Source organism: Cervus canadensis, chromosome 30 (assembly GCF_019320065.1).
Source record: "Cervus canadensis isolate Bull #8, Minnesota chromosome 30, ASM1932006v1, whole genome shotgun sequence".
NCBI lineage: Eukaryota > Metazoa > Chordata > Mammalia > Artiodactyla > Cervidae > Cervus > Cervus canadensis.
This window is the reverse complement of record NC_057415.1, coordinates 20,539,692-20,611,780: the sequence shown is the minus strand read 5'-3', so window position 1 is coordinate 20,611,780 and position 72,089 is coordinate 20,539,692.

Below are 72,089 nucleotides of genomic sequence, written 5' to 3'. Positions count from 1 at the left end.
GTTTGGTAAGTTGGGAAGATGGATGGTACTCCTGAAATTGCCTGTACTTTCTTATGTGTCTGGAGGTCATTTGTCTAAGCTGAAGTTCTCAATCATCTTTCTCTTTTCTCACCTTTAGCAAGCTATCCCAGGCTTGTTCTAATGAGTTCTAAGAAAGAGATCCTAAATGTTTAAGGCCTCTTGAATTATATGCTCAGAACTGACATTCCATCAATTATATCACATTTTATGGGCCAAAGAAAGCTCAAAGCCAGCCCAGATTTAAGAATGTGAGAAATACATTCCACTTCTTGATGGCAGAATTACATATTCAGATTGAAAAGGGCATGGATATAGGAAAGGAATTGGAGCTATGGAGCTATCTATGTAATCTTTTTATACTAATATTTATAGCCTGAAGAGTGCATCAGGGATTGACAAGTGTTTCTTTAAAGATGCAGAAATCGTAAATATTTTGGACTTGTGAGTTACATACATTTTCTGTTGTCATTGCTTCTACTTCTCTGCTTTGTTCTTTGAATATTTTAATAATTATTATTAATAAATTTAATCTTAATAATTAATTTTTAATAATTGTAATTCTTTTTATAAGTTGTGTCTTTTGTAAATATTTTCTCCAAATTGGTAGATTAGCTTCTCATTCTACTGACAATAAAGTGTCTCTTTGCAATGTGGGAGATCAGGTTTGATCCCAGGTTGGGAAGATCCCCTGGAGAAGGAAATGGCAACCCACTCCAGTACTCTTGCCTGGAAAATCCCATGGACAGAGGAGCCTGATAGGCTACAGTCCATGGGGTCACAAAGAGTTGGACCCCACTGAGCGACTTCACTTTCTACTGACTCTGTCTTTCACAGAGCAGAAGTTTTAATTTTACTGACGTCCAATTTATTAGTTTTTTTGTTTTTCCATGGATCTTGCCTTTGACCTTTATCTAAAAAGTTGGCACCATATCCAAGGTCATCTAGATTTTCTTCTAGATTATCTTCTAGGAAATTTGTAGTTTTGCACTTTGCATGTAGCTTTATAATCTATTTTGAGTTAAATTTTGTGAAGGGTGTGACATTTTTGTCTATATTTTTCTTTTTCTTTTACAGTTGTTCCAGTAGCATTTATTGAAAGGATTGTTTTTACTCCATTGTATTGCTTTGTACTCCATTGACAAATATCAGCTACTATATTTACATCTAATTCTGCACTCTCTTTCCTGTTCCATTGATCTTTTTTAAATTATTTATCAAACTCCACGTTGTTTTAGCTATTGTAGCTTTATAGTAAGTCTTGAAATTGAGTGGTGGCAGCCTTCCAACTTCGTTTTTCTCTTTCAATATTATGTTGCCTATTTTGGATCTTTTGTATCTCCATGTAAACTTCAGAATCAATTTGTTGATATCTATTTTGTCAGATACATAATTTGCAAATATTTTTCTTCCATTCACTAGTTGCTTTCTCATTGTGCTGATGATGTTGCTATGCAGAAGCTTTTAAGTTTGATGTCATGCCACTTGTTTCATTTTGCTTTTTTTGCAAAATAATTTTGCCATCAAATACAAAGAATCATTGCCAAGACATGTCAAGGGGTTACCACCTGTTTTCTTCTAGAGGTTTTACGATTTAGGTTAGGTCTTCCATTCAAGTCTTTAATCCATTTTGGGTTGATTTTTATGCATGTGTAAGATAGTAGTCCAATTTCATTCCTTTTCATGTGACTGTCCAGTTTTTCCAACACTATTGTAGTGGTTTTTCCCCTATTGTATATTCTTGATTTCTTTGTCATAAATTAATTGATCATATATACATGACTTTAGACTTTCTGTTCTGTTCCATTGATCTGTGTATCTGTTTTTATGCCAATAACATTCTGTTTTAATTACTATAGCTTTGTAATATAGTTTGAATCCAGGGAGCATAACACCTCCAACTTTGTTTTTTTTTTTCTTTTTAATTTTGTTTTGTTTTTTAGGTTCTTTTGTAATACCATACAAATTTTAGAACTGTATGTTTGTTCTATTTCTGTGAAAAATACCATTGGAATTTTGATAGGGATTGCATAAATTTATTGGAGAAGAAAACGACAACCCACCCCAGTACTCTTGCCTGGAAAATTTTGTGGACAGAGGAGCCTTGTAGGTTATAGTCTATGGGGTTGCAAAGAGTCAGACACTTTGATAGCTTTGCACAGAATGGATGTTTTAGTAAAGCTAGTTCTTCCGGTCCATGAACACAGAATATTTTTCCATTTGTTTTTTGTGCTTCTTCAACTTATTTTATAAGTCTTATATATTTCAATATACATACATATCTCCTCCTTGGTTAAATTTATTCATAAGCATTTTATTCTTTTGAATGGAATTATAAATTAGATTTCTTAAATTTATTTTTAATTGGAAGATAATTGCTTTACAATGGTGTGTTGTTTTCTGCAGTACAACAACAAGATTCAGCTATAAGTGCACATGTATTCCCTCCCTCTTGAGCCTCCCTCCCCTGTCCCCATCCCAGTCCTCTAGGTCACCACAAAGCACTGGGTTGAAGTCCCTATAGAGCTGTTTCCCATTAACTATTTTACTCAGGGTAGTATGTATATGTCAATACATACATGAGAGGGTGTCACCCCACCCTCTCATTACCCCACTATGTCCACAAGTCTGTTCTCTACATCTGTGTCTCTTTTCCTGCCCTGTGGATGGATTCATCAATACTATTTTCATAGATTATATATATGCATTAATATAAGATATTTGAGTTTGTTTCTGACTTCCTTCACTCTGTATAACAGGCTCTAGGTTCATCCACTTCACTATTATTAACTCAGATCTGAGTAATACCCCCTTGTATATATGTACCACAACTTCTTTATCCATTCATCTGTCAATGGACATCTGGATTGCTTCTATGTCCTGGTTACTGTAAATAATGCTGCTATGAATGTTGGGGTACATGTGTCTTTTTGGATTATGGCTTTCTCTGGATATATGCCCAGGAGTGAGATTGCTGGATCATACAGTAGCTCTATTTTTGGTTTTTAAAGAAATCTCCATGCTATTCTCCATAGTGGCTATACCAATTTACATTTCCACAACACTGTAAGAGGGTTCCTATTTCTCTCCATCCTCTTCAGTATTTATTGTTTGTAGATTTGTTGATAATGGCCATTCTGACTGGTGTGATAGTTTGATTTGCATTTTTAAAATATTGAACAATGTTGAGCATTTTTTCATAGATTTGTTGGCCATCTGTTTGACCTCTTGCATTCCTGTATCAGCTCAGTTCAGTCGCACAGTCATGTCCGACTCATGTCCATCGAGTCGGTGATGCCATCCAGCCATCTCATCCTCTGTCGTCCCCTTCTCCTCCTGCCCCCAATCCCTCCCAGCATCAGGGTCTTTTCCAATGAGTCAACTCTTTGCATGAGGTGGCCAAAGTATTGGAGTTTCAGCTTCAGCATCAATCCTTCCAATGAACACACAGGACTGATCTCCTTTAGGATGGACTGGTTGGATCTCCTTGCAGTCCAAGAGACTCGCGAGAGTCTTCTCCAAAACCACAGTTCAAAAGCATCAATTTTTCGGCATTCAGCTTTCTTCACAGTCCAACTCTCACTTCCATTCATGACCACTGGAAAAACCATAGCCTTGACCAGACGGACCTTTGTTGGCAAAGTAATGTCTCTGCTTTTTAATATGCTCTCTAGGTTGGTCATAACTTTCCTTCCAAGGAGTAAGCATCTTTTAATTTCATGGCTGCAATCACCATCTGCAGTGATTTTGGAGCCCCAAAGAATAAAGTCTGACACTGTTTCCACTGTCTCCCCATCTATTTCCCATGAGGTGATGGGACCAGATGCCATGATCTTAGTTTTCTGAATGTTGAGCTTTAAGCCAACTTTTTCACTCTCCTCTTTCACTTTCATCAAGAGGCTTTTTAGTTCCTCTTCACTCTCTGCCATAAGGGTGGTGTCATCTGCATATCTGAAGTTATTGATATTTCTCCTGGCAATCTTGATTCCAGCTTGTGCTTCTTCCAACCCAGTGTTTCTCATGATGCTAAGTTAAATAAGCAGGGTGACAATATAGAGCCTTGACATACTCCTTTTCCTATCTGGAACCAGTCTGTTGTTCAATGTCCATTTCTAACTGTTGCTTCCTGACCTGCACATAGGTTTCTCAAGAGGCAGGTCAGGTGGTCTGGTGTTCCCATCTCATTCAGAATTTTCCACATTTTATTGTGATCCACACAGTCGAAGGCTTTGGCATAGTCAATAAAGCAGAAATATAAGTTTTTCTGGAACTCTCTTGCTTTTTCGATGATCCAGCGGATATTGACAATTTGATCTCTGGTTATACTAACAACTAATTAGGGAAATAATGCCATTCACTATTGCAACAAACAAATAAATTGCCTAGGAATAAACCTATTTAAGGAGACAAAAGACCTATATGCAGAAAACTATAAGACACGTATGAAAGAAATTAAAGACAGAAACAGATGGAGAGATATACCATGTTCTTGGTTTGGAAGAATCAACATTGTCAAACTAACTATACTACCCAAAGCAACCTTTGGATTCAATGCCATCCCCATCATATTACCAATGACATTTTTCACAGAACTAGAACAAAAACTTGTACAATTTTCATGGAAACACAAGAGACCCTGAATAGCCAAACAAATCTTGAGAAATAAAGATGGAGCTGGAGGAATCAACCTTCCTCACTTCAGACTATACTGCAAAGCTACAGTAATCAAGATACTATGATATGGCACAAATATAGAAATTTAGGCCAATGGAACAAGACAGAAAGCCCAGAGATAGACCTGCATACCTATGGGCATTTTATGTTTGACAAAGGAGGCAAGAATATATAATGAAGAAAAGACAGCTTCTTCAATACGTGATGCTAGGAAAACTGGACAAACTAAATGTAAAAGAATAAAAATTATAATGCTTCCTAACATTATTAACAAAAATAAACTCAAAATGGATTAAAGACCCAAATATAAGGCCACACACCATAAAACTCTTAGAGGAAAACAGGTGGAATACTCTTTGACATAAATTGCAGGAAGATCCTCTTTGACCCACTTTCTAGTGCAATGGAAATGAAAACAAAAGAGAACAAATGGGACCTAATTAACCTTAAAAGCTTTTGTACAGAAAATGCAGCTACAAGTAAGATGAAAAGGCAGCCCTCAGAATGGGAGAAAATAATTACAAATGAAGCAAGTGACAAAGGATTAATCTCCAAAATATACAAGAAGCTCATGTAGCTCAATATCAGAGAAACAAACAACTCAACCAAAAAAATTGTGCAAAAGACTTAAATAGACATTTCTCCAAAGAAGATATACAAATAGCCAATAAATTATACTTTTAAAAATTTATCTTTCTGATAGTTCTGACAGCTCATTATTAGTATACTTGCTAATTACTCTTCAAAGACTTCCATGCTATGTTGAATAGGAATGGTGAGAATAGACACTCTGATTTTAGAGGACAAGCTTTCAGATTTTCACCACTGAGTATGATGATAGCCCATATTATCATTGATTTTCACAAAAAGCCTTTATAATGTTGAGGTATATTTCCTCTAAATCCAATTTGCTGAGGGTTTTTTAACAGAAAAATATCTTGAATTTTGTCATAATTTTTTTTTGCAACTATTGGGATGATCCAGTGATTTTTATCCTTCATTTTGTTAATGTAATGTATCACACTGAGTAATTTGCAGATATTGAGTCATCCTTCCATTCCTGGATTAAATCCCACTTGGTCATGATGTATGATCCTTTTAATGTAATGTTTAATTTAGTTTGCTAATATTTTGTTGAAGAATTTTTTTGTATCTATGTTCATCAGAGATTTTGGCCTCTAATTTTCTTTTCTTATAGCTGACTCATTTGAAAAGATCCAGATGCTGGGAAAGATTGAGGGCAGGAGGAGAAGGTGACGATGGAGGATGAGATGGTTGGATGACATCACCAACTCAATGGACATGAGTTTGGGTAGGCTCCGGGAGTTGGTGATGGACAAGGAGGCCTGGCATGCTGCAGTTCATAGGGTTGCAAAGAGTAGGACACGACTGAGAGACTGAACTGAACTGAACTGAACTAATGGCAATCTTGACTAATTTTGGTGTCAGGGTAACGCTGACCTCATAAAATGATTTTGGAAGTGTTTCCTTATATTTTTTTGGAAAAGGGTGAGAAATATTGATATTAATTATATTTTAAATGTTTGGTGTAGATACACTTTAAGATATTTTTTATTTTCTTTCTAGCAAAATTTTTTTCTCCAGAAAAAAAATCAGAAATATTAATTTATCATTTTGCCATGTTTATCTGCATGCATACATTTGCACATCTACACACACCTTTACCAAGTTTCTACCCTCAATCTTACGTCTTTACATCTTCTTGACTGAGTGAAAGTCAAATATAGTTCTCATCAATTAGTATATATGACAAGGAGATTGTAATTCCACTATAATCAGTGGAAAGTGTAAAGAGAAGGCACATCTGAAAGAGAGATATTGAGCTTTATCTTTGAATTTCAAGTGATTCTAAGACATCTAGCACTATTTAATAAACATATACATATCTAAATCCAGAATATAGGTCTGTCTAAGAAGTTACAAATTTAGAGATAAAATAATAAGTAGTTATGAAAATTTAGAGAAAAAGCAAACATTCAGGCATAAAAATATCCTAAATCTCAGAAATGTTTATATCAGTCACCTATAGCAAATTAAGGGTTAACAGTAAGGCATTAGAAATTTATTAGAAGTATTTTAACAAAAAGAATCTAGTAAGAAGACTTATATCTCAGCTAATGATCATTTTTTAGTATACTACAGATTGTAATCATTACAATAAGAGCAGAACACAAATAACAGGATAAATATTTGATAGGAAGGTATGACACTGTCAATATTTACAGACAGTAAAATATTCAGTGAGAAAATCCTTGGAGAAGCAACTGAAAAAGAACTAGTTACTGAGATGGTTAGAGATAAGATAACTTCTATACATTCCCTACTTTTCTATTACTGTTATAACTGTAGAAAACAAATTTGAAAATTTATCATGTGGCAACAGTTAGAACAATGAACTGGTTCAAAACTGGGAAAGGGACACAACTCTGTATATTGTTATCCTGTTTTTTAACTTATATGCAGAGTACATCACACAGAATGCCAGGCTTGATGAGTCACAACCTAAAATCAAGTTTGCCAGGAGAAATATCAACAATCTCAGATATGCAGATGTTACCATTCTAATGGTAAAAGTGGAGAGGAACTAAAGAGCCTCTTGATGAGAGTGAAAGAAGAGAATGAAAAGCTGGCTTAAAACTCAACATGAAAAAACTAAGGTCATGGCATTCAAGTCCCATCATCACTTCATGCAATAGATGGGGAAAAAGTGGAAGCAGTGACAGATTTTATTTTCTTGGCTCTAAAATCACTGTGGATGGTGACTGTAACCATGAAAATACTTGCTCCTTGGAAGAAAAACTGTGATAAACCTAGAAAGCATATTAAAAAGCAAAAACATCAGTTTGCTGACAAAAATCTGTATAGTCAAAGTTATGATTTTTCCAGTAGTCACATATGGATATGAGAGTTGGACCATAAAGAAGGCTGAGTGCAGAAGAATCGATGCCTTTGAATTGTCATGCTGGAGAAGATTCTTGAGAGTCAACTGGACCACAAGGAGATCAAACGAGTCAGGCTTAAAGGAAATCAACCCTGAATATTCACTTGAAGGACAGATGCTGAAGCTGAAGTTTCAATACTTTGGCCACTTGATGTGAAGAGCTGACTCATTGGAAATGACCTTGATTCTGGGAAAGATTAAATGCAAAAGAAGAGAATGACAGAAGATGAAATGGTTAGACAGCATCACTGACTCAGTGGACATGAAACTGAGCAAACTCCGGGAGATAGTGAAGGACAGGGAAGCTTGGCATGCTGCAGGCCACGGGGTTGCAAAGAGTCAGACACGACTTAGCAACTGAACAACAACTACTACTAGAGTATCTTTTATAGATACTATACCCTATCATCCATCTATAAATACAAGAAAAGACCACTGATGAAGCAGAGAAGAGAAATAAACACTCTCACAATTATGTGTCAAGACATTTATTCCACTCAAAGCAATTAATAGAACTATTGAAGAATTTCAATTCTTCAAGTGTAAAACAATTGAACAACACACTCAGCCAAAGGACCTAACTGACCTAATTTTTACTGCAGGAAACTAGAGCAAGAAAAGAAAAAGAAATTTAAAGCATATAAAAGGAAGGAAGTACCTGCAAACCTTGAGGATGTTGCAGGTTTGGTTCTAGGCCACTGCAATAAAGCAAATATCAAAATAAAGCATGTCACACACATTTTTTTGATTTCTCAGTACATATAAAAGTTATGTTTATATTATACAATCTCTATTAAGTTTGAAAAAGCATTAAGTTCAAAAAAACTGAATCTAAACCTGAATCTAAATATGCTTATTTTATTGATAAAAAAAATGCTAACCATCATCTAAGCCTTCAGAGAATTGTAATCTCTATCTATAAATACAAGAAGTTACATACAGACACGGTGAACAAATGTTGTTGGAAAAATTGCACTAATAGATTGACTTAATACAAGGTTGACACAAACCTTCAATTTGTAAAAAATACAATATTTGCAAAGTAAAATAAAGCAAAGCATCATTAAACAGAGCAAACTTATAATAAAGATAAAAGTAAAAATTGATGAAATTGAAAATAAGAACAATAGAGTAAGCTAATGAAACAAAAAACCGGTTCTCTGAAAAAATCCAAAAAATCAGCAAACATCTAACAAGACTGACAAGATACGAATAACTGATATCAGAAATGAAACATGGGATATTAGTACCATTAGACCTCCAAAGGATGATGGAATACTACCCAAAACTCAACACACATTCTTTGACACCACAATGAAATGGGTCAACTTCTCAAAAGTACAGACTATTGTAACACACAAAATATAAAAAAGATTACTGTTAAATCTATAAGACAATTAAATTAATAATTTAAAACCTCTCTCAAAAAAGATATTCTGCCCAAGTGGTTTCATTGATTATTCTACTAAAAATAAAGAAGAATTAATATGATTTTTTACACAATGCATTCCAGAAAATGAGTGAAGTGTGAACTCTTGCCAACTCATTTTACAATATCAGTATCACCATCGAACCAATAAAGGACAAGAAAAGTACAATAGAAAAGTGATAAATATCTCTCAAGAATTTGGGCACAGAAACCCTCAACAAGTTGCTGAATATAGCAATTTGTGTATTGTGTGTGTGTATACAAATACATATATATATGTGCACATATATAATATATAATATATTATTATAATGTATATTATATATATATACACACATACATTTATATACAAGTGATACTTGTTCCAGCTCTGGAAGTTGTTCAACCTCAAAGTTAAAAGTTGTTCAAAGTTGTTTAACCTCAAAGTTGTTCAAAAAATGAATCAATGTATCTGCCAGATCAAAAAAAAAGACAAAGTAATCCAACAGACTATAGAAGAACCATTATAAGATCATATCACCTGACACAGAAAAATTTTGACAAAATGCAATATTTATTCATGATAAAAGCTCTCATCAGCTTAGCAAAGGTAGGATGATCTCAAAATGATAATGAGCATCTACAAAAATTCATACAGTAACATCATTCATAAGGTAAAAGACTGAAGCTTATCCCTAGGATCAGAAACAAAGAAATAATCTTCATTCCTACCTGTTTTATTAAATGTAGTACTAGAAATTATAGGAAGCACAATAAGGAAAGGAAGGTAGCAAAAGGAAAAGAAGAAACTAAACTTCCTCTCTTTGCAGGTGACATGTTTGTCTCTGTACAAAATCCCAGTTCAGTTCGGTTCAGTCACTCAGTTGTGTCCGACTCTTTGGACCCCATGAATCGCAGCAAACAAGGCTTCCCTGTCCATCACCAACTCCCAGAGTTTACTCAAACTCATGCCCATCGAGTCGGTGATGTCATCCAGCCATCTCATCCTCTGTCGTCCCCTTCTCCTCCTGCCCCCAATCCCTCCCAGCATCAGGGTCTTTTCCAATGAGTCAACTCTTTGCATGAGGTGGCCAAAGTATTGGAGTTTCAGTCTCAGCATTAGTCCTTCCAATGAACACACAGGACTGATCTCCTTTAGGATGACTGGTTGGATCTCCTTGCAGTCCAAGGGACTCTCAAGAGTCTTCTCCAACACCACAGTTCAAAAGCATCAATTTTTCGGCGCTCAGCTTTCTTCACAGTCCAACTCTCACTTCTATACATGACCACTGGAAAAACCATAGCCTTGACTAGACGGACCTTTGTTGGCAAAGTAATGTCTCTGCTTTTTAATATGCTGTCTAGGTTGGTCATAACTTTCCTTCCAAGGAGTAAGCATCTTTTAATTTCATGGCTGCAATCACCACCTGCAATTGTGTTATTACCCATAAAAAAAAAAAAAAAAGTGTTGATGTCTTAATTCCCAGTTTCTCAGCATGTGATTTTTATTTGGAAACAAGGTTGTTACATATGTAATTAGTTAGGATACAGTTGTATTGGAGCAGAGTGGGCCCCAAATCCAATATAACTAGAGTTCTTATAAAAAGATGATCATGGAGAGACAAAGACATACAGGAGAAAGTAATATGGCAATCAAACAGAGGTTGGAGTCATGGAGTGGCAAGCCAAAGAACACCAAAGGTTACAGGCAAAGTACCAGAAGCTAGGAAGACACAAAGAAGTATCCCCTTATGTGTTTCAGAGAGAGCCTGGCCCTGATGACGCCTGTATTTTAGACTTCAAGCCTCCAGAACTATTTTAAGCCACCAAGTTTGTGATATTTTGTTATGGAAAGTAGGACACATAGGTAGGTCTGTAAGCTCTCTTGATGACTTGTATGCAAGCTCTGATTGAGGACCAAGGGTCTTTGGGATACAATGTAAAACAGGGCTGGGCTCACAATAATAATAGCCAACATTGTTGAATATTTACTGTGTAGCTTGACTCTAAGGGAATTAGATGTATTAAGTCATTCCCTATGATAAATGTACTATTTTACCCCCATTTTAAGTATGGAAGCACTTAGACTAAGAGTTTAAATACCTCTATCATAGTTACACAGCTAGTAAAAGGCAAAGCTGGGATTCAAACACAGTCAGTTAGATTCTTGAGTCTTGATACTAAAAAATCTGGATGGGGTTCTCAGATGCATTCTTCCAAAACCTTATGCTCTGATCCACTCCTTATTTCCCCACTATCTTTGTGAACCCCTTTCCCATTATCAGAATCTTCCTGAGTTTAGTGTTCCTTCATTATTCAGCAGCTCTATTAATTTCCATCTTATTATAGACTGGATAGGGTTTCATCTCCTAGGAGACAAGAAGTGATTCTGTGCAGTTCACTAATTTTTTATACACTTTAGAATTTTCTCATCTCACATTGTTGAATTCTGAGGTACTAGTACATAGCTGAAATTGGACATTTATCTTTAGAATGTCGCAGCCCTTCTCATACCAACCCTTCTCTTATACCCTGCAAAATAGGAACTTTAGTAGAATAAAACGTGAGTATTATTATTACTGCATTAATGTATGTAACACAATTCACCCCTGCAGAACATAATATTACACATAGTTACTAAAACTGCTTGCTCTCAGTTCCAGGATTTCATCACCCCAAAGAGTATGAAAGAATGTCATAGTTGATTAAACTTTAATTAAACTTCATTGTGAGATAATTTTAGACATACAGACCAATCGGAAGAATAGTGAAGAGTGGCTATGGTTCAGTAAGATTATCAGCAAATTCTCTCCCCCAAAACCACCATTTTGGTGCTCTGGAAATTGATAAAGTACTCAATATTGAGTCAGACTGGCAGCAATTAGTGGCATTTTAACCGGTGATGTTCTCATCACTAAAATTTATATTATAAGGGTGTTGCTAGAGCAGAACTGTCCTGAAGGGTCAATAGCTTCTCTGCCATGGCAAAGAAAGATCATTAGTTTGAAGCAGTGGGTAATGCCCATAGGCAATGGCATTGGGTTGAAAGTAATTTTTTGGAGATGGATAAGTGGAGAAGACCCAACTATCAACCCTATGGGACTGAATTAAAGGTTGTGGTTGGGAAAAACATATTCCTGGTTTAGGCTGCATGTTTATACAGTGGAGATAAAATAATTCAAGGTATTCACATACTTCTGGTTGATCCTGGGACTACACCAGGTGCACAGCGATTCCACGGGGCCCTCAAGGAAAGTAAAACCCTAGCAGACTTGAAAATTGCCTACAGTATTGGTGAGAATGTAAATTGGTACAGACACTAGGAATAAGAGTATAGAGATTCCTTTAAAAACTGGAGTTCCTTTAAAAAATAGAGTTATTATATCATCCTTCAATCCCCTGCTGACTGTATATTCAAAAAAAAACTACAATTTGAAAAGATATATGTACCTCAACGTTCACTGCAGTACTATTTACAATAGTGAGTACATGGAAGCAACCTAAATGGCCATTGACAGATGAATGGATAAAGAACATGTGGTATATATAAACAATGGAATATTACTAAGCCATTAAAAAGAATGGTATAATGCCATTTGCAGCAACATGGATGTACCTAAAGATGATTATAGTAAGTGAAGTAAGGGTAAACTCTGGGAGTTGGTGATGGACAGGGAGGCTTGGCATGCTGTGGTTCACGGGGTCGCAAAGAGTCGGACACGACTAAGCGACTGAACTGAACTGAACTGAACTGAATCTATACAAGGACGTATATATGATATTTCTTAAGTGTGGAATCTGAAAAAACAAGTTGCACATAAACTTACAAAACAGAAATAGACTCAGAGACATAGAAAACAAACTTGCAGTTACCAAAAAGGAAGTGGGTGGAAGAATAAATTAGGAGGATGGGATTAACATATACACAGTACTATATTTAAAATAGATAATCAACAAGAACCTACAGTGTAGCACAGGGAACTATACTCAATATTTTGTAAAAACCTATAAGGGAAAATAATCTGAAAAATCACTTTGTTGTACACCTGAAACTAACATGACATTGTAAATCAATATTCCAATTAAAAAAAGAAAATTCCTGAACTCTGAATGTTCTCCATTATCTATACTCACAAGGGCTGCACACCACAGGAAATGCAGATGATTTTGGCCCAGCCAAGATATTAAACAATAAACAAACAGCATAGACAACAAATTTCAGGGAAAAAATTAATGAGAACTTGGGTTGCTACAAAATGATGTCTAAAATGTCTTCTTTTCAACAAAAAATAATTGTAAGACAGGAAAAGAACTGAAATGTTTGATCAAGGTAATGGGGTTGGGGGCAGTCACAAAATTGCTCTCTGAAGGGACCCAATTGTTGGATTTAGTCATCAAAGACTTCAAAGTAGCTATGTTAAATATATTCACAGATGGAAGAAAACTAGCTTAAAAGAATTGAAGTATGTTAACAATGAATTGACAAATAGAGATTCTCATAAGAGATACATATTAGAAACTAGAACCAGGGATCAAGACCTTCTCCAAGAAAAAGAAATGCAAAAAAGCAAAATGGCTGTCTGAGGAGGCCTTACAAATAGCTGTGAAAAGAAGAGAAGCAAAAAGCAAAGAAAAAAAGGAAAGATATACCCGTTTGAATTCAGAGTTCCAAAGAATAGCAAGGAGAGACAAGAAAGCATTCCTCAGAAATCAATGCAAAGAAATAGAGGAAAACTATAAAGAAAGCTGAGCACATAAGAATTGACGCTTTTGAACTGTGATGTTGGAGAAGACTCTTGAGGTCCCTTGGACTGCAAGGAGATCCAACCAGTCCATCCTAAAGGAGATCTGTCCTGGGTGTTCATTGGAAAGACTGATGCTGAAGCTGAAACTCCAATACTTTGGCCACCTGATGCAAAGATCTGACTCATTTGAAAAGACCCTGATGCTGGGAAAGATTGAGGGCAGGATTAATATAAATTATTTAATATAAAGATCACAGATGAACAAAAGATTGAAAAAATGAATAATGTTTCAGTGACCAAAGGAGACATCAATTATGCCAACTTAAGTGTAATATGTGTCCCAGAGGAAAAGGAGAAAGGGGAAGAAAGGTATTTGAAGAAATAAGTGTTACCAAGTACAAGTTCACTCTGCTTGCTGCCTGATAGGCCAATGAATATAAGAGATGAGGTGTTGAGGCTAGGAAAATGACTTTTTTTGGAGGGAAAGATGACTGACAGAAAAGATGGAAAACTAATGTCTCAAAATAACTATCTTGTTGGGATCTCAATGTCAGATTCTTTTATGGATCAGAGATGGAGGTAGATGAGGAAATCAAGTAAAAAGGCCATTAATCTTGCAAGTATCTCCTAGAATGGCAAGCCTCAAGTAGAAGTGTTTATGTGTTAATTTCTTTCTTCCTGCCATCTACAGGTGGACAGGGTTATGAACAAAGGCACTTTAACAGTCAGGTAGAGGGGCACAGTTCTCTAAGGCAGGCTATTAAGTATGATTGTAATAACAAAACAGATAAAAATTAAGCAATAAAGTCAAGCAGATCTAGCATGGAGGAGTCAAAAGTGAGTCTTCACACAATGTCAGTTATGTAAGGACTGACCACTTCATAATTTTGATGAATGCATTTTCCCACATGTATAGGAAGCTCAGCAAACTTCAGTGAAAAAAAGCTGTATGCAAAAGTATACATATTGCATAGTTCTATTTACATGAAATGCTTGTAAAAGGTATATTTGTAGACACATAAAGCAGATTAGCTTTTGCTTAGGACTGAGGATGGGAGAAGAGATTAACTGAAACGGGCATGGGAAAATTTTTAGGGTGATGGAAATACCTAAAACTGGATTGTGATGATGACTATACAACTCAAAGCAATGAAAATCTTTCAGTACACATCTACAATGAGTGAATTTGGGAATATGCTTATATTTTGTTCATATTTTTTTATTTTCTGTGTATTATGATATATGTATCAATATCTTCAGTTCAGTCACTCAGTCATGTTCAACTCTTTGTGACCCCATGGACTGCAGCATGCCAGGCTTCCCTTTCCTTCACCAACTCCTGGAACTTACTCAAACGTCTGTCTGTCGTCTGTGATGAAGATCCTTTTGGCTGAGGAGAGACTGCCTCTCTCTGGGCTAGTGAATTGTTAGAGCAAAGAGCCCAGCCTGGAGCATGTCTTTGATGTGCAAGCCATCGAATCCCAGCCATACCTCCTCCATCTGACCTGAGCATCCCAGGAGGCAATATTCATCTGCTTTAATTATCCCAGATCCAGGTACCCAGTAATCAGGGACCATACCTATAGCTTAGATCCCACCAAAGTTACTCAAATTGGTCCATCCTAAGTTTTATACATTGCCCTGTCTTGCTTTTCCCATGATAATTTCATTAAGACCATGGCCTGGGCTCTCTCCTAAATCCTGCTCCTCTGCAATCTGACTGATGCTGGTGCTTCCCCATGTGTCCCTCTGTGTCATGTCATGCTTCCTGTTTCTAGGATCTGTGAATATTACAAATGTTTTCTAGAGAATTATATTTCATGGCTGCATCTGACTATCACACAACACAGAAAAGTAAACAAATTGTTTACATTTTTATTTTTTTAATTTTTTTTTAAATTTTTATTTATTTATTTTTTTGTCATACATTGATATGAATCAGCCATAGATTTACACATATTCCCCATCCCGATCCCCCCTCCCACCTCCCTCTCCACCCGATTCCTCTGGGTCTTCCCAGTGCACCAGGCCCGAGCATTTGTCTCATGCATCCCACCTGGGCTGGTGATCTGTTTCACCATAAATAGTATACATGCTGTTCTTTTGAAATATCCCACCCTCACATTCTCCCACAGAGTTCAAAAGTCTGTTCTGTATTTCTGTGTCTCTTTTTCTGTTTTGCATATAGGGTTATCGTTATCACCTTTCTAAATTCCATATATATGTGTTAGTATGCTGTAATGTTCTTTATCTTTCTGGCTTACTTCACTCTGTATAAGGGGCTCCAGTTTCATCCATCTCATTAGGACTGGTTCAAATGAATTCTTTTTAATGGCTGAGTAATATTCCATGGTGTATATGTACCACAGCTTCCTTATCCATTCATCTGCTGATGGGCATCTAGGTTGCTTCCATGTCCTGGCTATTATAAAACAGTGCTGCGATGAACATTGGGGTGCACGTGTCTCTTTCAGATCTGGTTTCCTCAGTGTGTATGCCCAGAAGTGGGATTGCTGGGTCATATGGCAGTTCTATTTCCAGTTTTTTAAGAAATCTCCACACTGTTTTCCATAGCGGCTGTACTAGTTTGCATTCTCACCAACAGTGTAAGAGGGTTCCCTTTTCTCCACACCCTCTCCAGCATTTATTGCTTGTAGACTTTTGGACAGCAGCCATCCTGACTGGCGAGTAATGGTACCTATACATAGAAAGCTATAAAACACTGATGAAAGAAATCAAAGAGGACACAAACAGATGGAGAAATATACCATGTTCATGGATTGGAAGAATCAATATTGTCAAAATGGCTATTCTACCCAAAGCAATCTATAGATTCAATGCAATCCCTATCAAGTTACCAACGGTATTTTTCACAGAACTAGACCAAAGAATTTCACAGTTTGTATGGAAATACAAAAAACCTCGAATAGCCAAAGTAATCTTGAGAAAGAAGAATGGAACTGGAGGAATCAACCTGCCTGACTTCAGACTCTACTACATAGCCACAGTCATCAAGACAGTATGGTACTGGCACAAAGACAGAAATATAGATCAATGGAACAGAATAGAAAGCCCAGAGATAAATCCACGGACCTATGGACACCTTATCTTTGACAAAGGAGGCAAGGATATACAATGGAAAAAAAACAACCTCTTTAACAAGTGGTGCTGGGATAACTGGTCAACCACTTGTAAAAGAATGAAACTAGAACACTTTCTAACACCATACACAAAAATAAACTCAAAATGGATAAAAGATCTAAATGTAAGACCAGAAACTATAAAACTCCTAGAGGAGAACATAGGCAAAACACTCTCTGACATAAATCACAGCAAGATCCTCTATGACCCACCTCCCAGAATATTGGAAATAAAAGCAAAACTAAACAAATGGGACCTAATGAAACTTAAAAGCTTTTGCACAACAAAGGAAACTGTAAGTAAGGTGAAAAGACAGCCCTCAGATTGGGATCCTTGACATTTTGCACATATTTTTAAACTTGTTAGAAACTGGAAGGAGGAAGGAACCCCACACATGTCATAGAATCTTTCAACATATCTTGATTGTAGTGAGACAAGCAGACATTGTCTCAAAAATACTCTCAATGATATTTGTCTTTACAACTTGGAATTCTGCATGATTCTTTCTCAGCATCAACTACCACCTGAAGAGCTATTTTTGAATCCATAGCTAGGAAGAGCATTTTTTTTTTTTTTTTTTTTTTTACTGCTATAGCCTAACTAATCACAAATTGTCATTGCTAATTGCACAGATGCAGCTTCTCACATGTACATCATTTAGTTCCGTAGGATGTCACATTCAAGATTAGCTTGCCTCTCTCAAGTTTATGGCAAAGCAGAAATAACACTGGCTATAGATCAAAGAAATGCCCTTTCAAATAATATCTCACTTAAAAATCTCTTCATCTCTGACATGCAAACTGTGGGTTTTTGCAAAGTCCCCACTGTATGTAGTTAAGTCTTAAAGTGAAAAAAGTGAAAGTGTTAGTTGCTCAGTTATGTCTGATTCTTTACAACCCCATGGACTGTAGCCCACCAGGCTCCTCTGTCGATGGAATTCTCCAGACAAGAGTATTGGAGTGGGTAGCCATTCTCTTCTCTATGGGATCTTCCTTACCCAGGGATCAAATCCAGGTCTCCTGCATCGCAGGCAGATTCTTTACCATCTGAGCCACCAGGGAAGCCCATAAAGACAATGCTTTGTATCTTTGACAGACCAGCTATTCCCTCTTCCAAGCAAGGCTGTGACCTCTGACTTTGATAAATGTCTTCTGGACTGGTATTCTGAGTCCTCCTGATTACATCTGTTGAAGTGGTGCTTGCTTCAGGACACTGGAGGGACAGTAATTCTATACAAGTCTTTCTTGGGAAATGTATCTCTGGAATTGAATCCAAAATCTACTTCTTATTGTCTGTGTGAACTTGAACAAATTATTTTACTTTTCTGTGCCTCAGTGGCTTCATCTGTAGAATGGAAACAATGGAAGAAAAATTCTACATTTTTTTGTATTAAAAGCAAAATCCTGCAGATACTGCCTGCCTAACACACTGTACAGAGTGTTAATCATAGGTGCACTGCCTGCTGCTATTGTTGCTGATTGTTGTTATGAAATCCTCCTTCAGAAAGGGCATATCTTTTGATAGCTCTCTAGATAGGCACTCCTCAAATATTCATTGAGCCTTCATTCATCACTTTGTTAACATAAGATTATTCCCGAAATCTTAATTATGGCAGTCATAACAATGACAACTAATCTATCAACTAAAAGCTATTTTAATCACAATTGCAATTGTGGAAACTCTCATTGTTCTTACTTGTATTTTTTCATTGAATTATATTTGTTTTTCATAAGTCTTACTTGTTGCAACCATTCTTTATCATCACTTCACTGTGTTACAGAACTGTGTGACAGCAGAATCCACGATATCAAGAAATAAAAACAGGAGAAGGGAAAGGACTGCACTGCTTTAATAAAGCCAGAAAAATAACAGTAATATTGAACCCAAAGAACCACCAGCCCAAATGAGCCCTGGGCCACGGGCTGGGAGGATTTGGGCCAGAAGGAGACGAGCACCAGGCAGCTCACTGATCTTACTCAGACTTCTGTTTCAGGTCATCTTCAGCAGAGAGTGGGTTTAGAACCGGCGGACCAGGCATGGCTAGTCAATGACCTGATGCTCCTTCCCACTCTCCACTCCCACCTGCAAAGTCTGTGTGATTCAATCCCTACAGTAACCTGCATCAATAAACCCCACTCACCTGAAAGGGCTATGGAGAGGGACTTTTCTGGTGGCCCAGTGGTTAGGAATCTGCCTTCCAATGCAAAAGACATGGGCTCAATCCCTAGTTGGGAAACTAAGATCACACATGCCCTGGAACAACTAAGCCTCTGCACTACAGCTAGGGAAGTCTGCACATGGTAACTACTGAGGCTGCATGCTGTAAAGCCCAATGAGGAAGCCACTGCACTACAACAAGAGAAGCCCATGTGCTACAACTAGAGAAGTTTTGCATGCCACAACTAGAGAGAAAGCCCGCACACTATAATGAAGACACAATGCAGACTTTTAAAAGGCTATGGTGAGTCTTAAATCATATAACATGCCTTAAAAACATCAGGATGACATCAATGATTCTTCTCTTTCAGATCTTCAATTTCTAGGAGGGTAGTAAAGTTAGATCCTGTAGCTGTGTGTGTACTGAAGAGCCAGCCAGTGCTCAATGGCCCACCGGGGAAGTTGTAATTTTGAGAAAAAAATCACGAATATGAATTATTAATGAATTCCCAGGAAATCATCCCAGAGGGTTATTTCCTGCTTCTAAGGATGGGTTTTAAATGTCTCTTGAACTCTTTAAATGTCTCTTCTTGAACTGTATAGGTTCTGACCAGTTTCAGTAAAGTCACCTTAAGTAAATCTGTAGCAGAATTCTTCTAAAGAGTGGTGAGGGTCCTTTTGAGAAATATAATAAAGCCCAAAACCAAAGTGGTGGTTTAAGATACATTATCTCTGTTTTTGCTGGGAATATTTCTGATATTTGCCTATTAAGACAAAGTTGTCCACATGCTTCTTTAAAATGTCTCTTTCTATCACCCTATTCATGTGTTTGTCATAAAAGGATGTTTAACTTTGCCAAATGGTTTTCACATTTCTGTGGAACTCACATGGCATTTTTTTTTTTTTTTTAATTCCCACATGGAATTGGAGGTAGGGGAAAATACACGGAACAGTGACACAGACATCCATAGCCCCAGTTAGCCCAAAGCAAGATCTGCCAACATTGTGTCATATTGCTTCTGGGATTTTCTCTTAAAGATAGCACAATTACTGCTGGTAAATTTCCACTTAACCAATCCCCATCCCTGGTTCTCCACGCAGAGAACCACTGTCCAATGGATCTCTCCCCTCTTTATAACACTGTGAACTTTAACCACATTGACTGTTTCATATTTACATAAATCATATCATGTGTAGGGTTATTAAGTCATTTGTTCTATCTTTGAGTTAATTTTGACAGCACATTCTGCTAAAATTCAATATTTCCCCTGGATTTGAAGTTTTTGTCCAATAAGTATACAAAAATCTCTTTGCTTGAAAATTCTGTTATCCCATAAATAATAGCCTTTATTATTTCTGAAATGTGTTTCTGTTCATTTCTAAATGGCTTATCAAAGATTTCCTGTTTGTATTATTTTAAGCAAATAAAATCTGCATTTGTATTTTTTTAATTTAATTTTTGTAGAGTAGGAATTCGGGTCTATTCCTGGTTGACTTTTTTTTTTTAATTTTTATTGGAGTATAGTTGCTTTACAATGCTGTGCTAGTTTCTATGGTGCAGCAAAGTGAATCAGTTATACATATCTGCATTTTAAAACAAGATTACCCTCGCTTTCTCTCCCATTTCATTATTTTGGCCTCTATCTATATTAAGTGTTAATTCTGCTTCTTTCTTTTCATGTTGCTCTGTTTGATTTCCTCTTACTGGCTTTGTCCACTGTTAGAAGGCACATTTCAGTCCAAGTGTCCCTACAGTCAGAGGCCCTCCATGCAGGTAGAGACTGATGGGCTGTGAATATCTGTAACCCCATGGTCCTCTAGCATTAAAAAGGTCAGTGAGTGAAAATCTGAGTCCTATGGGCTACTCATGGCCAGAAAAATATAGATGAGAAATTTTAAATAGTAAATGGATACACTAAAGAGCAGCTCGCATATCCCTGAAGGAAAGCTTAATGGAATAAAAAATAGAACTGTGAAAACTGCCCAAGAGGAATGGAACCAGGATCTCCTGCATTGCAGGCAGATTTTTTACCAGCTGAGCTACCAGGGAAGCCCAAACTTCATCACAGAGGTAACAAAGTATAAATAAAGAGAAGTTCGAAGGCATCTAGGATAGAATTTAAAAAGTGTGACATAGCTCTAACTGAGAAAAAAGCAATACTTGAAGCGATAACATCTAAGAATGTTCCAAAACTCATGAAAGAGGTGAATCCTCCAGTTTGAAAATTCTATATCATTTATCTGGATTTTAGTGGTAAAAGTGATTTTTTTTTTTGCTAGTATCTATGTTAGAACCAGTAAGTTTGCAATTTAAAAAAAAATTCTCCATGAGACCATAAAATTAAAAAGTTAGAACAAGTTTTCATTGTTCCTGAAAATAAACTTTTATGTTCATCCTCTTGGAGATCAACAGTTGTGCAGGTGAAGAGAAACCTAGATGGAACTTACATCTTACCACCTGGTGTCTTATTCTCAGTGCCTGATTTAGAGCAGCAGCAGGTTCCCTTGTTGAAAGCTTTATGTGTATTTTAGGGAGATATTTATAATTATCCAGTGTTAGGGCAACAGCAGCTCCATTCTGCATCATAAAAGTGTAGTGGGGCCAAGGTTTTATCAGGCTTCACTATTTTTGGCAGATTTCAATTTAGAACACTGAGAAACAAGGTTTATCCACTTGTAATTAAATTTATCTCCTAATTAACAGATATTTGTCAGTGAAAACTATAGAACTTTTTAAAGATATAGCTTTTATACATTAGTCACATTTAGAATTATTTGTATTTCCCCTTGTGACAATGCCTTGACTCCTTTCAAAATTATATTGAACCTTATTCTTTCTCAAAATAAGAGTTTCCTACTAAATATCTAAAAATGAAATTACAAACATGAATGAGCAAAGACAGCTAGGGAGAATAGGTTGAGCTGAGTATTATGGGGCAGAATTTTCTAATCTGTGGATCATGTTACCAAGATTACTAAAGTGAACTCTTTTAGCCAGTGATTCCTAGACCCTGCCAGCCATCCTAATGTTCTCTGTCCACACTTCATATCATCTAAATCAGAACCTCTAAGTGGTGGGAATGAGTTATTTTTATTTTTATTAAGGTCCTGATGATTATCAAGGTTGGCAGTGGTTCTGAACCTTGACTCTCCACTGCAAAGCATTGAAAAATATCAATCTTTGTTGAGCAGCTTCAGCTGCATGCAACAAATTCCAGTAAGTTCTCTTTTCATTTTTATTCTGTTACAAATATTTTATAATTTTCCTTGATATGGCTTCTTAGATACATCCATCATTTAAAAGTGGACATTTAATTTCCAAAACATGGGGTTTTTTTTCTATGTGTCTTTGATATTAATCTCTCATTTGATATTAATCTCCCAGCGAAATGCTTTCTTCTCTGCAATCCCTCTGTGTTTTTGTCAGTCTTCTAACTTTACTGAGACTTTCAATGGCTGAGTCAAAGATCTCTCTTGGTAAATGTCACATTGTACTTGAAAATATGTGGGTTATTTTCAAATATCTTTTGATATTGATTTCTAACATAATTCCACAGTGATGAGAGAACAGACTCTGTATGATTTCAATACCTTTAGACCATGAAATTTTTGCACCCTGTTTTATATCCCTGGATATGTTTCAGTGTCTCCTAGTTTATAGTCTATGGGAAACTGAATAGAATTTGTATCCTACGGTTATGTGAAAATTGTATGAATCTTAATTATGTTGAATTGGTTCCTGGTGCTTCTCAGGCCTACTATATCCTTCTACTTTTCTATATATTCATTATATTAATTTTTGAGAATTTGATATTGAAGCTCCAACTAAAATTCTGAATTTATCTACTTAAAAAATAATTGTAATATATATATATAATGAAACTATATGAAACTTTGTTGTGTATTTTCCAAGTTTTCTGTAAGTGTGTTATCATATTTTTAGGACCTTTTAATATAAGGTCAAAAATAACAAAAGAAAGAGAAAAAAATAAACAAAAACATCAATGTTTGAACTACATGCCAAATCAATTAAAACAAAACTCTAGGGACTGGAACCCAGGCATCAAATGTTACTTCTTCAGGTGATTCCAGTCTCACAAGAGATGGAGAACCATTACGTAGAGTAGAGCTATTGGATCAAGAACACTTAAAACTTCCAAATATTGCTTGAGTGGCAATGAGAAGACTAATTTATATCCAAAAGTAAGACAAATATATTTCTGGAGCTAAAATATTTAAATTACATTTTTAAAAAATCATATGTGTAAATCTTTTTAGTCTATCTAACAATCCCACCAATGAGATGTTTCACCATTTCTTGTAAGGTTTATACACTCATCTATTAAAAAGCTACCACTTATTTTCTTTTAGATGCACATTTATATCCTCCTAGAAGCAACGAAATTAAGTAAATTTTTCCAAGTCAATAATCATGCTTCAGCCGAAAAATTACTAAAATCATGAATAACTATCTAAGCATTTGCAGAATCTCTTTAAGTGAAGTTTTAAAAGAGATTCAGAGAAAAACACAAATATCCACAATTTGCTAACTTGTTCATGTTAAAGTGTAACTGTCAAAAGTAAAAGCACAATTGACTTAATTAATGCAAAAACTAGTAAGATTATAAAGCAGATTCGAGTAGTATTTGAAAAGAAGTCTCATCATAGGCAATTTATTAAAAAAATGTTAGTCTATGGTGGTAAGTCATATATAAAACTGTCAAACATTCTTCTGGTTCTATAAAATTGTCTAATATACTGCTAGTTCATAAGCCATATCCTTGGGCATTATCTTCTCTGCCAGACTATCTACAAGTTAGCTGTGACTTCATCAAGTTAGCTGTGACTTCATCAAGTTGGCTGTGACTTCAAGTCTGGGAGCACTAGCTAGCTGTGAGTAAAGCCTGTTTCCCTAGGTAATCCAGCTGAGCTGTTTAAAACTGCCTCCAAGGGACATTGAGGAACAAGAGGCTCACATTTGTCTTATGTTCAAATTTTAAATAATTATTCTCATACCCGCCATACTTATCAGTCTCAATTTAATTTTAATCTCCTTAAGTTACTTTAAGTGGAAACGATATACAAAGTTAAAATAAAGATGCAGGCTGTCTTGGCACTAATGGTACTGTAAAACCCATGACACACGTTATAGATGGATGACCACATTCCCTGACTTGACCTTAAACTTCTCCACTTGGCTCAAGGCAGCTTCCACTTACCAATTGTTCAACTTGGTACAAACCTCCTTTCCGGTGAGTTTTAAAGTGTGCTTTACGTCCTGTGGGAGTTCACATTCTCTGGTGCTATGTGGAGCTAAAGATTATCCACTCAGCTTTCATCCTGTTGCCAACTCCATTTGAGAAATCTTATATCTATAAGTGCTGAAGTCAGGAAGGTCAGACTCAGGCTTCTCTCTTCCCTCCTTTGTGAGCTAATGTGTGCTCAGTCATGTCTGACTCTTTGAGACCCCATGGACTGTATGTACCCTGCCAGGTTCCTCTGTCAATGGAATTATCCAGGCAAGAATACTGGAGTGGGTTGCCATTTCCTACTCCAGGGGATCTTCCCAACCCAGGGACTGAGCCTGTGTCACCCACGTCTCGTGCATTGGCAGGCAGATTCTTTACTACTGAGCCACCTGGGAAGCCTGTTTCTGAGAGCTACCTCCTGTTTTATGTGGCTCAAATGACCAAAGAAGTCAAAGAGAACATGCAAGTGACTAAGAGGATGTAGCAAATCTTGTAGCAAATCAAGTGACTAAGAGCTAGTAGCAAATCTTCAAATCTACACTATCACATTTTTCTGTGTCATCCCTGGGTCAGGAAGATTCCCTGGAGAAGGAAATGGCAACTCACTCCAGTATTCTTGCCTGGGAAATCCTATGGGCAGAGGAGCCTGAAGGGCTACAGTCTAGGGGGTCGCAAAGAGGCAGACATGACATAGAAACTCACAGGGGGCAGTCTTTCTAATGGGTAAGCTGAATCCCAAACAATTAAGTTTATTAGTAACATTTTAGAGTAACTGATTAATATGCTTCTTTATTAAGTAATAGTTTGCATATATATTCCTTATGAATTAAACATAATGTCATTTCCTTTCCACTGATATTTTGCCTTCCTCCAGCCCTGGTATTCCCTCCCTTTGCTTACTCCAGTAATTCCTCCCTCTTCTATCCCCTTCAGATCAACCTTCCAGATCAGCCCCTACCTGGAACCTATTCCACTTCCCAGCGCCCCCTTCTGGCCATCCCCTTCCTTGCCCATTCTCCTATGCCTTCCCTAGCTTTGCCTGCAGGCAGAAGATCCACATAGATCTCTCATCCAGACTGGATTTACTCAGATATCCGATTGCTTAAGTGACTAAAGAGCACCTCAGAATCATTACTACTATAGGAAACTGTAAGTTTACACATTTCTCTATTAACAAAAAAGTAACATACTCTTATTACATATAAGAGTTCTTATTACATATAAGAGTTCGGTTTTGTATAACAGCAAGAAATTATCACAGATATGTAATAAAACTATTGTAAAGTCCATTAACCTAAAATCTCTGTGCTCTGTGTTAGTTGCTCGGTTGTGTCCAACTCTGCAACCCCATGGACTGTAAACTGCCAGGCTCCTCCATCCACAGGATTTTCCAGGCCAGAATACTGGAGTGAGTAGCCACTCCCTTCTCCAGAGGACCTTCCCAACCCAGTGATCAAACCCAAGTCTCTCTCATTGTGGGCAGATTTTTTACTCTCCTAGCCACCAGAGCTTTTAACCTAAAATAGGCTATAGTAAAGATAATCATATTGCCATTGACTAAGAATTGGCCTAAGATTTCTAGGAAAGAGACCAGCATAAATGCCCATTTGCAAATATTTTTAAATGAGTTTTGAAGAAGACAACTTCCTTTAGTTTAACTAGGAAATGACTATAATCTCATATTGACAACTTTCAAAGTACATTGCACCTGCTATAATAAACAGTTTGGAACAAATTGGAGGAAACTGGAGCTCATTAAATCCTCATGATGCCAAGCATGATTTGGCATCACAGGAATAAGCTTACTGAATCTCTGAAGGCACCACCGTCCGCCTTCAGTGGGAGCACAGATGCCATATGTGAGCAGGGAGCAGGCCCTGACAGAGGACACCCCTTAGCTCAGGCTGACAATGAGGGTGCTCAGCGGAGAGACCACACAAGGAGTATTTAAGTCTGCTATGCCTCCCTAAATTAACAAAAAATATAAGATTGATTCCAAGCCAAAATTCCAGAGGCTGATCAAAGGCAGCCATGTGGAAGAAAATACTCACTGACCCAGTAAGTAAAAGTTTTGTGAACTGTAAGCAATTGCTCTAAACCAAATTTACCAATTCAACCTGCTCAAATGGAAATGGGGAACAAAAGGCAACCCACATCCAAATGCGAATAAATTTATAAACAGTTGCTCAGACTCACTGGTGTTCATAGAAAAATGCAAACTAAAAAAGAAGAAAGCATTCTTCACTCATCCTTATTGGCAAAAAATAAAATCATTAATAAGCTCTGATAAAAGCAAGGATCAGACACTGGCACTCTCTTCAAAGACTATTGGTCACTCTATGCATGGTGGAAACCTCATGGGAAAGCAGTCTTACTCTATGCATCAAATTTTAAAATGGGCTTGCCTGTTAATTGAGCAGTTCAATTTCCAGAGTCAGCCTGAAAAATAATTGCATATACATGTTTAGAGCTGTATACCTGGATATTTTTTGCATAGATCAAAAAGCAAGGTCTTATAGAGTAGGCACTACATCTTATCTTCTGCCATCTGCCGGGTGGGCTCCAAAATCACTGCAGATGGTGACTATAGCCATGAAATTAAAAGACGCTTGCTCTTTGGAAAAAAACCTATGACCAACCTAGACAGCATACTAAAAAGCAGAGATGTTACTTTGCCAACAAAGGTCCATCTAGTCAAAGCTATGGTTTTTCCTATAGTCATGTATGGATGTGAGAGTTGTATTATAAAGAAAGCTGAGCCCTGAAGAACTGATGCTTTTGAAATGTGGTGTTGGAGAAGACTCTTGAGAGTCCCTTGGACTGCAAGGAGATCCCACCAGTTCATCCTAAAGGAATTCAGTCCTGAATATTCATTGGAAAGACTAATGCTAAAGCTGAAACTCCAATACTTTGGCCACCTGATGCGAAGAACTGACTCATTTGAAAAGACCTTGATGCTGGGAAAGATTTAAGGCAAGAGGAGAACAGACAACAGAGGATGAGATGGCTGGATGGCATCACTGACTAAATGAACATGACTTTGAGCAGGCTCTAGGAGTTGGTGAAGGACAGGGAAGCCTGGCGTGCTGCAGTCCATGGGGTTGCAGAGTCGGACATGACTGGGCAACTGAACTGAACTGACTTCTTATCTGAGGTGATTGAAAGAAAAAGATAGATCACTTCGTATTGAACTGAATATCTTGCTAAGACATACTGTAAAGTAAAATTAGTAAGTTGCAGAACAATTTATCTGTTAGAGTAAAACACACTTATGAATGTATGTGTGCACATGTATAAAAATGGAAGGGAGGCATGCAAGACAAATTCATGACTATGAAAGCCTCCAGGGAATAAGAGTGAAAGTTGAAGGGGGAATTTCTACTTTTCTCTTGTTGTTTTTTTTTTTTTATAAGACTTGAATGCTTTCACAAATTTTATATATATATATATGTGTGTGTGTGTAAGAAGAAACAAAGTGGGAAAAAGTGTCAGGACTTCTTTTCCTGCAAACTTGATAATATAATTAAATGAAAATGAGTGTTAATCAGAATAAAACAGAGACGACATAGATATGCAAGTAAGTTCAATAAGAATTTTAAAGTAGCTAAAGGTCAGAAGCTATTAAACTAATTCAAACAGAATGCTTTGTAGAAAGTTGTAAGAGCAAACATGTTTCTTGCACCTATAATGTACAGGGACTATTTATGAGTTGTATAAATATGAATTTATAGAAACCATATGAGATAGGTGTCATTGTCTCCGTTTTACAGATGAGAAAAATGAGGCCAAAAGAGTTTACATAATTTCTGTTATGACTCAGATTTTTAAGTCACAGAGATTGTGACTTGTAAATATGGCTTCAGAGTCTATGATCTTAAGTTCTGCTGTGCAACACTTTCCACACTTAATAAAATAGAAATAGAAGAACACATCTGATTTTAAAACATGATTTTTAAATGATATCAGAACAAACCAACAGCCAGTACTATCCTTAATTATAAAACATCAAATGTTTTTCCACTGCCACCAGTTACAACAAAAATTCCCCAATCATATGTCAATTAAATCTAGCAAGATAATAAAATAAGATGGAATAATATTAGAAAGAAGATAGTAAAGTGGTCATTATTTGCAAATGACAGAATGAAATAACTTCAAGAATGCTCAAGGCAAATAACTGAGACCATTGTAAACCAGCAGTTGGTTTATAACATGACAAAATTGATACATAAAATTCAGTTTTATTTGTATCATCAGCACAGCTAGAAGATAAAATAATATTCATTTAAAAAAAGAGTAAAACTAAAGAAAATATCTAGAAATAAATTTAACTATGTACTGAAACTATCAGCCATGTGAATATATGAATAAATGGTGATATAAATGCATAAACTACATGAAAAATTAATAAACATTAGTTTCCTTTTGATAGGAAGATTGACTATTCCAATGAAGTCAATATTCTCTAAATTAGTCTAAAACTACAATCTAATCCCAAAGCCCCAAATCAATATTTTTGTCCCTTGGATAATAGGCATTCTAAAGTTCATCCAAACAAAGAAGCATTAGAGTGGATGCAGAGGGCAGGATGAGGCTGGGGGAAAAAGAACATCTTAAAAATGAAGAGTAATGAGAGAAGATTTTTTCCCCTACTAGTTAGTAAAATATAATATGAACCTAGTGTGGTATTAGTGTAAGAATTTTCTGTCAAAATAATGAAACAGAATTAAAAACCAAAGGGAATAACAAAAGAAAAAGACAGACACAGACCCAGTTAAACATGATGATGAAAGTAATTCAAATACATTGGAAAAGATAACTCCATAAGTGAGTTTTAGACAACAGTCTAGCCATTACACTGGATTCTTAAATTTATTCTAACATCAACATAAATTCCAGATAAATCAGTATGTAAATGTTAAAAGAAAACCAAACATACAATAAGGAAACATTCATGCATGATTTTATCATTTAAATGGAAATGATTTTAAGTAGCATACTATAAAACTGATAAACTTTACACATAAAGATTTTCACGGATAGCAAATGTATAAATGGGAAACATCATATATGGCTGAAAGAAAATTATAAATGGGGAAAGCAAAGTATACCATACATAAGAATTGAATGATTAACTTCTTTCACACGAAAATAGCTCTTCAAAATAAATGAGTGGAGTTTCTGCTTCTGGCCCTAATGGAAACAGAAAGGCTGGATTCCTCATGAATTAAACAGCAAAAGAAATCTAAACAGAATATCTGAAATGATGATTCTCAGATATTGAAAAATTGCATAGGCAGTGTTGCTTAAGAGAAGAGAAACAAATGAGGTGAGGACCGCAAGTGTCCCAGAACCCTGCCAAAGGTGTTTATAGGATGCAGAGCAAAGAGGGAGGTGAAACTCAGACCAGGGGTTCACTAAGCTGAGAAGACAAGAGCTCAAAGTTCAGGCAGGCCAGGTGGCTAGAATTGCAGATCAAAATACTGGAGAGTAAAGAGCTTCAGAGATAACTCCAAATATCTGCATGTTTTTGAACACTGAGCTGGGCATGAAAGTCAGGGAATTACCACATGTGGGGAAAAAACACCACAGAGAAACAGACAAAACTATCTCCAGTGCTCACAGGAGGTTGGGAAGAGTTCCAATTCCCATAGCTCATGTGGTAAGGTCCCTAATAAGCAGGGCAGAAATAGAGGAAAACAAAAGAAATAGAGGAAAGCAATAGAATGAGAAAGACTAGAGATCTCATCAAGGAAGTCAGAAATACCAAAGGAACATTTCATGTAAAGATGGACACAATAAAGGATAGACATGGTATGGACCAAATAGAAGCAGAAGATATTAAGAAGAGGTGGCAAGAATACACAGCAGAACTTTACAAAAAAGGTCTTAATGACCTGGATATCCATAATGGTGTGATCACTCATCTACAGCCAGATGACCTGGAGTATGAAGTCAATTGGTTCTTAGGAAGCATTACTACCAACAAAGCTAGTGGAGGTGATGGAATTTCAGCTGAGCTATTTCAAATCCTAAAGGATGATGCTGTGAAAGTGCTGCACTCATTATGCCAGCAAATTTGGAAAACTCAGCAGTGGCCACAGGACTGGAAAAGGTCAGTTTTCATTCCAATCCCCAAAAAAGACACTGCAAAAGAATATTCAAAATAGCACACAGTTGCACTCATTTTACATGCTAGCTAGGTAATGCTCAAAATCTTTCAAGCTAGGCTTCAACAGTACATGAACCAAGAATTTCTAGATGTACAAGCTGGATTTTGAAAAGGCAGAAGAACCAGAGATCAAACTGCCAACATCTGCTGCATCATAGAAAAAGCAAAGGGAATTCCAAAATGAAACAAAACATCTACTTCTGCTAAATCCTTTCACTGTGTGAATAGCAACAAACTGGAAAGTTCTTCAAGGGATGGGATTACCAGACCATCTTACCCATCTCCTGAGAAACCTGTATGTATGTCAAGAAGCTACAGTTAGAACCAAACATGGAACAATGGACTGGTCATGACTGTACATTATCACCCTGCTTATTTAATATTAGAGTACATCATGTGAAGTGCTGGATGAAGCTCAAGCTGGAATCAAGATTGCTGGGAGAAATATCAATAACCTCAGATATATAGATGACACCACCCTTATGGCAGAAAGTGAAGAGGAACTAAAGAGCCTCTTAACGAAGGTGAAAGAGGAGAGTGAAAGAGCTGGCTTAAAACTCAACATTCAAAATCTAAAATCATGGCATTTGGTCCCCATCATTTCATGGCAAATAGATGGGGAAACAGTGACAGATTTTATTTTATTGGACTCCAAAATCACTGTGGATGGTGACTGCAGCCATAAAATTAAAAGATGCTTGCTCCTTGAAAGAAAAGCTATGACAAACCTAGACAGTGTATTAAAAAGCAGAGACATCACTTTGCTGACAAAGGTCCATCTAGTCAGAGCTATGGTCTCTGTAGTCACCTCAGGATGTTAGAGTTGTACCATAAAGAAGGTTGAGTGCTGAAGAATTGATGTTTTCAAGCTGTGGTACTGGAGAAGACTCTGAAGAGTCAGTCCCTTGAACAGCAAGGAGATCAAGCCAGTCAATCCTAAAGGAAATCAACTCTCAATAGCCATTGGAAGGACTGCTGCTGAAGCTGAAGCTCCAATACTTTGGCCACCTGATGCAAAGAGCCTACACTTTGGAAAAGACCCTGGTGCTGGGAAAGATTGAAGGCAGGAGGAGAAGGGGGAAAACTTCTGGAGATGCTAAAATACAATATTTGAAATGAAAAAATCTACCAGATGAAATAGGGCATTGTAGACAAAAAGAGTAGTGAACTTGAAGACACAGGAATTGAAATTATCCAAAATGAGACACAAAGATGAAATTAAAAGACCAGAAAGAGATAAGAGATCTGTGGGACAAGAATAGGCAACAAAGCCTGTGAGTGCACAGTTGTACCAAAAACAGGAGAGAGTGAATATTTAATGAAATTAAGGGCAATTATTTTTCAAAATTTGAATAAAACTATAAACCCAGAGTTTCAAGTTGATCAAAAGCACTCAAACAGAAGATGCAAGAAGAAAGTTACATCAGGGCACATCATAATAAAATTGGTGAAAATTGGTGGAAAAGGGAAAACATTACAAGTAGCCAGAGAAAAAAGACATATTATGTAAAGAGATGAAAATAATCACAGATTAAAAAATTAAAATGTCTCGTAAGAAAAAAAATATAAGCCACAGAGTGGCAGGATTTACACCCAGTCCTGATCAGAAACTCAGGCCCTTACTCAGTGTACTATTTATTATTTATACAGTGCTGGTACCTCACTGGCTATTTTATAGCTTCTTAAATAGTGGGCTTTTGTCACTGCTAATGTTAAACAGATTATATGATATACAGAGATCAGCTGCTATATTTCTATGAATGTATCCTTTTATTTTAGGAAATGCCTGCTCTCTGAACAATTTAATTTTTTCCACAAAATGATACTTGTTACTGATTCATGTAGCATATCCACCCATTTTCATTGTTGTTGCTGTGGTTATCTGCTTCCTTAGAGATGTTGGAACTCATCTTAGCTTTTGGACCAGGGTACTATTCTTAGTAAATTGTTAAGTAGCTGAAAAGTCTTTCTTTTTTAATCATTGAAAACAAAACAGAATGCTTCTTGGCCCAGCATCATTCAATTAACTCAAGTGGGATAGATTTGGGAACCCCTCCCACTGTTTCTTTAGCACCCAGATTTATGCTGTAAGAAAGGAAATGATTAAGTTTGCTTTTATGTTCTCTCTTATATACAAGAAGAAAACTCTAAGAGGAATTTTGGTTCCTAAAGTTTTCGGCACCAGGAACCAGTTTCGTGGAAGACGTTTTTTCCATGACCCTGGAGGGGATGTTTTCAAAATGATTCAAGCACTTTTCATTTATTGTGCACTTTATTTTTTTTTAATTTAATTTCTATTGAAGGATAATTGCTTTACAGAATTTTGTTGTTTTCTGTCAAACTTGAACATGAATCAGCCATAAGTATAGGTATATCCCCTCCCTTTTGAACCTCGCTCGCCTTCCTAGTCTTCTAGGTTGATACAGAGCCCCTGTTGAGTTTCCTGAGCGATACAGCAAATTCCTGTTGGCTATCTATTTTACATATGGTAATGTAAGTTTCCATGTTACTCTTTCCAAATACCTAACCCTCTCTTCCCCTCTCCCCATGTCCATAAGCCAATTCTCTCTCTATTTCTCCATTGTTGCCCTGTAAATGAATTCTTCAGTAACATTTTTCTAGATTCTGTATACATGCATTAGAATATGATATTTAATGTTCCCATTCTGATTCACTTCACTCTGTATAATAGGTTCTAGGTTAATCCATCTCATCACTGACTCAAATGCTTTCCTTTTTATGGATGAGTAACACACAAGAGAAGACTCTACACATGGACATTACCAGACGGTTAACACCAAAATCAGGTTGATTATATTCTTTGCAGCCAAAGATGGAGAAGCTCTATACAGTCAGCAAAAACAAGACCGGGAGCTGACTATGGTTCAGATCATGAACTCCTTATTGCCAAATTCAGATTTAAATTGAAGAAACCAGGGAAAACCACTAGACCATTCAGGTATGACCTAAATCAAATCCCTTATGACTATACAGTGGAAATGAGAAATAGATTTAAGGGACTAGATCTTATAGGCAGAGTGCCTGATGAACTATGGACGGAGGTTCATGACATTGTACAGGAGACAGGGATCAAGATCATCCCCATGGAAAAGAAATGCAAAAAGGCAAAATGGTTGTCTGAGGAGGCCTTACAAATAGCTGTGAAAAGAAGAGAAGCAAAAAGCAAAGGAGAAAAGAAAAGTTATTTCCATTTGAATGCAGAGTTCCAAAGAATAGCCAGGAGAGATAAGAAAGCCTTCCTCAGCAATCAATGCAAAGAAATAGAGGAAAACAACAGAATAGGAAAGACTAGAGATCTCTTTAAGAAAATTAGAGATACCAAGGGAACATTCCATGCAAAGATGGGTTCGATAAAGGACAGAAATGGTATGGACCTAACAGAAGCAGAGGATATTAAGAAGAGGTGGCAAGAATACACAGAAGAACTGTATAAAAAAGATCTTCACGACCCAGATAATCACGAAGGTGTGATCACTTACCTAGAGCCAGACATCCTGGAATGTGAAGTCAAGTGGGCCTTAGAAAGCATTACTACGAACAAAGCTAGTGGAGGTAATGGAATTCCAGTTGAGCCATTTCAAATCCTGAAAGATGATGCTGTGAAGGTGCTGCACTCAATGTGCCAGCAAATTTGGAAAACTCAGCAGTGGCCACAGGACTGGAAAATGTCAGTTTTCATTCCAATCCCAAAGAAAGGCAATCCCAAAGAATACTCAAACTACCACACAATTGCACTCATCTCACACGCTAGTAAAGTAATGCTCAAGATTCTCCAAGCCAGGCTTCAGCAATACATGAACCATGAACTTCCAGATGTTCAAGCTGGTTTTAGAAAAGGCAAAGAAACCAGAGGTCAAATTGCCAACAAACACTGGATCATCAAAAAAGGAAGAGAGTTCCAGAAAAACATCTATTTCTGCTTTATTTACTATGCGAAAGCCTTTGACTGTGTGGATCACAGTCAACTGTGGAAAATTCGGAAAGAGATGGGTATACCAGATCACCTGACCTGCCTCTTGAGAAACCTATATGCAGGTCAGGAAGCAACAGTTAGAACTGGACATGGAACAGCAGACTGGTTCCAAATAGGAAAAGGAGTATGTCAAGGCTGTATATTGTCACCCTGCTTATTTAGCTTATATGCAGAGTACATCATGAGAAATGCTGGTCTGGAAGAAGCACAAGCTGGAATCAAGATTGCCAGGAGAAATATCAATAACCTCAGATATGCAGATGACACCACCCTTATGGCAGAAAGTGAAGAGGAACTAAAAAGCCTCTTGATGAAAGTGAAAGAGGAGAGTGAAAAAGTTGGCTTAAAGCTCAGCCTTCAGAAAACTAAGATCATGGCATCTGGACCCATTATTTCATGGAAAATAGATGGAGAAACAGTGGAAACATTGTCAGACTTTATTTTGGGGGGCTCCAAATTCACTGCAGATGGTGATTGCAGCCATGAAATTAAAAGATGCCTACTCCTTGGAAGGAAAGTTATGACCAACCTAGAGAGCATATTACATTACTTTGCCAACAAAGGTCCATCTAGTCAAGGCTATGGTTTTTCCAGTGGTCATGTATGGATGTGAGAGTTGAATTGTGAAGAAAGTTGAGTGCCAAAAAATTGATGCTTTTGAACTGTGGTGTTGGAGAAGACTCTTGAGAGTCCCTTGGACTGCAAGGAGATCCAACCAGTCCATCCTAAAGGAGATCAGTCCTGGGTGTTCACTGGAAGGACTGATGCTGAGACTGAAACTCCAGTACTTTGGCCACCTCATTGGAATAGACCCTGACCCTGGGAGGGATTGAGGGCAGGAGGAGAAGGGGACGACAGAGGTTGAGACGGCTGGATGGCATCACTGACTCGATGGATATGAGTTTGAGTAAACTCTGGGAGTTGGTGATGGACAGGGAGGCCTGGCGTGCTGTGATTCACGGGGTCACAAAGAGTCAGACACGACTGAGCGACTGAACTGAACTGAATTGAACTGAACTGAATTCCATTGTTTATATGTATCACTACTTCTTTATCCATTCATCTGTCGATAGACATCTAGGTTGCTTCCATTTTCTAGCTGTTGTAAACAGTGCTGCAGTGAACAAGGAGATACATGTGTCTTTTTCAATTTTGGTTTCCTCAGGGTGTATTTCTAGGAGTGGGATAGGTGGGTCATATGATGGTTTTATTCCTAATTTTTTAAGGAATCTCCATACCATCTTCCGTAGTGGCTGTATCAATTTATATTCCCTCCAACAGTGCAAGAACGTTCCCTTTTCTCCACACCCTCTGCAGCATTTATTGTTTGTAGACTTTTTGATGATGGCTATTCTGATGGATGGAGAAAGCAATGACACCCCACTCCAGTACTCTTGCCTGGAAAATCCCATGGACAGAGGAGCCTGGTAGAATGCAGTCCATGGGGTCATGAAGAGTCGGACATGACTGAGCAACTTCACTTTCACTTTTCACTTTCATGCATTGAAGAAGGAAATGGCAACCCACTCCAGTGTTCTTGCCTGGGGAATCTCAGGGATGGGGGTGCCTGGTGGGCTGCCATCTATGGGATCACACAGAGTCGGACACGATGGAAGCGACTTAGCAGCAGCAGCAGTAGCATTCTGATGGATGTGAGGTTATATCTCACTGTGGTTTTGATTTGCATTTCTCTAATATGGTGTTGAAGGAGACTCTTGAGAGTCCCTTGGACTGCAAGGAGATCCAACCAGTCCATCCTAAAGGAGAACAGTCCTGGGTGTTCACTGGAAGGACTGATGCTGAAGCTGAAACTTCAGTACATTGGCCACCTCATGCGAAGAGTTGACTCATTGGAAAAAACCCTGATGCTGGGAGGGATTGAGGGCAAGAAGAGAAGGGGACGACAGAGAATAAGATGACTGGATGGCATCACCGACTCGATGGACATGAGTTTGAGTAAACTCCAGGAGTTGGTGATGGACAGGGAGGCCTGGCGTACTTCGATTCATGGGATCGCAGAGTCGGACACGACTGAGCAACTGAACTGAACTGAACTGAAAATGAGCGACGTTGAGCATGTTTTAAGTGTTCATTAGCCATCTGTATGTCTTCTTTGGAGAAATTTCTGATTAGGTCTTTTCCCCACTTTTTGATTTAGCTGTTTGTTTTTCTGGCATTGAGTTGTATGAGCTGCTTGTATATTTTGGAAATTAATCCTTTGTCAGTTTCTTCATCTGTTATTATTTCCTCCCCTTCTGAGGGTTTGCTTTTCACCTTGCTTATGGTTTCCTTTGTTGTGGAAAAGCTTTTAAGTTTAATCAGGTCCCACTTGTTTATTTTGTTTTTATTTACATCACTCTAGGTGGTGGTCATAGAGGATCTTGCTTTAATTTATGACTTCGAGTATTCTACTTATGTTTTCCTCTAAGAGTTTTATAGTTTCTGGTCTTACATTTAGGTCTTTAACCCATTTTGAGTTTATCTTTGTGTGTGGTGTTAGGAAGTGCTGTGATTTCATTCTTTTACCTGTAGCTGTCCAGTTTTCCCAGCACCATTTATTGAAGAGGCTGTTTTGCCCCATTGTATATTCTTGCCTCCTTTGTAAAAAATAAGTTACCCATAGATGCATGGGTTTATTTATGGGCTTTCTATTTTGTTCCATTGGTCTATATTTCTGTTTTTGTGCCAGTACCATACTGTCTTGATGACCATAGCTTTGCACTATAATGTGAAGTCAGAAAGGTTGATTCCTCCAGCTCCATTCTTCTTTCTCAAGACTGCTTTGGCTATTCGGGGTCATTTGTGTTTCCATATAAATTGTGAAATTTTTTCCTAGGTTTTGAGTTGTGTTTTCATTGTCATATGTTTCTAGAAATTTTTTGATTTACCTCTTGATTTCTTCAGTAACCTGTTTGTTATTTAGAAACCTGTTGTTTAATCTCCGTGTGTTTGTGTTTCTTACAGGTTTTTTTTTTCTTGTAATTGATATCTAGTCTAACAGCATTGTGGTTGGAGAAGATGTTTGGTATGATTTGAATTTTATTAAAATTACTGAGGTTTGATTTGTGACCCAAGATGTGGTCTATGCTAGAGAATGTATCATGTGCACTTGAGAAGAAGGTGTATTCTTCTGCATTTGGATGTAATGTCCAGAAGATATCAATGAGGTCCAATTCATCTAATGTGTCATTTAAGAATTGTGTTTCCTCATTAATTTTCTGTTTTGATGATCTGCCCATTGGTGTGAGTGGGGTGTTAAAGTCTCCTAGTATTATTGTGTTACTGTCAATTTCTCCTTTAATGTCTGTTAGTTTTGTCTTCTGTATTGAGGTGCTCCTATGTTGGGTGCATAGATATTTACAATTATTATGTCTTCCTCTTGGATTGATCTCTTAATCATTATGTAGTGTCCTTCCTTATCTCTTGTAATCCTCTTGATTTTAAGACCTATTTTATCTGATATGAGCATTTCTCCTCCAGCTCTCTTTTCCTTCTTATTTGCATGGAATATATTTTCCATCCTCTCACTTTCAGTCTATATGTGTCTTGAGGTCTGAAGTGAATTTCTTGTAAACAGCATATATATATGGGTCTTGTTTTGTATCCATTCAGCCATTCTGTGTCTTTTGTTTGGAGCATTTAATCCATTTACATTTTAAGTAGTTATTGACATATATTTTCCTCTTGCCATTTTCTTAATAGTTTGGGGTTGATTTTGTAGATCTGTTTTCTTCTCTTTTATTTCTTGAATATATAAGTCCCTTTAACATTTGTGGTAAAACTGGTTTGATGGTACTGAATTCTCTTAACTTTTTCTTGTCTGAAAATCTTTTTACTTCTCCATCAATTTTGATTGAGATCCTTGCCAATGAAAGGGTAATAAGCCGGAAGGCTAGGGGTCTCCAAACAGAGGAAATAGCCTGCAAGTGTCAGACATTTTTTATCTCTCCCTTATGCAGTAGGAAGAAACAAGCTATAAATGTCAGATTTTTTTTTTTAATCTCTATACAAACTTAAAAGGAGGTTTCTCTTAAAATTCTGTGTAGCCATTACAACACCTAATTCCACCTGAACTTAACTTTTCTCAAACCTTGAGCTAACAAATGCATTTTTCTTATGAAAATGTTTTTCTTAAGCTATGTTAATGAAAGTATGTATTTGCTTTGGAATTTTCCTTTCTTCAAAATGGTTCCACCTAAGACTAACTTTTTCTTTTCTTAAACTTTGAGCTGATAATAGCTCAACAAACCAGTATTCATATCAATTGTTTTAAGGCTGGGGGATGACACACCTCATGCCATCCCATCTCAAAAATGCATATTGTGGGAGAGGGGCCTGGTGAAACTCCCTCAGCTTTGAGGTGTCTCTCTTATCTGACTAATAGCTCTCTAGCAGACACAAAACATCCTGCTAAAGACTAGCAGGGAAGCACTCTTTTTGCTCCCTTCTGATGTCTCTGTCAGAAACTTTGCCTATCTCTTTTATACTTTAATAAAATTTTATTGCACAAAAGCTCTCAGCAATCAAACCTCATCATCATTGGTCCAGGACTGAATTCCTCTCCTCCAGAGGCCGAGAATCCTGGCATCTATCATGGCTCAGTAACAACATTTCATCCAGTACAGCAATCTTGGCTTTATGTTTTTCCCTTTCAGTATTTTAAATATATATGCTGCCACTCCCTTCTGACCTGCAGAGTTTCTGCTGAAAGATCAGCTGTTAAGCCTATGGGGTTTCCCTTGTATGTTACTTGTTGCTTCTCTCTTGCTGCTTTTAATGTTCTTTCTTTATATTTAGTCTTTGTTAATTCCATTAGTATGCGGCTTGTTTCTCTTTGGGTTTATCCTGTATGGGACTCTTTGTGCCTCTTAGACTTAACTGTTTTCTTTTCCATGTTGGGGAAACTGTCAACTATAATCTCTTCAACAATTTTCTCATACCCTTTCTTTTTCTCTTCTTCTTCTGAGACCCCTATTATTTGAATGCTGGTGCATTTGACATTGTCCCAGAGGTCTCTGAGACTATCCTCAGTTCTTTTCATTCTTTTTACTTTACTCTGCTCTTCAGAAGTTATTTCCACCACTTTATCTTCAGCTCACTGATTCATTCTTCTGCTTAAGATATTCTGCTCTTAATTCCTTCCAGAGTATTTTTAATTTCAGTAATTGTGTTGTTTGCTCCTGTGTGTTTATTCTTTAATTCTTCTAGGTCTTTGTTAATTGATTCTTGCATTTTCTCCATTTTGTTTTCAAGATTTTTGACCATCTTTGCTATCATTATTCTGAATTCTTTTCCAGGTAGTCTGCCTGTTTCCTGTTCATTTATTTGGGTTTCTGTGTTTCTAGTTTGTTCCTTCATTTGCATAGTATTTCTCTGCATTTTCATTTTTTTTTTTTTTAAACTTATTGTGTTTGAGGTTTCCTTTTCCTAGACTTTCTTTCTTCCTTTCTTCCTTTTGGTTTCTGCCCTCCTAAGGTTGGTCCAGTGGTTTGTGTAAGCTTGTATAGTGTGAGATTTGTGCTGAGACTTTGTTGGTTTGTTTGTTTATTCTTCCTCTGATGGGCAAGGCTGAGTGAGGTGGTAATCCTGTCTGCTGATGCTTGGGTTTGTATTTTTGTTTTGTTTGTTGTTAAGATGAGGCATCCTGCACAGGGTGCTGCTGGTGGTTTGATGATGTCCAGTCTTGTATTTAAATGGTTTCCTTTGTGTGAGTTCTCACTATTTGATACCCCTAGGGTTAGTTCTCTGGTATTTCTAAGGTCTTGGAGTCAGTACTTCCACTCTTGATCTCTGGTCAGGAACAAAGTGGTTTGTTATGGCATTAGGTGAGATTAAAACAAATATCCAAAAACAAGAAACCAAAGATGAACCACAGACAAGTGGCTATTACAAAATCAGGCAAATAATAATTAAAATAATAGAATATACCCATATACAGATACACCCATGAGTAAAGTCAAAATGGTGCAATAAAAATAAAGTACAATAGATTGACCTGGCAAACAAAGGAAATAAAAAATTATATTCACCAGTTAAGAATAAACTAACTAAAGCACAAACTGAAAAATGAAACTAAAGCAAGGTACCAAGTGGAGAATAAAGCAAGGAAAACAAAACTAACAAATATGTTGAGAGGAAAGGAAAGAAAAAGAAAGAAAGAATAGATATGCAAAGTTAAATATAGGTATATTAAGAAGATTTATATACATTAAGATTAACTGCAAGGGGAAAAGAACAGTAGGAAAGGAAAACAAAGGAATACATGTAGAAAAAAATATAGCTTTAAAATTTTTTAAATCAAAGTTATAAAAAAGAGGAGAAGAAAAGTGGAAGAAGAAAGAAAAAAGAAAATTTGTGCACAGAACTGCAAAAGCCCAACCTAGTGGCAGAGGTTTATAACAGCAATAAAAAGTGTGATTGAATATACACATATACAGATAGACCTATAAGAAAAATCAAAACAGTCCAACAAAAGTAAAGTACAGTAAATTGACCCAGCAAACAACAGAAACCAAAAATTATGTCTACCAGAACCAAACAAATTAAAGCACAAACTGGAAAACAAAACTAAAGCAAGGTGCCAAGTGGGGGAATAAAGCGATGAAAACAAAACTAACAAGTATGTTGAAAGGAAAGGAGAGAAAGAAAAGAAAGAAAGAATAGATATGTAAAGTTAAAAAGAAGTAGATAAAGAAGATTTATATACATTAAAGATTAACTGCAAAGGGGGAAGAACAGCAGGAAAAGCACACAAACAAATAAATGTAGAAAAAAATAATGATAAATTTAAAAAAAATTAAATTAAAATTGAAATAGAGAAAAGAAGAAAAAAGAAAAAGAAAACTGCCAAGAACTACAATAGCCCAATGTAGAGGCAGAGGTTTATAACAACAATAAAACATGTGAGTGAGAAAAAGAAGAAAAAAAAATGCTCAAAAGCTTAATTAGATTTCATAGTGCCAATAAAATCGACAACTACAACAGAGTGGGGGGAAAGGAAAAGAAAAAAGAAAAAAAAAAAACTCTGAAAGAATCTACAGAACAAGTCAAAACATAAGAATAATAAATAATTTTCTTGAGTCACTGCTGTCAAAGTCGTTTACCTCGCTGGGAGTCGCAGTCCACCTCAGTCATTAGGATGCCCTCCAACACTGTGCTGATCTCTGGACCTGCTGTGGGGGCAGCTCAGATTCTAGGTGTTCTTGCCTCCAGTGTTCACAGCTATCAGAACTAGTGTGTTTTCTTTTGTGGGAGCTCTCAATGACCTTTTATATATTCCACAGACACAGAGTCTGCCTAGTTGAACATGTGGATTTAATCAGCAGCTTGTACAACTGGTAGGAAGGTTTTTGGTCTTCTTCCTAGCCACACTGCCCCTGGGTTTCAACTGTGGTTTTATTTCCACCTCTGCATGTGGGTCATCCACTGGGGTTTGCTCCTGAGGCTGCCCTGGAGGACCTGGGTTTGCCCCTGTGAGGGCCAGGGGTGGAGGTGGTGCAGATGCTTGGGTTGCAGGGGTTCTGGCAGCACCAAGTACTCAGGGAATTTGGTGGCTAAGACAGCAGGAAATATAGTGCTCCAGAAGGGTATGGCAACCAGTATTGGGCAAAAAACTCCAGTATTCTTGCCTGGAGAACCCCTCTCCCTGACGGAGAAGCCTGGCAGGCCACAGTCTACAGGGTTGCAAAGAGTCAGACACGACCGAAGCGACCCTGTGCACATAGACGCAATAATTTTTTTTTTTTGCCTGTGGTGGCTCTGCCCCAGTGAGAGTTGAGCATGAAGGTGGCACAGCTGCTTGGCTTGGGAGGATCCGGGTAGCACCAACTGTGCAGGGACATGGACTGCCTCCTCTGCAGAAGTTATGGTCCTATCAGAGTCTTTTTTTCCCAAGACTCTTGTAGCTGGCAATTAGAAGGCCTCTTTGGCCAGTCTTTCTCTGTAGCTCTCAACGTTCAGGCACTTAGAGGGCTTCCTTTCCTGGGGTCCTCCTCTGTTTTTCCATGCATCGGGCACATAGACGGGACCCCCTGATTGGGGTCCTACTCTGTAGATCAACGCTTCAGGCACTTAAAGGGGCACCCAGGGTGGGTCCTACTCTGTAGTTCAGTTCCTCTGGTGTTTGATGGGATGGACAACCTATTTTTCAGCTGCCAATACTGGCATGGGGTGGGGGGGAGATAGACTATGGTGATGGCTCCACCCCTAAGCATGATTCAGCAGTATTGCCCTGCTTCCATGGCTGCCCAGCTTTCCTCCACAGGCGTTTCCCACCACAATCTCCTCCGCCACATCCCCTCAATCCCTCTGTCCACAGTCAACAGCAGCCCTTGCCCTGGATTGCTCCACAATCCCTAACTCCAGCTCCCAGCTGCTGTGTCTTCCAGGGGACCTGCATCCCTGTCCAGGGTAGGTATGGCTGTGGCAAGAATTATCTGATTCTCATTCCGTTTAGGCTGCCACAGATCACTGTTTCACTCTCAGCCTTAAATGTTTCTCCTCTGACTCAGACAGTTGCCCCAATGTGGGGATCTGACCCCTGCTTCAGTTCCCCCACCTGCCAAGGGCAGGTCCAGTCCTACTAACACTCCTGTTTTTCCCCTAGTTCCTTCATCCTATTGAGTTTTGTGTGGTTCTATATATTCTTTTCCTCTGGTCAGGTACTCCTATCTGCTCTCAGCTGCTGTTCTGCATGCACTTCTGTGTCTGAAGGTGTATTCCTGATGCATCCTTGGAGAGAGATGTACTCCATGTCCACCTACTCCTCCACCATCTTGTTCTCTCTGTTGTGCACTTTATTACCATTATCATTTATTTCAGCTCCACCTCAGATCATCCTGAAGGTTGACTACCCTTGGCCTAACCAATATCTTTTTTGCTAATCATTCTTGACTCTTCTTCACAATCAGATCATTCAAATTCTGTTTTTTAGTGGAAATTCTATGCTGGGTTTTGTGAAGCAAAAGCTTCAGATAGATTTCCCACTAGTACAAGTAAAATGTGTTAACTATGAGACTTTGATAGTTAGCACTTGGAGGAATGTGATACAAGAAGAAAATTATGTTTTCTTTTTCCTCAAAAATATTACAGGATAATATGCAATAATTTTTAACTTGTATGAATGGAAAATCAGAGGAATAAGTGAGTCCTGACAAATAACCTATGTTTAAAGTAATCTATATTTAAAGATATTTCAAGGGACTGGAATTTACTTAAGGCTGTATGGACAGATGGTGTCATTAAATTAAGTCTTTAGCATTTGTTTAAATATGGTTACTGAATGCGTCATTAAAAAAAAAAAAGTAGGTAACTACTTACACAGAAAACACTTGCCACTTTGTAAAGTGTATATAGTGTGTGTGTGTGTGTAGAGTAATTATCTTGGCTATTTTTTTTACAGAAAATATTTAAGTTCATCATCATCTGAATGCCATATTGATCTTATCCCACTGAAAATTTGAACAAGAACCCAAGAGACTTTGAAAAATGATTTTATTTAAGTGGTGTGATATCACCTAGTTATGCTAGGAATTTGAACAAAATAAGGCAAAGAGGGAAAATAATGTTTGAAATCATGATGCCTTACTTTTGTATGTCTTCTATAATCTCAAGTTATAAGAGGAAGTGAGGATAATGAAATAGTGTACCTTTACTTAGACAATTAGCTATTTCATAAAACATTGATTTTCATCAAAATTTTGTTCTTTTAAAAGTTATTGTTAATTTTAGTCATTTTGCAGAAGTCAAATAGGGCTATAATAGAGTTACTTGCAGTAGAGCAACTCTCTCACTGAGAAAACTAGACAATTTGCATGAAAATATACAAAACTTCTGTTGTGAGGCAGCCAGGACCTAAGGAGTCAGATCCAGAGAGATGGGCATCTCGCCCAGGGTGAGCCAACTGCATGCAAATTGCTTTTCTCTTTCAAGCATTTTCCAAGTCTTCACATTAAGCCAGAGGCTGAAAAGCCTAACAGAGAGAAACTATCAGGAGTTAGAGCAGCTGGCAGAGATATGCAGTCAGATGAGGGCAAAGGGCAACAATGCTTGAGAGTCAGTTAGCCAAAGCCACCTGGAAATAACGGCCATGGTCCCAAAGGTAGGCAACACAGACATTTCCCCACTGAAGGTGCTGAATGGGTTGCACAGACCAAGAGGGCATAAAGACAAACAGAAAGAATCTAAAAAGCTAGAATAAGGGAAGTAAATGTAGAGGAGATGAAGAAAATTAGATATGGATTCATGGGAAACACACTATGCTGTTGGTTTTTTGTTTTCTTTTTTTCTGAATCATAAATATTTTTTTTTTCAGTTTATGTTTTTGGCTTTACATTTTACATAAGAATTTTTCTAGAAGAAATTTTTGAGTACTACATAATCAAGTTTATTTTCTTTTACATTATAGTTTCTAGGTTTAATTTATACAATGTGTCCAATCACAGATAAAAAAAGTCTCCACAGTTCCTTATATTAGTTATAATGAATGAAATCAGTCCTTGTGCCTTTCTCCAAAGTAGTTAAGCAATAACATCAGCATCATTTGTCAAAAAATTCATTTTCCTACCCATCCATGATTTGTAATGATACTTTTATCATATACTAAATTTCTGTATACATTTTTGTATTGAGTATTTCTGAATTTTAATTAGATTAATCTTTCAGATAATTTAGGTGTCTATACCATGTGTTTCTTTTAATATTTTTTAAATTTTTAAATAGATTAAAATTTGCAAACATTTACAGAGATAATACAGAGTTCCCTCTACCATTCACTAGACTTCTCCCAATGATATGTTTATAACCATAGCACATTGTTAAAATAAGTAAATTGATATTGGTGGAATACTATTAACTTCACTGCAGAGATTATTCACATTTCAACATTTGTTGGGAAGGAGAGTGTGTAACTCTATGAAATTTTATATGACATGCATAGATCACCAAAATGGGGATACTGTTCTATTCTATCAACAGAAGAAAGTGATCTTCATGTTACAACTTAACAGTCACACCTACTCCCAGTCCTAACACTGGGCAACGACTGATCTGGTCTCAATCACTGTAAGTGTGACCTCTAGAACATTGTGTACATGAATCACACAATATGCAACATGTTCTTTTATAATTAAACTTTTGAGATAATTGTAGATTCACATGGGTTTGTGAGAGAGAAATAATAGAGAATCCAGGCATTTTTTACCCAATTTCCCTCAATATTAGCATCTTACAAAATCAAAATACAATGTCTCCAAATAGGATATTGACAATGATTCAATACACTGATCTTATTCAGGCTTCCTCAGTTTTACCTGTACTTATCTGTATGTTCTGTGTTTGTTTCTATGCAATTTTGTAACATGCGAAGATTTGTGTATTCATAACCACAGTCAAAATACAGTACAGTTTCATCAACACAAAGATTTCTTGTGTTGCCCTTTCATAATAATACTTACCTTCCCTATACCTGTGCCACCTCCTTCTCTAAAACCTTGGAAACCACTACTCTATTCTTCATTTATAAAATTTCAAAAATATTATATAAATTATGTAAATGAAATCATAAAGTATGTAACTTCTTGGGATTGTTTTTTCATTCAATATAATTCCCTAAAGATTCATCCAAGTTGTTACAGATAAAATAGTGTATTCTTTATCATTTCTGAGTAGAATTCCAAAGGATGGATGTATTATAATTTGAAGAACATCTGGGTTGTTTCTAGTTTGGGACTAATACGAATAAAGCTTGTATGAACATTTGTGTACAGGTTTTTCTGTGAACATAAGTTTTCATTGCTCTGATATAAATGCCAACATATGTAATTCTTAGGCCATATGATAATTGAGTGTTCAATTTTGTTAATATAAGAAATTGCCAACATGTTTTCAGAGTGGTTATGCCATTTTACCTTCCCATCAACAATTTATTGATTTTTCTGCATTCTTACCAGCATTAGATGTTGTTGCTTTTTATTCTCATAGGTATGCACTGATACCTTGATGTGGTTTTAATTTGCTTTTCCCTGACCAGTAATAATGTTGAACATCTCTTCACATGCTTATTTACCATGTGTATATCATTTTGTTGTTAGACTATTTTCTATTAAGATTGTTTTTACTGTTGAATTTTGAGAGGGCTATATGCATTCTTTCTATATATGCTGGTCCTTTGTCATATTTGTAGATTCTGAATATTTTCTTTCTGTTTATAACTTTTCTTTCTATTAGCATGAGCTATCTCAGAACAAATGTTTTTAAGTTGAAAGTAATACATTTATCATTTTTCTTTTTGTTACTCATGCATATGTGTTCACATTTAAAAATTCTTTGCTAGCCTTATATTCCAGAAAAAATATCCTTATGCCTTTTTTGTAAACTTCTACAGTTTGACATTTTACATTTGAGTTTGTGATCTATCTTGATTTGATATTTGTATAATATAAAATGTTTAAGCCTAAGCTCTTTTTCTACCATGAATATTTAGTTTTGATTCCAATATCATTTGCTGAAAAGGTTACCCTTCTTCCGTTGCATTGTTTTTGAACCTGTGTCAATAATTAGTTGGGGGCACTCACTTCCCATCTAGATAAGACTCTATAAACTCCTTTTCCTTTCTCCTCCCCACTAGTTACAACGATGAGCTCTGGAAATAATGCAAGAAGCAGCTACATGTGAACTCTGAGTGATGGAAAAAGAAAAGAGAACTGCTTTGGGGTACCAAGAAAAGGCACAACACAGCAGTAGAGTTCTTGCATCTCTCCACCCAATAGAAGAAGTTTGCTTAATCTTAGTGGGTGTTTTTTTACCAAAAGAAGGCAGCTTCTACAGGCTATTTCTCCCCAAGATGGAATGGGAGCCCTGAATACAACAGGAGGTGCACCCAACATCCCTGGCAAGCTGAATGACAGTGACCCCTGCTAGTGTAAAGCAACCAGGGGTAGTGTTCTTCTTTACTGCCAGTCCCAAGGCTCCCTCCATCTCTGAGAAGTACAAGGGTGTCCAGAGGCACAGCTGGAAGTGTTCAGCCCATGAAGCTGCCTTGTCTACGTAAACCAAATACTTTACCCTGACATCCAGGGACAGAGTAGTCAAGGGCCACTGCCCAGAGTTATCCTACCAGAATAAGGAGCCCAAGACCTAACAGGCATTCTCGATGCATCTTGAGTAGAGAGGATCCAACTACAACAAGTTCCTTGTTAGGGGATCTCTTCATCTTTGTAGACTTGAAGATCTCCTTTCACACTAAAAGACACCAGGTGTTCTGGCTGGGGGAAATCCCATCTGATCCCTCATGCTTGATCAGCAGAGCTAAGAGGATGCCCTGTGACACCAAGCAACCCAAGAGGACTAAAATAGGACCACAGAGGTTCTGAAAACTCAATCAATTTTAGAATCATAACCCACAAAGTAGGCATGGAATTTCATGCTTAACTTTAAAAAGGTTAACTATCTTTTAAAGTAAAACCTCATTAGAGTTTTACCTTAGAGTTTTACTTAAAGAATACTCAAAATCTTCCAGCATCACATATAAAATTTCCAGGATATAATACAAAAAAAATCACCCATCATATCAAGAACCAGAAAAAAATCTCAATTTGAATGTGAAAAGACAATCAACTGATGTTAACTCTGAGATCAATCAGATATTGGAATTATCTGACAAAGATTTTTAAGTAGTTATCACAAAAAGTGCTAAAATAATCAATTATAAATATTCTATAATAAATAGAAAAACTCAGCAATGAAATAGAAGTGATAAAACAAATAATTACTTCTTGAATTACTCATTAGTAGAGTAAAAACCTCAAAACTCTGCTCCTCCATAAATATGAGAATATTGGCAAAAAATAGTTAAAATCAGTTTGTTCAATCTGTAGAATTTAACAACATGCTTGCAGCAATCTGAGATGTATTTATTCAAGAAATGGTGGAATTGCTGTAAGAACAGTGAGCTTTATTGTTCTTTGTTTGATTCTAATTTCATTTTTCCTAGCTTTGTAGCCTTGAATGCCAACAGTTTTGTAATCATGAAAATAGGAAGCCTAGTAGCCAGTAGAAGGAGTAAATTTGGTTTGGTTTTTCCCAAAAGCCTATCCTCAGAAAATTCTCACCACTTGACCCATAAGGCATATACCTAGAAATTCCCACTCACAGGACTTACCTTCATTTGACCTGACCCAGAGTCTACTCTGGAAGAATTTAAATAAAATATCTAGGCAAATACCAGAAATGACTTTTTATTGTTTCGAGATAAAATCATTCATATTTTGGTTTTGTTTTGTTCCATGTTTAAATTATTTACATGATTTGAGTGGGAAAGTCCTGAAACCTTTATCCTGTGGTTGCTTGATATGTGTAATTACTAATGAAATGTTCACTAGTCCCTCTTGAGGGTTAGATTCTCAAGCATGTGTCAGGTCAAACAGTATTACAAACCATATTTTGAGGTTGTGAGACAGCACCTTTGTAGATGAAGCTTGCTGCCTGCCGTTTGCAGCCTATTAATGAGTGCTAGGTACCAAATTGTAGAAATTTCAGTTTTTAGTTTTGTTACAGTTGAGACTGGTGAAAAATGCAGATGCAACTTTGTGGGGACACTGATTCATGTTAAGAAAATGTAAATATCTGTAGCACTTTCTTACAGTTTATTTGAAAACTTTGAATGCTGAACCTTATCTTGTCAGTGGTTTATAGATGATTTGAAAATGCATGTGATTTTAATTTTGTAATTGTTTTGACAAGCATTATTTACTTGGACAACTTTGTAGGTAGCCTTAACTTCTGGCCAAGTTTGTTTTTTATATAAATATATATACATATATTAAAAAAAAAATAGAATTGCCTTTTGCTCCAGTACAGTTTGTCAAAACAGTCAGTGACAACTCCTTGATATCACAACTGCTAGTGGCATTGTTGCTGTTGCTACTGCTGCTAAGTCGTTTCAGTCGTGTCCGACTCTGCGACCCCACAGATGGCAGCCCACCAGGTGCCTCCGTCCATGGGATTTCCCAGGCAAGAGTACCAGAGTGGGTTGCCATTGCCTTCTCTGAGTGACATTGTTAGTTAGCCACAGGTAAAACAAGCAGCTGAATAAAAAACCTATAAGAAAAACCTGGGAATGGATGTTTTGAAAAGTTCCAACATACACCTGAGATTTCACCTTGAATGACCTTGTTTCTCTACGCAAGTGGAAAATAATAACTGAGGTAAAGTTGTAACTGAAGGTGTATTGGAGGCAGGTATACTCCAATACACACAAACACAGCACCTCTCAGTAAAGTCCAAGAAACTTATTGTTGCAAGGTATTTAAGAAAATCAGTCCAATTATCAGCGTATCACTAAAGAAAATAAATAGAGATTTCAGCTGCCACACAAAACAAATGCAAGCTTTACAGTGTTTGTTCAGAAAAGTCACTAAACAAACAGCAGTGACAAGGAACACTGGGTAGGGAAGAGCTCTTTTTTTCAGAGTTGTCATGTTATATTATTTAGTATGTGCAATTTTTAACACACATTTTGAGCCATGCAAAGTATGATATATTCAGAAGCAAATTTCAGTAAGAAAAACTGTCCTTCAGGAAGCCCAGATGTTGAACATACCAAAAACTTTGTCATCTGTTTTATTTTCAAAGAATGGTGATGTCTAAAGAACTAAAGAAAAGTATGATAACAATCTTACATACAGAATATCAACAAAGGGAAATTAAACAAAAACCAGACATTCTATTGAGGCTCAATAGTAGATATCAGCTGATAGAAGAAAGAATAATCAAACTTAAAGACAAGGGAAATATGATTATCCAGCCTAGAAACAAAAAGAATAAAGAATAAAGAAAAATGAAGGAAATCTAAGGGACTGGTGGAGAACTTGCAAGCAGGCAAACATATATATATATATATAACAGGGATCTCAAAATGAGAGGAGAGAGAAAAAAGGGGGCAGAAGGAATATCTGAAAAAATAATGACTGCAAACTTTGCAAATTACTTGAGAAATGTCAATTGACATATCCAAGACACTCAATGAACTCTAAATATGAGAAACTCAAAGAGACTCATACCAAAACACATCACATTCAAACATTGAAAGACAAAAGAATCTTGAAGGCAGCAAGAGAGAAGTGGCTCATTACACAGAAGGAGCCTCAATAAAGGTAAAAGCTAATTATATGTTAGAAACTAAGGAAGCCAGAAAGGAATGGATGCATATGCAAAGCACTTAAAGAAAAAAAGTCAACCAAAAATTCTACATCCATAAAAATTATCTTTCAAAAGCAAATGAGGGAGCTTCCCTTGGTGGCTCAGTGGTAAAGAATCTGCCTGCCAATACAGGATATGGTTCAGTCCCTTCCAGGAAGACCCCACACACTGCCAAGCAACTAAGCCTGTGTGTCATAACTACTGAGCCTGTGTTCTAGAGTCTGAGAGATGCAACTACTGAGCCCATTTGCCACAACTACTGGAGCCCAGCACCTAGAGCCCATGTTCTGCAAGAGAAGCCACTGCAATGAGAAGCCTGTGCACCACCGCTGAAGAGTAGTCCCAACTCACCTCAATTAGAGAAAAAGCCCATGAAGTAACAAAGAGCTAGCACAGCCAAAAAGTGAACAAATTTTAAAAATTAAAAAGCAAAGGAAAAATTAAGACATTCTCAGATACACAAGTACTAAGGGAGTTACTCACTAAATAAACTATTCTACAAGAAAATATCAAGGAAGTCCTTCAAGCTCAAAAGAAAGGGCAGAACCCAGTCATTGAAATCCACATGAAAAAATAAAGAACACTGTAACAGATAGGCAAATACAAAAGAGAAAATAGAACTATTCTGTTTGTAAGTTTTTTCTTGCCTACATGATTTAAAAAACAGTTGAATAAAGCAATACAATAAAACTGTGCTGGTAAACTTGTGATGCATAAAGAGCTAATCTGTATGATGATAATAGTTAAAAAAAAAACAATAGAATGAAATGATTTGCTAAAAAGTACCTATTTAGCACAAAAGGAGATAGTAGTAGAGTAATAAAAGAACAAAAAACAGTCATAAAGCATGAAGAAAATAAGTAACAAAACAGCAAATGTAAAACATAACTTAAAGTTAATTGCAGTAATTTTAAAACATATTGATTTTATAAAGTATGCTTAAGCTATATTTTTCCTACAAAGAAATAGGGATTTAAGCTCAAAATAAAATAAGGTAGGAGAAAATATAAACATTAACCATAAAAACGTTAGAGTGACTACACATATCAGAAAAACTAGATTTTAAAACAAAAAATGTTTTTGAGATAAGTAAAACATAATGGTAAGGTTTTTATAATGATAAAAGGATAAATTTATTGGAAAGATGTATCAATTATAAACACATATGAATCTAAAAATAGAGCCTTAAATTATATGAAGCAAAAATTAACAAAATCAAAGAAAGAGATATTTGAGTATTAATAATTGGAGACTTCAGTACTATATTTTTAAATAATAAGTACAATAATTAAACAGAAGAACTATAAAGAAATAAAATATTTGATCAATACTACACACCAATTAGATCTAACAAACATTTTTAGAATTCTCCTCCTAACAACAGAAGAATAGACATTCTCCCTAAGTGCACATGGAATATTCTCCAGGATAGACCATATATTAGGTCATGATATATGTATTAATAAATTTCAAAGATTGAAATCATACAAAGTATTTTCTCAGATCATAATGGAATGAAGCAAGAAATCAAAATGGAAAAGCGAAAATTTCAAAAATATGTGAAAATTAACAACCTGTTCCTAAATAGCCAATAAACCAAGAGGAAATAAAAATGAAAATGAAAAAATTCTTTGATATAAAGGAAAAAGAAAATATAGCATGTTATAATCTGAAATGCAGCTAAAATAGTACATCAAAGAAAATTTACAGATGAAAACAGCTCTACTTTAAAAAGAAGGAATCTCTCAAGCCAATAACTTGGACTTTCACCTCAAGATAAGTAAAAAGTTGATGATAACTAAACTCTGCTAAGCAAAAAGAAGAACTACTAAAAATTAGAGCAGAAATAAATAACAAGAGAGACTAGAAACCAATATAGAAAATCCACAAAACTAAAAATTGCTTAATATCAACAAAACTGACAATATCTTAGATATGTTGACCTTGGAAAAAGAGTTTAATTGATTTGCAAGACAATTCAATAGAGAAAGAACAATTTCTTCCAGAAATAGTGCTGGGAAAACTGGGTATCTCCATGCAAAAGAATGAAGTTAAAGCCTTACCTTACAGCATGTTCATAAATTAACTCATAGGAGAAAAAAAGACCTAAAGAGCTGAAATAATAAAAGTCTTGGAAGAGAACATACAGGCAATCTTCATGACTTTGGGTTTAGCAATAGTTTTTTAAATATGACACTAAAATCACAGGTGACAAAAGAAGAATTAGAAAATTTTGGCTTCATTAAAATTAATTTTTTTGCATATCAAACATTACTATCAAAAGAGTGGAAAGACAAACCACAAGAGTGGGGTAAGATATGTGCAAATCACTTATCAGAGTATGCAAAATCTCTTATAATTCAATATAGAAAGACAGTTCAGCTAAAAGTCACACAAAGATCTTGAATAGAAATTTCCTCAAAGAAGACAGACAAATAGTCAATAAGCACACGCAATGTAATTAGTCATTAAGGAAATAAAAATTAAAACCACCATGCAATGCCACTTCACAACTTCAAAGATAGCTATGATGCTTTAAATTACAAAATAAAATTGCAAGCATTGTAAGGATTTAAAGAAATTAAAACCCTTATACATTGCTGACCTGAATGTAAAAATGGTGCTACCAATGTGGAAAAATTTGGCAGTTCCTCAAAATCTAAACATAGAGTTACAATATGACCCAGTAATTTCATTCCTAGTTATACCCAAAAGATCTGAAAACAGCAATCAGATAGATACATATATACCAGCATATTCACAAAAGTCAAAAGGTAGAAACAACTGAAGTAGCCATCAAGTGGATATATATATATATATATATATAAAGTGGATAAGCACTGTTATATATGTACAGTGGAATATTATTCAGCTTTAAAAAGAAATGAAGTTCTATTGCATGCTACAATAGGAACAAACCTTGAAAACATTGTGCTAAGTAAAATAAGCCAGACATAGAAGGACAAATATTTAATGATTCCACTTGTATGAAGAATAGGCAAATTCATAGAGACATAAAGTAAATTAAAACTTATTAGGACCTTTGGGGAGAGAGAAAAGCAGTTATTGCTTAATATTGACAGAGTTTCTGTTTAGAGTGATGAAAAAGTTTTGGAAATTGAAGATGGTGATAGTTTCATAACATTGTGGATATACTTAATGCCAATGAAATGTGCATTTAAAAATGGTTTAAATGGCAAATTTCTTGCTTATGTATTTTGCAATAAAAAGATTCAGGTAGTGTGGTTCTTCCCCCTTTATTCTTTTACAAAAAATGATCTCTCTCATTTAATGTTAATTTTAGAATTAGATTGTCTATCTACAAATAATCTTTCTGGGATTTTGATAGGAGTTTCATTAAATCTATGGATTAATTTGAAGAGAATTGATATATTCACTATGAAGATGAATACAATATATCCCTTTATTTAGGTTGTCTTTGATTTACTTCATTTCTATTTTGTAGTTTTTATGCTAACAGAATCTGTGCCAGTTTTGCTAGATCTGCACTTTAGTTATTTCTTTTTAAATTTTTAAAAGATGTCATGTTTTTTATTTTTGTTCCCAATTTCCTATTTTTAGTATATTAAGAGATGATTGATATTTGTGTACTTTGTATTTTGCAACCGCAGGGGGGGTGGGCGGGGTGTTTGTTTTTGCTGTTCTTTATTTTTTAGGGAGGTTTTGGTTGAGACCTTGGAACTGTCTATGTAGATAATCGTGTCATCTATAAAGAAAGACAGTTCCTTTTCAGTCAATATTTTATTTCTTTGCCTTATATCCCAAGCCAGAACAACCAGAACAAAGTTGAATAATAGATAGTGATGAGACCAGACACTTGGGAGTTCACCTGGAGCTAAGGAGTTCACCTGGCGTCAAAATAGATGATCAAAGTGAAAAGTGAAAGTGAAGGCCGCTCCATCGTGTCTGACTCTGCGACCCCATGGACTATACAGTCCACATGTAAAAATACAGTGTATTTTTAATATACACTCTTTTTTAGATTCTTTTACCATATAGGCCACTACAGAGTATTGAGTAGAGTTTCCTGTGCTACACAATAGGTCCTTATTAGTTATCTGTTTTATATACAGTAGTTTGTATATGTCAATCCCAATTAAAAATGTCTTGTTTTGAGCCTTTTTTCTAGGTCCAAGGCATTAGTCCAGGCCCAGCTTAAGCTGGTCAGGAGGTTTGAACTGAAATGACTGTCCCCTCAGGGCTGACATGACATTATGGCCATCACATACACACACACAGAGTCGACCCTAGAGGTCATATGAAGACCCTGTTTTTGGAAATAGAGTTTTAATATCAGGGCAGCCCAGGTAGAACAAATATTAATTAAGTAGTCACATTTACAGAGTTTTTAATGAACCTTTTTATCATGGGAACTCTTGTCCTGGGTTTTTTGGTCTGGTTTGAATAATTTAGACTCTAGTTTTAGAGGCATGTCCGAAGCAGTCAGTTGGAACCTGTGCTGTTAGTATGATATCAGTTTATCCACCTCATGAGTGTAGATGGCATTTGGAGGTGTTTCATGTGGCACATGCTAGGGCAGGTTCATCCTCAGCTGTCTCAGTCAGTGTTGTCAAGTTGACCATAGGTTCAGCAATCAGCCTGAATCAAAAGGACTCAGAGCAGTAGGGGGAGTTTAGTTTGACTGGGTTTGGTTTTAAAGAGGAATAAAGATAATTCAGGCTTCCCTGGTGGCTCAGACTATAGAGAATCTACCTACAATGCAGGAGACCCAGGTTTAATCCCCGGATTAAAGATCCCTTGGAGAAATGAATGGCTACCCACTCCAGTATTCTTGCCTGGAGAAATCCAAGGACAGAGGAGCCTGGCGGGCTTGGGACTTCCTGATGGCTTAGTTGGTAAAGAATCTGCCTGCAATGCAGGAGGCTGTCTTCTGCATTGCAATAGTCATGGATTAGATCTCTGGGTCAGGAAGGTCCCCTGGAGAAGGAAATGGAAACCCACTCTGTATTCTTGCCTGGAAAAATCTCATGGACATAGGAGCCTAGTAGGCTACCTGCCATGGTGGGACACGACTTAAGTGACTAAATCACCACTACCCAAAAGCTTTCAGGAGCAGTTTTGAAGAAACAAAGATCATGAAAGCCTTTGCTTATTCTCCACATCTAAGTGTCAGGGGTTTGTGTTTGAGTTGTTATTATCAGCATGTCTTATAGCAATGAAAACTTTTTATTAAAATAGTTTTAAAATTAATTTTTAATTTTTATTTAGTAATTTTGTTTGGAAGGATTGTGTGTAAGAGGGACAAAAGTGATTTCACAGAAAAACATTTTTATATAACAGAAAAACACATTGTGTTGAAGAATTAGCACACTATTTTGAATTTTTAAAAGGTTTTAAATGAGTTTCCATAACCTCTCATTCTTTGCTGTTTAAAAGCCATTTAGTGCCCTATATTTGAGCCCTCAGAAGAAGGTGGGAGGGAAAGGAAGGCCCTTGCAGGGTTCTCACACTGAGACCAAGATGTCAGAGACTCTAAACGAAGGGCATAGAATAAAATGGGAGAATGGAAGGGAGAGGCAGTCTGATGAAGTGTGTGACACAAGCAAAAGTGTTTGGGAGGGAATTGTTGAGTACCCATTCTGGTCACCTGAGATGTGCAGTCTGGCTTGGGGTTGTTTTGTCTCCTTTCATTAGTCATTGAAGACAACCTTTACTTGTGTATGAAAACATTCAGGGCCTCAGGATCTTACAGATGACATGGAGCATGGAAAGTTTACATGTCTCATGACTGGACTGTTATCAGATGCCATGTGTTCAGAAAACTTGAATAGGAAACACGCATGGTCTTGTAAGTCCTGAAGATATGTCAGAGCTCCTTTTGTTGGACAGCTGGGAGAGTGTTGCCCACTGTTCTGAGTGACCCTTCCCACACTCAGTTTTAGACAGCTCTCTCAAGTTGGAAGGGGGGCACCCATTGCAGTCAGATGGAAGTTAACCTGGAGTTAACTTCATGTTAACCAGGTTAGCCATCAGTGAACCAGGCTCATGTGTAGGAGGGGAGGTCTCTACACTCTGGCCCCCAGAGGGTCAGTAGGGGCAGCAGCTTGTGGGCAAGGCTCCAGGGAGGCAGAGAGGCACAGAAGTTCTTTTCATGGAATTGCAAGAACCTGGATAGGTGAGGTCTTGCCTGCTGCTGTAAATACTATTTTCACTTTATAGTGAAAAATTCTTGAGCCATATTCACACAGCAATCTGAGACTCATTCAGAACTACAACACGATTGAGGTTTTTTGTTTGTTTGTTAAATTTATTTTTTTAATGAAAGATAATTGCTTTACAGAATTTTATTGTTTTCTGTCAAACCTCAACATGAATCAGCCATAGGTATACATATATCCCCTCTCTTTTGAAGCTCCCTCCCATTTCCTGCCCCATCCCACCCTCTAGGTTGATACAGAGCCCCTGTTTGAGTTTCCTGAGCCACACAGTAAATTCCCGTTGGCTCTCTATTTTACACATGGTGATGTAAGTTTCCATGTTGCTCTTTCCATACATCTCATCCTCTCCTCCCCTCTCCCCATGTCCGTAAGTCTATTCTCTATGTCTGTTTCTCCATTGCTACCCTGTAAATAAATTCTTTGCTAACATTTTTATAGATTCCATACATGTACATTAGAATATGATATTTATTTTTCTCTTTCTGAGTCACTTCACTATGTATAATAGGAACTAGGTTCATCCACCTCTTCAGAACTTTTTATGTCTTAGTAATATTCCACTGTGTATATGTACCACTACTTCTTTATCCATTCATCTGTCAATTGATATCTGGGTTGCTTTCATGTTCTAGCTGTTGTAAATAGTGCTGCAATGAGCAATGGGATACATGTGTCTTCAATTTTTGTTTCCTCAGGGTATATGCCTAGAGGTGGGATTGCTGGGTTGTATGGTGGCTTTATTCCTATTTTTTTAAGGAATCTCCATACCGTCTTCCATAGTGGCTGTATCAATTTACATTCCCTCCAATAGTGCAAGAGTGTTCTCTTTTATCCACACCCTCTCCAGCATTTATTGTTTGTAGACTTTTTGATGATGGCCACTCTGACCAGTGTGAGGTGATATCTCATTGTGGTTTTGATTTGCATTTCTCTAATAATGAGCGATGTTGAGCATCTTTTCATGTATTTGTTAGCCATCTGTATGTCTTCTCTGGAGAAATTCTGATTAGGTCTTTTTCCCACTTTTTGATTGAGTTGTTTGTTTTTCTGGCATTGAGTTGTATGAGTTGTTTATATATTTTGGAAATTAATCTTTTGTCAGTTGTTTTTAATTATTTTTAATTTTTTTAATTAATTTAAATAATTTTAATTATTTAAAAAATAATTTGCTATTATTTTTTCCCCTTCTGAGGGTTGTCTTTTCACCTTGCTAATAGTTTCCTTTGTTGTGGAAAAGCATTTAAGTTTAATCAGGTCCCACTTGTTTACTTTTGTTTTTATTTCCATTATTCTAGGAAGTGGGTCACAGAAGATTTGGCTTTGATTTATGTCATTGAGTGTTCAGGTTATGTTTTCCTCTAAGAGTTTTATAGCTTTTGGTCTTACATTTAGGCCTTTAATCCATTTTGAGTTTATCTTTGTGTATGGTGTTAGGAAGTGCTGTGATTTCATTCTTTACATGTAGTGTCCAGTTTTCACAGCACCATTTATTGAAGAAGCTGTCTTTGCCCCATTGTATATTCTTGCCTCTTTTGTCAAAAATAAGGTACCCATAGGTGCATGGGTTTATTTCTGGGCTTTCTAGCTTGTTCCATTGGTCTATATTTCTGTTTTTGTGCCAGTACCATACTGTCTTGATGACTGTAGCTTTGTAGTATCATTTGAAGTCAGAAAGGGTTGATTCCTCCAGCTCCATTCTTCTTTCTTAAGACTGCTTTGGCTATTCAGGGTCTTATGTGTTTCCATTTGAATTGTGATATTTTTGTTCTAGTTCTGTGAAAAAATGCCATTGGTAATTTGATAGGGATCTCATTGAATCTGTAGATTGCATTTGGTAGTATAGTCATTTTCACACTATTGATTCTTCCTACCCAGGAACATGGGATATCTCTCAGTCTGTTTATGTTGCCTTTGATTTCTTTAATTAGTGTCTTATAATTTTCTGTGTACAGTTCTTTTGTCTCCTTAGTTAAGTTTATTTCTAGATATTTAATTCTTTTTGTTGCAGTGCTGAATGGGATTGATTTCTTAATTTCTGTTTCTGATTTTTCATTGTTAGTATATGGAAATCCCTGGAGAAGGAAATGGCAACCCACTCCAGTACTCTTGCCTGGACAATTCCATGGAAGCAGGAGCCTGATAGCCTACAGTCCATGGGACTGCAAAGAGTCAGACACGACTGAGGGACTTCACTTTGTACTTTGTATTATAGAAATGCAAGTGATTTCTGTATATTGATTTTATATCCTGCAACTTTGCTAAATTCACTGATTAGCTCTAGTGATTTTCTGATGCTATCTTGATGGTTTTCTATGTACAGTATCATGTCATCTACAGTGAGAGCTTTATTTCTTCTTTTCTGATCTGAATTCCTTTTATTTATTTGTTTTCTCTGATTGCTGTAGCCTGGACTTGCAGATCTATGTTGAATAATAGTAGTGAAAGTGGACTCCTTTGTCTTGTTCCTGGTATTAGGGGGGACGCTTTCAGTTTTTCACCATTGAGAATAATGTTTGCTGTAGGCTTATCATTTATGGCCTTTACTATGTTGAGGTAGGCTACATCTATGCCCATTTTTTGAAGCGTTTTAATCATAAATGGGTGCTGAATTTTGTCAAAGGCTTTTTATGCATCTATTGAGATTGTCATATGGTTTTTAGCTTTCAATTTGTTAATATGATGTATCACATTGATTGATTTGTGTATATTGAAGAATTCTTGCATTCCTGGAATAAACCCAACTTGACCATAGTGTATGAGCTTTTTGATGTGTTGCTGAATTCTGTTTGCTAAAATTTTATTGAGGGATTTTTGCATCTATGTTCATCAGTGATATTGGCCTGTAGTTTTCTTTTTCTGGTTTGTCTTTGTCTGATTTTGGTATCAGGTTGATGGTGGCCTTGTAGAATGAGTTTGGAAGTGTTCTTCCTCTGCAAGTTTTTGAAAGAATTTTAGAAGCATAGGTATTAGTTCTTCTCTAAATGTTTGATAGAATTCTCCTGTGAAGCCATCTGGTCCTGGACTTTTGTTTTCTGGGAGATTTTGATCACAGCTTCAATTTCAGTGCTTGTAACTGGGTTGTTCATAATTTCTATTTCCTCCTGGTTCAGTCTTGGGAGATTGAACTTTTCTAAGAATCTGTCCATTTCTTCCAGGTTATCCATTTTATTGTCATATAGTTGTTCATAATAGGCTGTTTTAACCCTTTGTATTTCTTCATTGTTTGTTGTAACCTCTCTTTTTTCATTTCTATTTGGCTGATTTGATTCTTCTCTCTCTCTCTCTCTCTCTTTTGAATAGTCTGGGTAAGGGCTTGTCAAATTTGTTTATCTTCTCAAAGAACGAGCTTTTAGTTTTCTTAATCTTTACTATTGTTTCTTTCATTTATTTTTCACTTATTTCTGCTCAGGTCTTCATTATTTCTTTCCTTCTACTAATTTTGGGGTTTTTTATTCTTTTTTTTTCCAGTCGTTTTAGGTGTAAAGTGTAAAGTTAGGTTGTCTATTCAATGTTTTTTTTTTCTTTCTTGAGGTAGGATTGTGTTGCTGTAAATTTCCCTCTTAGAACTGCTTTTGCTGCATCCCATAGGTTTTCAGTTGTCATATTTTCATTTTCATTTGTTTCTAGAAATTTTTTTATTTCCCTTTTGATTTCTTCAGTAACCTGTTGGTTATTTAGAAATGTGTTGTTTAATCTCCATGTGTTTGTGTTTCTTACAGTTGTTTTTTCTTTTAATTGATATCTAGTCTCACAAGCATTGTGGTTAGAGAAGATGTTTGGTATGATTTCAATTTTCTTAAAATTACTGAGGTTTGATTTGTGACCCAAGATGTGGTCTATGCTGGAGAATGTATCATGTGCACTTGAGAAGAAGGTGTGTTCTTCTGCATTTGGATGGAATGCCCTGGAGATATCAATGAGATCCATTTCATCTAATGTATCATTTAAGACTTTTGTTTTCTCATTAATTTTCTGTTTTGATGATCTGTCCATTGGTGTGAGTCGGTTGTTAAAGTCTCCTACTATTAATGTGTTAATGTCAATTTCTCCTTTTATGTATACTAGAGTCCATCTTATGTATTGAGGTGCTCCTATGTTTGGTGCATAAATATTTACAATTGTTATGTTTTCCTAATGGATTGATCCCTTGATCATTATGTAGTGTCCTTCCTTATCTCTTGTAATCTTTATTTTAAGGTCTATTTTGTCTGATATGAGGATTGCCACTCCAGCTTTCTTTTGCTTCCCATTTGCATGAAATATCTTTTTCCATCCTCTCAGTCTATATGTGTCTTGAGATCTGAAGTGGGTTTCTTGTAAATAGCATATATATGGGTCTTGTTTTTGTATCCATTCAGCAATTCTGTGTCTTTTATTTGGAGCATTTAATCCATTTACATTTAAAGTAGTTATTGATATATATGTTCCTCTTGTCATTTTCTTAATTGTTTGGGGTTGATTTTGTAGATCTTTTTTCTTCTCTTGTATTTCTTGACTATACAAGTCCCTTTACCATTTGTTGTAAACCTGGTTTGGTACTGAATTCTCATATGTTTTGCTTGTCTGAAAAGCTTTTTATTTCTCCATCAATGCTGAAGGAGATCCTTTCCAGGTCCAGTAATCTTGGTTGTAGATTTTTCCCTTGCAGTATTTTAAATATATCCTGCCATTTGTTTCTGGCCTGCAGAGTTTCTGCTGAAAGATCAGCTGTTGAGCCTATGGGGTTTCCCTTGTATGTTACTTGTTGCTTCTCCCTTGTTTGCTTTTAATGTTCTTTCTTTGTGTTTAGTCTTTGTTAGTTTCATTAGTATGTGTCTTGGCTTGTTTCTCTTTAGGTTTATCCTGTATGGGAGTCTCTGTGCCTCTTGGACTTTATTGACTATTTCATTTTCTATGTTGGGGAAATTGTCAGCTATAATCTTTTCAAAAATTTTCTCATACCCTTTCTTTTTCTCTTCTTCTTCTGGGACCCCTATTATTCAAATGTTTGTGTATTGATGTTGTCCCAGAGGTCTCTGAGACTATCTTCAGTTCTTTTCATTCTTTTTACTTTATTCTGCTCTTCAGAAGTTATTTCCACCACTTTATCTTCAGCTCACTGATTCGTTCTTCTGCTTAAGATATTCTGCTCTTAATTCCTTTCAGAGTGTTTTTAATTTCAGTAATTGTGTTGTTTGCCTCTCCATGTTTATTCTTTAATTCTTCTAGGTCTTTGTTAATTGATTCTTGCATTTTCTCCATTTTGTTTTCAAGATTTTTGACCATCTTTGCTATCATTATTCTGAATTCTTTTTCAGGTAGTTTGCCTATTTCCTGTTCATTTATTTGGATTTCTGTGTTTCTAGTTTGTTCCTTCATTTGCGTAGTATTTCTCTGCATTTTCATTATTTTTTTTTTTAACTTATTGTGTTTGAGGTCTCCTTTTCCCAGACTTTCTTTCTTCCTTTCTTCCTTTTGGTTTCTGCCCTCCTAAAGTTGGTCCAGTGAGTTGTGTAAGCTTGTATAGGGTGAGATTTGTGCTGAGACTTTGTTGGTTTGTTGTTTGTTCTTCCTTTGATGGGCAAGGTTGGGTGAAGTGGTAATTCTGTCTCCTGATGATTGGGTTTGTATTTTTGTTTTGTTTGTTGTTTAGATGAAGTGTCTTGCACAGGGTGTTACTGTTGTTTGGTTGATGCTGGGTCTTGTATTCAAGTGGTTTCCTTTGTGTGAGTTCTCATTATTTGACTCTCCCTAGGGTTAGTTTCTTACGTTGGATGTGGGGTTTCTCTTCACGGCTACTACAGCAAAGCGCAGCCGCTGCTCCTTACCTTGGACGAGGAGTATCTTCTCACAGCTGCCCCTCCTGACCTTGAACGTGGAGTAGCTCCTCTCAGCCCTCTTGCGCCCACACAGCAGCCGCTCCTTGGAGGTGGGGTAGCTCTTCTCTGGCAGGGACTCTGACCTCTGGGGTGAGGTAGTTCCTCTCCACCGCCACCCCTGATCTCGGGCGTGGGGAAGCTCCTCTCGGCCGCTGCTCCTGCGCTGTTGCAGCCTGGCGCTCTCAGTCGCTACCCCTAACCTTGGGTGAGGGGAAGCTCCTCATGGCCACACTTCTGCATGGTCCGTCGCAGCCGGTGGTCTGATGAGGCCTTACAAATAGCTGTGAAACGAAGGGAAGCAAAAGGCAAAGGAGAAAAGGAAAGATATTCCCATTTGACTGCAGAGTTCCAAAGAATAGCCAGGAGAGATAAGAAAGCCTTCCTCAGTGATCAATGCAAAGAAATAGAGGAAAACAACAGAATGGGAAAGACTCAAGATCTCTTCAAGAAAACTAGAGATACCAAGGGAACATTTATGCAAAGATGGGTTCGATAAAGGACAGAAATGGTATGGACCTAACAGAAGCAGAAGATATTAAGAAGAGGTGGCAAGAATACATAGAAGAACTGTACAAAAAAGATCTTCACGACCCAGATAATCACAATAGTGTGATCACTCACCTGGAGCCAGACATCCCGGAATGTGAAGTCAAGCGGGCCTTAGAAAGCATCACTATGAGCAAAGTGAGTGGAGGTAATGCAATTCCAGTTGAGCTATTTCAAATCCTGAAAGATGATGCTGTGAAAGTGCTGCACTCTATATGCCAGCAAATTTGGAAAACTCAGCAGTGGCCACAGGACTGGAAAAGGTCAGTTTTCATTCCAATCCCTAAGAAAGGCAATCCCAAAGAATGCTCAAACTACCGCACAATTGCACTCATCTCACACGCTAGTAAAGTAATGCTCAAAATTCTCCAAGCCAGGCTTCAGCAATACGTGAACCGAGAACTTGCAGATGTTCAGGCTGGTTTTAGAAAAGGCAGAGGAACCAGAGATCAAATTGCCAACATCCTCTGGATCATCAAAAAAGCAAGAGAGTCCCAGAAAAACATCTATTTTTGCTTTATTGACTACGCCAAAGCCTTCGACTGTGGATCACAATAAACTGTGGAAAATTCTGAAAGAGATGGGAAGACCAGACCACCTGACCTACCGCTTGAGAAACCCATACGCAGGTCAGGAAGCAACAGTTAGAACTGGACATAGAACAACAGACTGGTTCCAAATAGGAAAAGGAGTATGTCAAGGCTGTATATTGTCACCCTGCTTATTTAACTTATATGCAGAGTACATCATGAGAAACGCTGGGCTGGAAGAAGCACAAGCTGGAATTAAGATTGCTGGGAGAAATATCAATAACCTCAGATATGCAGATGACACCACCCTTATGGCAGAAAGTGAAGAGGAACTAAAAAGCCTCTTGATGAAAGTGAAAGAGGAGAGTGGAAAAGTTGGCTTAAAGCTTAACATTCAGAAAACCAAGATCATGCATCTGGTCCCATCACCTCATGGGAAATAGATGGGGAGACAGTGGAAACAGTGTCAGACTTTATTTTTCTGGGCTCCAAAATCACTGCAGATGGTGACTGCAGCCATGAAATTAAAAGATGCTTACTCCTTGGAAAGAAAGTTATGACCAACCTAGATAGCATATTAAAAAGAAGAGACATTACTTTACCAACAAAGGTCTGACTAGTCAAGGCTATGGTTTTTCCAGTGGTCATGTATGGATGTGAGAGTTGGACTGTGAAGAAAGCTGAGCGCCGAAAAATTGATGCTTTTGAACTGTGGTGTTGGAGAAGACTCTTGAGAGTCCCTTGGACTGCAAGGAGATCCAACCAGTCCATCCTGAAGGAGATTAGTCCTGGGTGTTCTTGGAAGGACTGATGCTGAAGCTGAAACTCCAATACTTTGGTCACCCCATGTGAAGTGTTGACTCGTTGGAAAAGACCCTGATGCTTGGAGGGATTAGGGGCAGGAGGAGAAGGGGACGACAGAGGATGAGATGGCTGCATGGCATCACCAACTCGATGGGCATGAGTTTGAGTATACTCCAGGAGTTTGTGATGGACAGGGAGGCCTGGCATGCTGCGATTCATGGGGTCGCAAAGAGTCGGACACAACTGAACGACTAAACTGAACTGAGGGTTAGTTTCAGAGTAGGCAACGGCACCCCACTCCTGTAGTCTTGCCTGGAAAATCCCATGGACGGAGGAGCCTGGTAGGCTGCAGTTCATGGGGTCGCTAAGGGTCGGACAGGACCGAGTGACTTCACTTTCACTTTTCACTTTCATGCATTGGAGAAGGAAATGGCAGCCCACTCCAATGTTCTTGCCTGGAGAATCCCAAGGACGGGGGAGCCTGGTGGGCTGCCGTCTATGGGGTCGCACAGAGTCGGACATGATTGAAGCAACTTAGCAGCAGCAGCAGCAGCAGGGTTAGTTCTCTGGTAGTCTAGGGTCTTTGAGTCACTGCTCCCACTCCAAAGGCTCAGGGCTTGATCTCTGGTCAGGAACAAAGATTCCATAAGTGGTTTGTTATGGCATTAAGTGAGATTAAAATAAATATCCTAAAACAAGAAACTAAAAATGAACCCCAGACAAATGGCATTAAAAAAGTCAGACAAATAATAATTAAAATAATGGAATATACACATATATAGATATACCCATGAGCAAAGTCAAAACAGTCAAAGAAAAATAAAGTACAATTGATTGACCCAACAAACAAAGGAAATCAAAAATTATATTTACAGTTAAGAACAAAACTAACTAAAGCAGAAACTGGAAAACAAAACCAAAGCCAGGTGCCAAGTCAGGAATAAAGCAATGAAAAAGTTAAATTTAAAAAAAAAGTTAACGAGAAAAGGAAAAGAAAGAAAAAACGGAAGAAGAAAGAAAAAAGGAAACAAAAAAAGGAAAACTCCACAGAACTGCAAAAACCCAACATAGAGGCAGAGGTTTACAGCAACAGTAAAAATTGTGACTGAATATACACATATGCATATACACCCATAAGATAAATTAAAAGACTCCAACAAAAATAAAGTGTAACAGATTGACTTGGCAAACAAAGGAAACCAAAAATTGTATATACCAGAACAAAACTAACTAAAGCACAAACTGGAAAACAAAACTAAAGCAAGGTGCCAAGTGGGGAATAAAGCAATGAAAACAAAACTAACAAATACGTTGAGAAGAAAGGAAAGAAAGAATAGATATGCAAAGTAGTTAGAGGTAGATAAAGAATATTTACATTCATTAAAGATTAACTGCAAGTGGAAAAGAACAGTAGGAAAAGCACATAAATAAATAAATGTAGAAACAATAGTAATAGGTTTAAGAAATTAAAAATTAAAAAAGAGAAAAGAAAAAAATAAAAAGGAAAACTGCACAGAACTGCAAAAGCCCAATGTAGAGGAAGGTTTCTAACAACAATAAAAAAGGTGAATGAGGAGGGAAAAAAAAATGAAAAGCTTAGATTTCATAATGCCAATAAAATTGACAACTACAAGAGAAGGGGAATAAAAGGGAAAAAAAAAAGATGAAAAATCCAAAAGAATCTACAGAACAAGTCAAAACATAAGAATAATAAAAGTTTTTCTTGAGTCACTGCTGTCGGAGTTCTTTACCTTGCTGGGAGTCACAGTCCACCTCAATCACTAGGATGCCCTCCAACACTGTGCTGATCTCTGGACCTGCTGTGGGGGCAGCTCAGATTCTAATCTGGTCCTACTCCTATGTGTTCTTGCCTCCAATGTTCATGGCTATCAGAACTAGTTTGTTTTCTTTTGTGGGAGCTCTCAATGACCTTTTATATATTCCGTAGACAGAGTCTGCCTAATTGAATACGTGGATTTAATCTACAGCTTGTACAGTTGGTAGGAAGGTTTTTGGTCTTCTTCCTTAGCCACACTGCCCCTGGGTTTCAATTGTGGTTTTATTTCCATCTCTGCATGTGGGTCATCCACTGGGGTTTGCTCCTGAGGCTGCCCTGGAGGACCTGGGTCTGCCCCTGTGAGGGCCAGGTGTGGAGGCGGTGCAGCTGCTTGGGCTGCAGGGATTCTGGCAGCACCAAGTACTCATGGTATTTGGTGGCTAGGGCATCTGGAAATACAGTGCTCTAGAAGGGTATGACAACCAGTATTGGCCAATAAACTCCAGTATTCTTGCCTGGAGAACCCCTCTCCCTGACAGAGAAGCCTGGTAGGCCACAGTCTACAGGGTTGCAAAGAGTTGAACACGACTGAAGCGACCCTGCATGAATAGACAAAAGATTTTTTTTTTGCCTGTGGTGGCTCTGCCCCAGCGAGAGTTGAGCATGAAGGTGGCACAGCTGCTTGGCTTGTGAGGATCCGGGTAGCACCAAGCGTGCAGGGACACAAACTGCCTCTGCTGCAGGAGTTATGGCCCTATCAGAGTCTATTTTTCAAGCCTCTTGTAGCTGGCAATTAGAAGGCCTCTTTGGCCAGTCTTTCTCCATAGCTCTGTCCATTGGGGCCCTTCTCTGTTGTTTGGTGCATCAGGCACATAGAAGGGCCCCCCTGGCTGAGTCCTACTCTGTAGATCAGCATTTCAGGCACTTAAAGGAGCCCTCTGGGTGGGGTCTGACTCTGTAGTTCAGTGCATCAGGCGTTTGATGGGCCATCCTTTCTATTCAGCTGTGGATGCGGGTATGTGAGGAGGAAGAGATTATGGTGATAGCGCCACCCCCTACACGTGACTCAGCAGTATCGCCTTGCTTCCATGGCTGCCCAGCTTTCCTCCACAGGCATTTCCCACCATAATCTCCTCCATCACATCCCCTCAATCCATCTCTCCACAGTCAACAGCAGCCCTTGCCCTGGATTGCTCCACAATCCCTAAACTCCAGCTCCCAGCTGCTGCGCCTTCCAGGGGACCTGCACCCTTGTCCAGGGTATGTATGGCTGCGGCAAGAATTGTCTGATTCTCATTCTATTTAGGCTGCCACAGATCACTGTTTCACTCTCAGCCTTAAATGTTTCTCCTCTGACTCAGATAGTTGCCCCAATGTGGGGATCTGACCCCTGCTTCAGTTCCCCCACCTGCCAAGGGCAGGTCCAGCCCTAATAACACTCCTGTTTTTCCCCCTAGTTCCTTCATCCTACTGAGTTTTGTGTGGTTCTATATATTCTTTTCCTCTGGTCAGGTACTCCTATCTGCTCTCAGCTGCTGTTCTGCATGCACTACTGTGTCTGAAGATGTATTCCTGAAGTATCTGTGGAGAGAGATCTACTCCACATCCACCTACTCCTTCGCCATCTTGTTCTTGCCTTGATTGGGGTTTTGATTTTAAAATTATTTCACAGCCATGGTCTTATGCTCAGCATTTGCTAAAGCCCACTAATAGGCCAATAACTGTTTCTCAAAGGCAGTGATTATTTTTTAGCTGACTGCAGGAATATGAATAAAATTTCAGTGTGTGCCTCTGGCCTGGAGTGGTGTTTTTGCCATAAGCTCAGCTGACTTAGTGGTAAAGAATCTGCCTGCTAAGCAGGAGATGCAGGTTTGATTCCTGGGTCAGGGAGAACCCCTGGAGAAGGAAAATGTAACCCATTCCAGTATTCTTGCCCAGAAAATTCCACAGACATTGGAGCTTGGCGGGCTACAGTTCATGGGGTTGCAAAAGAGTTGGACACAACTTAGAGACTAAACAACAACTAAAAGGTGAACCAGGAGGTTGACAAGACTGTAGCCCAAATGGTAAAATAGGTCAGTGGGTCCTGAGGAAGTGTGGCCTGGGTGGCCCATTGAAGTGTTTCCAGAGCATTCTTTTGACTGGGACTTCACTCAAAGATAGTAGCTTATCTGAGATGCTGGTATCACTCATGTCTGGGCTTTATTCTGATTTTTGTTGGGGCAGAGAAGGCCAAATGCTTGGCAGCCACCTGTCCTGAAATAATATACTGTTTTCCTTTCAGATTATGCCCAGGAATTTTGTTTGGGTGTTTGATTCTTGTATATTGCCTATGCTAAAGTATTAACATATAAAGTTCTATTTCCCTGTGGTACTTTTTCATCTCATATTCAAAGAAGGGTTGTTCTTTCTGCTCCTGTGTTTTCAGATGTAGAGTAGAAAGCAGTGTGGAAAGAAAGACAAGGCATATCAGATGAAAGTGAAAGTGAAGTCGCTCAGTTGTGTCCGACTCTTTGCGACCCAATGGACTGTAGCCTACCAGGATCCTCAGTCCATGGGATTTTCCAGGCAATAATACTGGAGTGGGTTGCCATTTCCTTCTCCAGGGGATCTTCCTGACCCAGGGATCGAACCTGGTTCTCCCGCATTGTAGGCAGACGCTTTACCGTCTGAGCTACTTAACAAAGTCAAGGCATATCACATAGTTCAGCTCAATATTGTTACAGCAGATGAGTTCTTAATCCATTCTACTGTGCAGAAGATCTAAGCACACTTTACATCCCTGATGTTCTGAGCACTTAGCAGTTTATCCTTCATGGATGAGTTGCAGCTTTCAGCCCCAGGAAAGTGCTATATACTTGTGAGTGATAATGCCAGCTGACCAGTGTCAGCAACAGCAGAACCGAGTGTCACCCATTCTCTCTTCCATCCCGTTCACACCAGTCTTCCTTAATTGTACATTTGTGTAATTACTCATTTGCCAGGGGACATTCAACTTTAAGGGATCCAATATGATTTCTTCCTTTGTGTGCCATTTCTCAAGGACTCTCTGTTCCTTATCAGTTCCTGGAAAACAGAAACGAGCAGAGCTGCATGCAGTTCTCAGGACCGAGATCATGGGAAAGAGCACCTGCTTGGATTCCCTTCAGTGACTCCCTTCAGTGACTCTCTTCAGTGACCTTTTACTTAAAGGACTATTCATTTTTTTGGTAACTGGTGGAATTTCATTCTTTTTAATGGCTGAGTAATCATTTTATTGAAGATATAGAAGCATGCATTTCTGCAAATAAAGTACCGTTGTTTCACTCGAAATTTGGGTCCCCTGCGTCCTTCTTCTTGTCGACTCCAGTCCCCAGGTCCCGGTCTACGAAGACCGTGACACTCATTCAGCCCATCTTCCTTGGTGTTTTGAAGTTCAAAGCTAAGAGATATTTCAGAGCCTGCATTTTCAATGAAGGGATCAAGGTTTGAGATGCTCAGATCTGCACAACCATTATTCCTGACATATGGAAATGCACCTACCAAGAGTGTAAACCTTAAATTTGGTTCAAATTTCAGATACTGCAGATATTCCTTATTGTTTATATTTGGGATTTCATTGTAATTGTTTCTTATTTTATTGGATTTTTTTTTTTTTTGCTTCTTTGATTTGCTTATTTTAAATTGAAGTGTTTACTTATTAAATTTTAACAGCTTTATTGAGGTATAATTGGTATATGAAAAACTGCACATATTTAATGTATACAGTTGGATAGATTAAACATATGCTTGTACCCATTCAACTATCACTGCAAACATATTTATCACCTCTAAAGTTTCCTCTCATCTCCCTTTTTGATTTTTTAAATTTTTGTAGCAAGAACAGTTAACTTGAGATCGATTTTCTTAATATTTTCAATGTACAATAGGGTACTGGAAACTTATAGGCATTATGTTATATAGCAGATGTCAAGAAATTATTCATGTTGCATAACTGAAACTCTTCTGAATATGTAGATTTTACCCTCTCTTTTATGCTTTTGGGTTGTGAATTTTTGCTTTCCAGAAGTAGGATGGATGAGTTATTTCCACTGCCCATCTTAAATAAATGTATAAAACATCATATATTTTTAATCTTAGAAATACAATAATTACCTCAAAAGAAATACTGTTGAAGAATTTATCATTTTTCTTCATCCTTTGTTAATATTACCCTGGTAAAGAGAGATGCAAATAAAATTCTTTTTTTTTGCAAAAAAAAAAAAAAATGCTTAAATAACTCTTCAGAAATTTAAGAATGTCAGTGTTTTTAGTATCAAATTAGCTTTTAGAATCAAAATTGTGGTAACACTTATCAAATAATTAAGGGTAGGTCTAGTATTGTTTCTTAATACAATGCTTGAGTTAACAAAATAACTATTAATTTTCAACTCAAGTATATTTCCTTGTGAATTATTTTCCAGAATTAAACATTAGATGTGCTCATTATTGCAACTTCAAGTGAATAATGAGTTACTTCATCGTCTTTGTGTATTACTCACAACAGCTCTAGGCTGTAGTTATTTGTATTCAAATTCTACAGATAAGGAAGCTGAAGCTCCAAGAATTTAAGTCACATGGCCAACTTCATATAAATAGTAGATTGAAACCATCATCCCTGCTCTGGGATATTGTTATGGCCTCCCAACTGATCTCTATACCCTCAGTCTATTCTTAACCAAGCATCTAAGTTACTTCTGAAAAGTAAACCAAAACCACAGTGAGATATCACCTCACACCTATTAGAATGGCTATCATCAAAAAGTCAAAAGATAACAAGTACTGGAAAATGTGGAGAAATTGAAACTCACATATGTTTTCAGTGGAAACGTAAAATGGTGGTGCCATCATGGAAAACAGTATAGAAGTTTCTCAAAAACTTAAAAATAGAACCACATGGTCCAGCAATCTAATTTTGGGTATATAAAGCTAAAGGAAATGATTGTCTTGAGAGATCTATAGTCTCATATTCATTGTAGCATTAGTCACAATAACTAACATATGGAAGCAAAAATCCATTGATGGATGAAAGGATAAATAATCTATGGTTATATACTTTTATTTTTGTTCTTCAGTTGTTATATCATGTCTGATTCTATGAAACTCCATGAACTGCAGCACACCAGACTTCTCTGTCCTCTACTGTTTCCCAGAATTTACTCAAATTCATGTCCACTGAGTTGGTGATGCTATCTAACCATCTCATCCTCTGCCACCCCCCCTCTCATTTTGCCTTCAATCTGTCCCATCGTGTGGTCTTTTCCAGTGAGCATACACTGAAAATACAACAGAATGTTATTCAACCTTTAAAAAAGAAGAAAATCTTGCTATTTGTCATAGCATGGATAAATATAGAGGATGCTCAGTTCAGTTCAGTTCAGTCTCTCAGTCGTGTCTGACTCTTGGCTATGTGAAATAAGACAGGCACAAAAAGGCAAATACTGCATCATTTTATTCATACATGAACTCAAATAATGTCAAACTTGTAGCAATGGAAAGCAAACTGGTGATTACTAGGGCCTAAGGTAAAGGAGTGAAATGGGGATATGTTAGTTAAAAGGTACAAACATGCATCTATAAGATAAATAAGTCCTGGAACTCTAATGTACTTCACAGTGATTAGTAATAATGAATTAATA